The 72,089-nt window shown below is 38.0% G+C and overlaps 2 protein-coding genes across 5 annotated transcripts; one reads left to right on the top strand and one right to left on the bottom strand.

Moving 5' to 3' along the window:
- The first annotated feature begins 19,386 nt into the window (after positions 1 to 19,386).
- On the top strand, positions 19,387 to 44,663 carry CHX28 (cation/hydrogen exchanger 28). The gene is made up of 3 exons (XM_028223591.2): positions 19,387 to 20,362; positions 20,780 to 21,370; positions 43,844 to 44,663. Exons 1-3 carry the CDS (start codon positions 19,460 to 19,462, stop codon positions 44,459 to 44,461), a joined length of 2,112 nt encoding a protein of 703 aa, XP_028079392.2. The 5' UTR covers positions 19,387 to 19,459; the 3' UTR covers positions 44,462 to 44,663.
- On the bottom strand, positions 38,050 to 46,839 carry LOC114281139 (uncharacterized). 4 transcript variants are annotated; one of them, XM_028223593.2, is made up of 6 exons: positions 45,681 to 46,803; positions 40,102 to 40,304; positions 39,542 to 39,630; positions 39,378 to 39,464; positions 39,095 to 39,292; positions 38,050 to 39,025 (listed from the first exon to the last, which is right to left on the bottom strand). In XM_028223593.2, exons 3-6 carry the CDS (start codon positions 39,605 to 39,607, stop codon positions 38,702 to 38,704), a joined length of 675 nt encoding a protein of 224 aa, XP_028079394.2. In that variant the 5' UTR covers positions 39,608 to 39,630; positions 40,102 to 40,304; positions 45,681 to 46,803; the 3' UTR covers positions 38,050 to 38,701. The 4 variants fall into 4 exon arrangements, with proteins under 4 accessions (XP_028079394.2, XP_028079393.2, XP_028079395.2 ...); XM_028223592.2 differs by lacking the exon at positions 45,681 to 46,803 and adding an exon at positions 41,397 to 42,298; XM_028223594.2 differs by lacking the exon at positions 40,102 to 40,304 and having other exon boundaries at positions 45,681 to 46,839.
- Between the last annotated feature and the right edge of the window lie 25,250 nt (positions 46,840 to 72,089).

Genomic DNA, 72,089 nt, shown 5'->3' on the forward strand with positions numbered 1-72,089 from the left:
CCTGCATCTGCTGCCCCTGATCCTGTCTGTGTCTGTAGATCGGACACTGCTGTGAGCTGTGAAACTCCCTCATCTGGTGCAACTGTGTCACGGTCTGCAGCTCGACCTCGACCTTTGCCTCTGCCCGCACCCTGACCTCGGCCGCGACCCACGACCATAACTTCGGCCTCTCCCTCGCGCTCTGGGGGAGGGCTCAATATCGGCCTCATCATCAACGTGGGAGATGTCAGTGAGAACTGCATCATGTGTACTCATGGGCGCAGTCGAAATAGTCCCCAGAAAAGTAGGTGGTAACTGGGTGGGTGGGGTAACAACATCATGCATGAATCGGGGCGTGGTCGAAGTACTCCCCAAAAAAGCAGGTCGTAACTGGGTGGGTGGGGTAACAACATCATGCATGAACCGGGGCGGTGTCCAATCAGGGTCAGGGTCAGGGTCAGCATGCTGGGTAAGATGTACGTGTGGGGAATCTGGAGAAATGTATGGGGTATAATGCGGTGGGGTCACTGAAGTCCAATGACCTGCTGTGGCTGGCGCTGAAGTGGGAGGCACTGACGTGGACGGGACTGATGTGTCTGGAGCACCTGCTGCACTGTGTACACCGTACTCCCCAAAATGCAGACGATCTACCCGATGGGCATGCTGGATCCCCTCGTACAATAACTCTCGGATCTCTGCAAGGGCCTGCAGACCAAGCTGTCCATCACGTGTGAAAAGGGCGTCCTCAGCCAAGTGATATGACCTCCCAACTCGACCCACCTGAACAAAAAATCAGATATATTAGGCTATAGTTGACTGAAAACAATCAATTATGATATTAACAATTATCTGACATATACTATGATACTCACCAATGCCTCGAGAGAAGGCCCAACTCCCTGATATCCGGCCTCAGACAGGTGGCTCGGATTACCGACAAGTAGGTGTGTATGTCGCCGATACCACAACATGTAAGGGTCGGGAGAGGGGAAGACCCCATCGCTCCACTCAGCCTGTACAATAGTGTCGCGACGGGCATCCCACAACTGTATGTATCGCATATGATGCACACTCCAATCAGTGCTGGCTCGGCCACGTCTGTCAGTCGCATGCAACCGCCACTCGGTGTCACACCGATCCGGTACGGACTGGACCCGACCAAATTGTCGGAGGACACGATCAGGGAGATGCCACTCAACCACGTCAAAACAAATGAGTGGCACTCTCGCCATCCATATCTCCTCACCCAGTTGGCAATAGTCTGGGAGCGTATCGAGGACCTCAGCATAAGGCTGCCAGATAAACTACAATAACGACAAGTCTATTAAAAATCGCTCATGAACATATACACTCCATATGACAATTAAAATTTAGGTATTTAAATTTGATACCTCGCCGTCTATCATCCGGTCAAGCTGGTCTCTATACACGACGACTACGTGGGTCGACACGACCTCGTGGCCCATGTCAACCCTCCACCGGCTACCTCGAGGTCCGGCCGGCAACTGCATGTCTCCCTCGCCGATGGGAACCTCACCAGGAGCAACCAGTTGCCGCCTAGACGGCGCAATGCGAATCAATCTCACCCACGCCCAAATCTGCAATAGTTCTAACGCAATTACAATACTAATATATGCCATACAATATGAATTGACATGTAATAAAATTCTTACTAACCTGTAGCAAGACAATGGGTCCTCCAATCTGATTCGCACCCACCTGAGCTGCTCGACATAGCATCCTATACAAGCATGCCAAAGCCGCGACACCCCAGCTGTACTGGCCGATCATGTCAATGTCTCTCAATAGTGGCAAGTACATCAGCTTGAGCAGGTTCTGTGACTTATCAGGGAGAAGTACCCCCCCAATAAGCCACAGAATATATGCTCGGGCATGCTGATGTACTAACTCATCTGGAGCATGATCTGGAAGATGGCCCTGAAATTGCTCGGACAGCCACCTCACCCTCACTCTACCTGCCTGTAAGTCTGCAGGTGTAGGTGCTACTCCCAATAACTCAGCACATAGGGCTATCCACTGCTCCCTCGTCAATGATGGGTCAGGTCCAGTAACTACTCGGCCATCAATCCGTAGACCGTATAGGACAGATACGTCATGCAATGTGACGGTGGCCTCACCGGTCGGGAAATGAAATGTATGAGTCTCTGTGCGCCACCTCTAGACGAGAGCAGTAATGAGTGGGTGGTCCAGTCTGATATGGCCTATACGATATACACCATAGAATCCCACGCGTAGTAGACACTGCAAGACTCTATAGTCCAATGGATGGTCCCACAGGCCGGAATCTCCCCGCTGGCATGCTACCACGGCGCGTGCCTGGTCCTGCATAACAGAATAAGTAGTTTAAATTATAGCATTATCACGTAATATAAAACAAAATGCAGGATATTTTCATTGTAAGCGTAAAGTCCAACAAACGTTATTGCATACCGGGTCCTCCCATATACTGTCAGCCCGATGTGGATGACTAAAAAGTGGGACCTCATCAGGTAGATGTGCCATGAAGCCTGTATAGTTGAAAAACAAATACATTTTTAAAAACTGTATTCGTGAGCATGTAATTTAACTATAACAATTAAACAATTAATTATTCAGTACATGACGACTTGAAAAAGTATCAAATTTGTGTGGTCGATTATTTTAAAAGTATCAATTTGTGTGTCATTAACATGAAAACAATTCACTAAAATCTAAAGTTTGCATATTATGTGCCATTAAATATGATAACCAATTCAACAGAACCTATCGTTATGTACGCTATAACTAATATAGAAATCATTTACAAAATCATTTTACGGTCTCAGTTACATAAACTTAATAACGACCAGTAACATGTCGATAGTTTTCGTACATAAATAATTGCGAACAACAAGAATGAGAATTTTTTTTCCAAACCTTCATTATTGATTTTGGCATATTTGACAAAACTTCATTACATTTATGGCATATTTGACAAAACTTCATTACATTTATGGCATATTTGACAAAACTTCATTACATTTATAGCATATTTGACAAAACTTCATTATTGATTTTGTAAGGGTTTTTTTTCCAATAAAGTATACAATTTGTAAATTACGTACATCTAGTTCAGAAATTGTAAATGTACAAAATGCTCGCATCAGTCAAACTATTAAAATCTTCAAATGGTAGAAGAACTATGTGATTTTAACTAAATTTTTGTAATAGACATTTTCAATCAAGTAGAGAATAAAAAACATAGGCCTATGTGGTATAGTTAAATGTTTTTGCATTGTCATTTAGTTTAATTTATTTGTTTAGTATGTTAGTTGTAAATTTTGGAGGGCCTATCAAACAATTACAATATATAAAGAATTACAAAATAGAAATGATCTATTACAAATAAAAAATTATCTATTTAAATGTACGACCCTGTTTACAAATAATGAATTACAAAAGAAAAGAAAATTATCTATTACAAATAAAGAATTAAGAAATGATCTATTACAATATGTAAGTCATACATAGTCTTCATCGACCAACTCGTGCCGGACATGTTCACCTGTCATGACCTGTCTGCTGGCACTGACTGCAACGAGCGATGAAACGCCTATCTGATATGTCCATCTCATTCGGAATACGAGACATAGATGCACGACCCCGTTTAACTTCTCGCAGACGCAGTACATTAGGCATTAAGGTCCACTGCGGATCAACCCAATAATCTTGATGCGGTATTGGATTGAATTTAGTTTCCCAAACCCTCATGTATACAGGAAGCCTATATACTAGATCAACGTACTCGAATGGATTGTCACCGCATTCAGACATTACAGTGAGCATATGAGAACATGGATAGTGTCGTATCTCATATTTCCCACAACTGCACGTTGGTTGATTCATCCGCACAATTTGTGTATTGCGACCTCGTCCATGGCGAAAAGATGTTTGCACCTCAAACACGCGGCGTGGCCTATCAGAAAATTGTAATAGAAATTAATCAAGTTCATGTTTTTAGGTGTACTTAACTTGACAACATAATAACAACAATTTAGTTTATATTACAAACTAACCTGTCATATGATATCAACCTAAAAGTATTTGCCCTTACGATGCCATCCTCAATAGTTTTTTGCATATCTCTAGGGTATTGAAACTCATTTCGTACATCTATTTCAGCTTGGGCTCCCATCTTGTCAAAATATTTTACGAGCCGCCAAAATGTAAATTCAACCATAGCTGAGATAGGTAAGTTCCTTGCACCTTTCAAGACGCTATTGAAGCACTCTGCATCATTGTTGGTCAATACCCCCCACCGATGTCCACCGTCATATGAAAGGGCCCACTCCTCAGGATTCATCTTGTAAACCCAATTGATGGCTTCTTGGTCAATAGCCTGTATTTGTTGTAAGTAACCATTACACTTCCGTCGTTGATGAGCACTCCCTGCTTTCCATAGAAGTTATTTGAGCTCCTTATTTTTTAACTTAGTGTTGAAGTTACTACAAACATATCGAAGGCAGTGCCGATGATATCCAACAAATTGGAGCGAGGGATTCAGCCAATGCCACCTCACAGCAGCTAAAATACTCTCAGCTCGATCAGATATCAAAGTCACTCCCTGTCGATCCATGACAATATGTTCCTTGATATTTGCAATGAAGAACGACCAAGACTCCAAACTCTCCCTGTCGACGACAGCGAATGCAAGCGGTAATATTTTGCCATTGGCAGTGGCAATCGTTGCTACAAGCAACACACCAGTGTATTTCCCGTATAAGAATGTACCATCTATGATTATAACAGGCCTACAATGTCTGAATCCATCGATGACGGGTTTAAAAGACCAGAAAACAAAGTGGAAGACGGGCATAATGGTTGTACTTCTGGTATATTTGTGCTTCCATTGCACGATGGTGCCAGGATTAGATGTTTGTAATGCATACATGAATTTAGGCAACATCCTATATGATTCATCCCAATCCCCGAATACTATTCTAATTGCCTTTGCCCTTGCATGCCACACCTTCTTGTATGATATACTATAGTTCATGGTCTTTTTTATATCTTCGATGACATTCTTAATGGGCATATCAGGTTCATTCTGCATACGGCAAACAAATTATTTTGGTGTGAACACTTTAAACAAACAAATATGTATATAAATGTAAACATTTATTTTGTATACTCACCGCAACTTGTCCCAAAAGATGAGAAGCAATGTAACTGGAGTTAATATTTGTGTGGTCCCTGTTCATTCGTGGGTATAAACAATGGTGAGGACCCCTATATTGCTTTATTCCAAAAAGACCATGTTTTCTACTAAGAGATGCACGCAACAACCATCTACAATCGTGTTTGCAAGCAGACACCCAAACGTCTCGCTTGGAGGTTACGACTTTATACTCTCGATTATTTGTTGCATGGTACAATTTCACAGCATGTATCAGTTGCTTCTTATCAACAAAAACCATCCCTTTGTCCAACTCTGGATTTTCAGCATTCCAGATTCGGTTACAGGGAACGACATCGCGGTTACTAATGTCAAAATCACAACCTATGTGAATGTTTTCATAGAAAGGGATTTCAGGTCTAGGTGGAATGGGGGCATTCTGAATATCAACGAGAGCGTCGGCATCATCTTCTTCATCATCATCATCATCTGATCCACCCAATAAATTTTCTTCATCACACATTTCATTCTCATCATTGTCTAGGGCGACATCAGGACCGTACATGTCACTGTCAGCAAACTGCACAGAATTAACCGTTTCAGCCATATTACCAGCAACTTCAACTGGAGTGGTATGATGACTGTAGGTGGGCACATCTTCGGTGTTATTGTGAAATTCAGTCTCGTATCGACCACGTGAACTTGATTCTCCACCATGGCCATGAAATGTCTGTTGTGTGTAGCCAGCTGCATAACATTCATTCGATTCATACATAGGAGACTGAAACGCTGTCGTGTCAATCCCATGTGTCAGCAATGTAGTGAACGGATGAGAATCCATCTGTGTTATATTTGGAAGATTTTGAACAACCTGTTTCTCAATGTACACTTCCAAACAATTTGGTGGTTGGAAACTTCCACGATACTTAATACGGTGTTCAACGCCTCATCGTCATTGATCGGTAATATTTTGTATTTGCTGGTTGCTTGCCACTGGCGATAAGGATATCTGCATTTGAAGATCAATCGGACTGTTTCCTCGTAACTTGCCACCTTGGACATAAACATCTCCTCCAAATTGCTAAGTGTGGTGCCAAGTTGCACCCCATATATCCCTTTCGACTCAGCATCATATGATGCACCTTCATCGGGATCCCGAATTATGTTTCCCCCCCAGTAGAAGATAATTGGAACAGTTGCCATATACTTGCTTCAATGAAACAGTAAACATTAAAATATGGGCAATATACATATATCGAAACAATGTCCATATAACCACAAGCATTATTATCAGCATAATAAAACAACCTTACCATTGCGGCAAGGGTCTCCCTATTACAATATGATCAATTTTTAAAATGCATTCACTGAAAATAAATAAATAAATAAATAATAATAACTCTACAGAACCGTTAATTTACGCAACGATTTAATCGTACTTTGTATTCATCGGGATCCCGAATTAGTGCTTTGTATTCATAAAAGATGTGAGCCTAGGTATAGGGCTTGTAAAATGTTTACCTTAAAAAAGGTTCATGTTTCTTTAATGGTAAATGAAAAACATTTAAAAACTTAAGAGGAGAATATGATAGTGTAGATGAAACCAGAGAATATAGGTTTATCGTTGACTAAGGGAGTTTGAGGTGGAATTTACACTGAAGAAGATGAAATCAGGTAATTTATTAGGATAAGATTGTTTCCCTATTGAGGGTTTGGAAATGTTTAGATAAGGAGGAGTTTGTCTTGATTGAAAAAATTCTTTAATAAGATTCTAATGAGTACAAAAATGTTTGATGAGTGGAGAAAAAGTATTTTAGTACTTTATTTATAAAAATAATGGAGAGTTGAGTTCATACCCTTATTTGCCTTCGTCATGGATGAGTTCATACTTGGGAGAATATCTCATGGTGTGGGTTATTCATTGATGATATTGTTCTAGTTAATGAAACTAAGGAAGGAATCAACAAAAATGTAATAATGACTTATAATTATATAAATCAAAATAAAAATTATAAAAACATAATGTTCAGATTTTCCTTTTCAATGGTGGCGGACAGTCACAAAGCGGAAGTGGCGATAAACCACTTCGTTTAATACCCATTTCAAAAACTTTTTCTAATTTTCTTAAGTTTTGTGAGGAAATTTTAATTTCTACTATAATGCTATTATATGTATTACAAATTCAGCTCATTAAATTTTTTAAAATTTCTATGACAAGATTATAAAATTAAATGTTAGTATTTTATGATGAAATTTCTTCAAATTATTCTAATATCAAAGTTAATATTTTTTATAAAAATTATTAATTTTATTGAATGTATATTAAAGATAATACATGATATAGCGGTTTGGTTTTATTTTTTTAATTATTTTTTGATTTTTTTGAAAAAATATAAATAAATTTGACAAAAATAAATTGTTTGGTTTGATTTGCAAATGGTTGTGAAAGAATGTGGCACCTCCCAAACTTACACTTTTTTGGTTGGTTAGCTTGGAGGGGCAGAGCGCAAAATGATCTTACATACAATTTACAAGTGAGTATGTGCTTATATGCAGACACCTGCAATAAGCTATGTCCTAAAGTATGGATTTCGATAGTTAACAACTAAGTGGAAACCTTTAGCTAAACCCAAATGAAAATAAATTCTAAGAATTTGTAATCATATTCTGGGTGTCTGACCCCAAATATAGTGAAATAAACCCAACGAAACTATACAAAAATATTATTATTTGAATAAAATAGAGTCAAAATTAAATATTTTGAGAGAACATGATATTTTCATTTATTATTTTGAAGTCAATAAAAATATTTATTTTTTAATAAACTAGAGTCAAAATTAAGTGTTTTGAGAGAACATGATCTTTTCATTTATTATTTTGAAGTCAATAAAAAAATGTTTTATTTAATAAAATAGAGTCAAAATTAAATATTTGAGAGAACATAATATGAATTTGAATGAGGAAAAATTCCAATTCATGAGTAACATAATATGAATTATCGGTTTATGAGTAACATAACTAATAGTTTGTTTGATATTTTTTTAATGAGGCAAAATTATTAGGTACTCTTGGAAAGTCATGCGTTTATTTTTTTCAGTAATCATCCATTGCCTTTAAGTAAAAATTGATTTATTGACCTCTTAATTTATAAATAATATGACTAAAAACTTGTTTGATATTATTTTTTTAATGATTTCTTTGACTTTTTTATAAGTTAAAAAAGTTAATATGGAATTGGGTTGCTTTTTATTTTTTATTTTTAACGGGTGATAAACATAATTTTTTTTTTTATGTTAAATTTTTTAAAAATCTATTTTCACAAAATAATGTTTTTTGGGTGAATACAAAATAAGGTAATATTCCTTACAAGTATACCATAATATCTATACAAGTGATTGGACTTACAGATTTTCGTAAGTCAGTATTATTTGGGTGAGTGGCAAATCGAAAATGAAATTTACCTACTTAGTTCTAGATTATGCCAACCAATTGATGTACAAACTGAATAAAAAATTCAATATACAACCATAAAGTGAACAATTCATGCTATGTATATTAGTAATTATGTGTAACAAATAAAGAATACTCTAACTGTATATATGATTAAAGCAAATTGACTTTAACACATCAACTTCATATATAACATATACAAAATGAAAAACATTATACAAATTCATAAATTTTATAAATTATTCTTAATAATTGATATATCATGTACTAATAAAATTTTTAAAATTAAAGCATGAATTATGTCAATGATGTAATAGGTGTTATACTAGTAGTTAATTTTTTTTATAATACAAATTTATTAATATATATAACATTATCAATTTAAAATAGGGATAATTGGTGAACAGTCCGCACTCATGGGGCCATATGTTATTTGGTTCATGAAAAATTCCAAATTCCAATTCAAACAAACTCTTAGTTATGTTACTCATAAATATCTGAATTCATGAATTTCATAAAATGATTTTCAATTTTCAAGTCTCAATTATATGAATTTCATAATATGACATTAACAATTATCAATTATATGAATTTCAATTTTTTTAATTTTATTCTTAGTTAAAAAAAAATTACTTTTAAAACCCTAATTTCAAAACCTAATTTCCTTTTAATTCCTCTTAACAAGCAACAAATAAAATTTCCATTTCAACAAATATAGGTTGATAAATTTTTTAGTTTATGTGGGGTTAAAATTTCCTCTTAACCTAATTTCCTCTTAACCCCATATTTTTTAAAATTTCCCCATATTTCCTCTTAACCTAATTTCCTCTTAACCCCATATTTTTTAAAATTTTGAAATGTTAAAATTTCCATTTCAACAAATCAAAACCTAATTTCCTCTTAACCCCATATTTTTTAGTTTATGTTTTTAAATTTTTTAAAACATTTTGTTCAAACCGTTTATAATTTATGTTTTTTTAAAAATAAACAAAAATCAGTTTATAAAATTTTTGTAAACATAAACAAAAAACGTAAACGTTATCAAACGCTATCTTAATTTTCTACAAACCAAAAAAAGTGACTAAAAACTATGTTCCCAAAAGAGGCCAAAGAGTGGAGTTGAACATTGTGAAAAAACACATGATCACAAGAGTAGGCAAATAGTGGAGTTGAACATTGTGAAAAAAACAAGATCACAAGAGTAGGCAAAGAGTTGAACATTGTGAAAAAAAACAAAAATGAAAAAGTTCTCTTCTTTCATCCTTTAAAAAATAGGAGAAACAAACAGATACTGTAGATCAAGAATTTGCATAGATTTGAACATTCACAAAAAAGAAATCAAAAAGTAATATTATTTTCATCCTTTCAAAAAATTAAAAAATAGACGAAACAGAGATTGTGGATCAAAGCATGCATGAAAAAGTTAAAGATTTTTAACCCCACCACCCACCACACCATGTGCTTGGGCAAGCATAATGACAATCTCCACATTATACTACCTCAAATAGAACCCACATGGCTCCTTCATTAGTTTAATCTAATATTTGCATATTATAGTTTAAACTATACTTCATTTTTGGTTTTACTTTGATCTAACTTGTTTTTGTGAACAATTCATATTGATGTACAAACTGAATAAAAAATTCAATATACAACCATAAAGTGAACAATTCATGCTATGTATATTAGTAATTATGTGTAACAAATAAAGAATACTCTAACTGTATATATGATTAAAGCAAATTGACTTTAACACATCAACTTCATATATAACATATACAAAATGAAAAACATTATACAAATTCATAAATTTTATAAATTATTCTTAATAATTGATATATCATGTACTAATAAAATTTTTAAAATTAAAGCATGAATTATGTCAATGATGTAATAGGTGTTATACTAGTAGTTAATTTTTTTTTATAATACAAATTTATTAATATATATAACATTATCAATTTAAAATAGGGATAATTGGTGAACAGTCCACACTTGGTGAACAGTCCACACTCATGGGGCCATATGTTATTTGGTTCATGAAAAATTCCAAATTCCAATTCAAACAAACTCTTAGTTATGTTACTCATAAATATCTGAATTCATGAATTTCATAAAATGATTTTCAATTTTCAATTCTCAATTATATGAATTTCATAATATGACATTAACAATTATCAATTATATGAATTTCAATTTTTTTAATTTTATTCTTAGTTAAAAAAAATTACTTTTAAAACCCTAATTTCAAAACCTAATTTCCTTTTAATTCCTCTTAACAAGCAACAAATAAAATTTCCATTTCAACAAATATAGGTTGATAAATTTTTTAGTTTATGTGGGGTTAAAATTTCCTCTTAACCTAATTTCCTCTTAACCCCATATTTTTTAAAATTTCATTCCTCTTAACCTAATTTTTTTAAAATTCTAACAACAAATAAAAAATATGGGGTTAAAATTTCCATTTCAACAAATATACACAATTCAAAATTCCAAAAAAAATATAGACATTTTGATTCACAAGCATAATTTCAAAATTCCAATTTCTGCTTTCAAATATCAAAATATAGACATTTCATAATTCCAATTCAACAAATATAGGTGAAGAAGATGATTTTGTGTATAGATCAAATATAGACATTTAGCTCAAAATGTCTATATTCCAATTCAACAAGTATGGCATCTAGCTCAAATATAGGTGAACAAATATTGGTGAAGAAGATGTCTATATTTTCTTCAGAAGATGATTTCGAAATATAGACATTTCAAATTATTCACAAACATAATTTCTGATTTCTGATTCAGAAGCAAAATTCCAAACCCTAACATTTTCACAACACTGATAAAAAACCCTAACACATTACAACCAACACATTTAATAATTGACATTTAAAACCCTAACATTCACATTTTCACAAACACACATTCACAAACACACATTCACAAGCACAATAAATAAATACATAAAATTCAGAAAAAAAGACAGAGCCATACCACGGAGACAGAGACAGAGAGTGAGAGCAGCGGGAGAGCGAGAGCGACAGTGAGAGTTGAGCAGAGGGAGATCGAGAGAGAGAGAGAGAGAGAGAGAGAGAGAGAGAGATCGAGAGCAGAGGGAGATCGAGAGCTGAGGGTGAGAGAGCAGAGGGAGATCGAGAGCTGAGTGTGAGAAGTGTAAAAAACGTGGCTTGGGTGTGTTTTATTATGTCTGAAAGCGTTATTAGAAATGGCGAGTTTGTAAGTGCACAGTGAAGGCGCTATTCGGAATAGCGTTTTCTTCACAAACCAAATGAAGCGCTATTTGCAACAGTGAAGGCGCTATTCGAAATAGCGTTTTCTTCACAAACCAAATGAAGCGCTATTTGCAACGGTGAAGGCACTATTCGGAATAGCGTTTTCTTTACAAACCAAATGAAGCGCTATTTGCAACAGCGTTTTCTTAATCAAACTCGCGAATTGGAATAGCGATTACACTGTTCATCAAATTTCGACCTCCTCACAGTAAAAGTGCTAATGGGAATGGCGCTTCAGCTTATTTTGGGAATTTCGTCAGAAGTTGGCCTAGTTTGGGAAATAAAATGCAAAATAGGCTTATTTTGGGAAAAAGCCCTGATATAGAGTCATCCATTAGGTATATACATGAAACATGCGGGCATCTCAATCCGCATGTCTAGTGACCTACAGATTATCCTCAGACCGGCGACTTTATTGGGTCCTTATTCTGTTCACTCGAGCAATTCCACATCTCTTTCACAGTCCAAATCGATCTTTGGTTTATTTCGAAAACAACTCAATTTTGATTTTTAAAAAGAAAATCGTGGACCGGTAACAACTCAATTTTGATTTTTGAAAAGAAAATCGTGGACCGGTTGAACATGTGAAGTAACGGTTTTTGAAAACACTTTATTGAAAACAAGTTTTAAAAGGTCTAAAAAAAAATTTGGCTAAAGAGGGGTTTGATTTAGGTTTGGGATTTCATTATTCCATCGCCCAATTCGAGAAGTTGTGAGCACTCCTTCCTTTTTATCATTGGGGAAACGTCAGAGGTGCCTAAGTCTACGTGGCTTTGCGTACCAAGTGAGAGTGATTTTCAAAAAAAAGTCTTACAAAGAGAGTTTAGAAATTTTTTTATTTTGTTTGGTTGTATATTTTAGAAGTAATTTTAGAATTTAGGGTGATTTGATATTTTGTTGTAATTGAATATATAGATGTGTGTGAAAGAAAAAATGATTGAAAAGGAGAGAGGAAAGAGAAAAAGTGATTAGTTGATGTGTAAGAGAGAGTAATTTTAAAATTTTTTAAGAAAAATCTCAAACCAAACAATTTTTTAATTTATTTTTTTCTAAAACTCATCTCTCAAAACTAAACCAAACATATTGACATGTTAATGCAAGCTGGATTCACCCCAAAACATGTCTTTTTGTCGCTTTAAGTCAAGAAAAGCAGACTATAACTGAAAACAACTACCTAAGGTAAATATGCAAGAAGACTGGTTCAAGGAGAAATACAAACTTGATCTTTAGACTTAACTATATAAGAAAAGCAATTTAAAATCTCACAACTAGGTCAATAAGTTTCGGTTTAAAGTTTCACAAGCTGGTTCAAGTCTATCCTATGTAAAGCGCAAGTCCTACCCTACGTGGAGTTCAAGGTGATATTTGGTAGAATTTTATAAATATGATCTGAAAATAGGGTTGTATTTTGAATTTATAAGTTTTTAAATTATGATTTAAGCGTAGAAAATTTATTTGGTTATGATTTTTAAATATAGTGTTGAATTCAGTTTTGAGAAGTATTGAATTGAGTTTTGAAAGTTTGATATGATATGTGAAATAAAAAAATTTGTTTGATTATGATTCAAAAAGTTATAACTCATAATCAAACACACAATTCAAAACTCTATTAAAAGTTTTGATCAACCGTCATATCAAATTCTTTTTAAAATTTAATTCAAAAAATTAATTATTAACAAAAAAAAAAACACTATTAACTAAACACTTTTTAAAATTCAATTAAAAAATTAATGATTAACAAAAAAAATAGCAATCATACCCAATTTTTTTTCAAATTCAACTCAAAAATTTGATTATTAACAAAAATTTAAAAATAAGAATTTTTTTGTATTGAAAATATTATAAATAAAATAATTTGAAGGTCACAATAAATATTCAATTACTGATCATACCAAACTTATGATTGTATATTTGATTTGAATTATGTTTTTTTCAATATTTTTCAGTTCAAATATTTTTATATTCTTAATAATTATTGTCACTAATCATTTACTAGTTATTATATATATTGTTATTTTCAAATAAATGTTCACAAAATTTATCAATACTATATATATTGCGAGTCAAACAAAAATTAAAATATTATTTGATTAATATTTACACAGTTTACTACACATAATTCAATATTATTGGATTTTTTTCATTTGTTAAATTTCATTACTTTCGTGGGAAATCCGTGAACCTCTGTGCCATCCACATCTTCATTATTGTGCCTCATCCGTGAACTTCTGTACCGTCTATATTATTGTGCCTATTGATTGATGTGTTTGACATTAAAATAACTAAATTACCTCTGTGTTATGAAATGCTAAGTTGGAGAGCACAACCAAACACAGCCCAAATCTTTTCCGTACACTTGAAAGATTCTCATATATATTGCAATTATTTTAAGACCGTGTTATTTCCCCTATAACAAAAGGTCTGACACAAAATTCTAATTGACATTAGCCAATGGAGAGAAACATCCTATAACGCTAGTGTAAATTGATGCTTGACATGATTGTAATTTTGGTTTATAAAGATCCTTAATTGAAGGGAAACCCAGTCATGAAAGAAGATTAAGGATCTCTCTCTATGTATATGTACCTTCATCAAGAGTAATACATCCAAACAATGATTTATGGCACCATATGCCTTGTAGTGAAAAAATCGACACATGATAATCTCTCTTGGTGATTGAAGAAGGAAAGGAAAGGAAAGGAAAGGAAATGGCGATCGTAGATAATAAAACAATGTCTGGCAAGAAAAGTAATGAGGGATGTAGAACTGTATTAACAATGAATGTTAGAGCCATAGCCATCTATGTGTTGGGATTTTTCTTCACCGTCTTTTTATGCAATGGTTTACACACCCTTTTAAGGCCTTTGTCTCAACCTCGCATCATCTCAGAATTCATCGTAAGTCCTCTCTCTCTCTCTCTCTCTCTCATGCATCCACGCATGGTTATTATAATTCTGGATTTTAGTTTTGTTATGCAGTTTCAAAACAAAGAGATCAGACAAAAAGAAGAATAATTATTACAATATCTATAATGTTGTATTTGATTGGGAATTTGAGGAGGGACTTAAAAAAGGGAATAGAAAAGATAGGTGAAATATTTACGTTTCACATTACGCACATTTTCCTTTCCTAATATCCCTTTAAATCCTTCAGCCAAACATAACGTAAGTATATAGATCTCTATTATATATATGTTGAATTTAAATAATGATTGTGTAGTAAAGAAAAAAATTGATTGGCAATTGAGATCTATCAAAACATTGCAGATAATTTTATAAGCCTGATCGAACTGAATAAGAAATTCTAACTTAAAGAAGATCGATTTTAGCCATATTCACAATTCACCAAGCGTAATTAGGGGAACTCTTGTTGAACTCTTGTTGAGTGACAGATTGTTATTCATGCTTGGCAAGAGAAATTTAACATGACCTAAAATGTGTTAAAACTTTGTTTACTATTGGATTCAATTTTAAACGAGTTTTAATCGAACTAATTAGGAGCTTAATTTGACTAGTTTGGATTTTTGTAGTGTATATAGGTTTTTCGAGTTTGGTTCAAATTGATCTTTTTGAGGTTTAAAATATGTTTAGATTTAGTTTGTTTACATAATAAATCAATCTTAAACAATTTTTTTTAACAAATTGAATACGAGTCTAACTCAAATAATTTGCGTTGTTTTTCCGACATGTTGCCAAAAGTTATCACGTGTCAGTGTGAGAGCCAATTTTTGACTTGCCTTTGTATTTTCACTATCATCGACAAAGGCCATGTTCGTTGGCAATTTTTTATTTATTTATTACTTTTTTTGGCATTAATGATACCATTTCATTGTGGAAAGTAGAAAAATGTTTGAGGGCCATAATTTTTGTGGTTTAAATGGTTTGAAATTGTCAAAACGACGTCGTTTTGGCAATTTCGAAGTTATTTTATACTCAAAACGACGTCGTTTTGGCAATTTCGAAGTTATTTTATACTCAAAACGACGTTGTTTTGACAATTTCGAGCCATTTGAGCCACAAAAATTGTGGTCCTCAACCATTGCTGTGAAAAGTAAACTTTGGGTTGTATTATATATATATTTTTGATATCATGAAAATTATAATTTCTTATAGTGGCGGGAATATCTACTTCCAAAGATGTTAACTCATTTTATTTTATTTTTATTTTTTATAATGTGTATTTATGATTTTTGTCACATCCCATATTTTAGAAATATTAATTAGACATAATCTAATAAACTTAAGCGTGATTAATTAATAAAAAAAACCCTTATTATCTCTTTGTTCATTTTCAAAAACAACTTTCCATTGCTAATTACCTTGAGTTAAAACAAATCCTATTTATCCTGTGTGTGCGCCAATGCCCGATTTTTGAATAGCAGTTTTTAAAATAAAATAAAAGGTTCAAAAGAGACTGGAAAAATGTGACAAAACCAACTCCCTTTTGCAAAAATGTTAATTTATTAATTAAAAGACTCGTTTTTTATTTGGAAAAATTACAAATAAGTGGGACAATCTTAAACTCATGCACTATTGGCATGTTTGATTGGAAGGATTAAAGTATGGGATTAGGATTATTAATCCGTGGGCCCAATCATCCTATGTTTGTTTTGACATTTTAGTTTAGGACTATTAATCTAATGGATAATTAATCCAACAAATTTGTAGGATTATTAGTAATGGGATAGGGGTGGGATAATTAATACCACACTAATTTGATAGGATTATTAATACCTCACTATTAGTATTGTGAATCAAACATGACCTATAGGTGGAATCTCTTTTGATGTAAGTCTGACACACATGAAAGATTTGCGCCAAACACAGAAAAAATTTGCACCACACACACACATGAGACTTGCATCATCTGCACCGTTCAATTGAAATATAACTTGCCTTTTTTTTATTTAAAATTTCAAAATGAAATAGGTTTAGTCACAAATTGTCACGCCCTTGGATTTGATGAGGCATGAACAGAAACAGTAACCTAAGGTAACATGTGGTATTTAATTAAATAAAATATTCATTTATTAAATAAAATACTTAAAGTGACGTAACTATTTTAGAAAATCATTCAATTACAACCGTCAATTGATATGATTTTCATGGATGGTACGATAATCTCACATTCACCCTCTACAAGTACCCCCTTCAACTAAGTCCCAACAAGTCTCCATAAATCAATGAAAGTTACACAAAATTTAAATAATTCGGGCTTACAAACCAAGCCTTCAATTACAATCAACAAAGTTCAATAACACAATAATGCTAAAATACTTATACAGCACAATAATACTAAAATACTTGTACAACACGAGTTTCCAAAATGGATTGCAACAAGAGATATTAAAAAAAAAATGCAAAAGCGACTCCTTGAAGTTCCCAACCCAAAAAAGGAAAAAAATCCTTTGGTTATGTTTGGTAGATTTACCTATTAGGAGCATTTTGTTCTTTCATAAATCCTACTTTTATTACTTATGTTCCAATCAGACCAATCTTTTTTTCTTATGTTTCAATTAGTCTCATAGGTAGCCAATTTACAATAAAACCTTCTATGGCAAGGGGTTTGCATGAAGAGGCATGCTGGGAGATGTGGTCCCCTTGGCTAATTAGTCCTTTGCTAGGGAATACTGCCCCGTTTTTGTATGATGGTTACTATAATTAAATAACAACAATGATTCATCCCTTTTTCTCTTCACCCTCTTTGACTCTCTCTCTCTCTCATTGGTTACATTTTCTTTTTCTTTTTCTTTTTCTTTTTTTTCCTGCTCCTCCAATCACTACCCGCCACGTGGCAAAAGGAAGGTGAGGGGGTGACCCCCAAAAGGCCCAAAAGGGAGTCCCAAGCATTATTCATTTAATAAATACAATCCTATCTTTGACAAAAAAAAATATTAAAAAAAATTACACCTTTTAATCATTACATTTTTTTTTTTGGGGGTGAATAATCATTACACTTTATTTTGCTTAATGTGATAAATACGCATGACGGCTTGTTCTTTGCTGATTGGATTCTACCACAGATCCTACAGAAAAGGTGAACCTTAACTTATTGCCATTAATCATTAGCTTGTTCCCATTAGTCTCATATGTAATTATGAAATTTGTGATTGATAATATGGTTCTTTTTATGTGAATATTTTAACTAATTTTAATAATAGCTTGGCTTTCAATGATTGTGATATAAATGTTCATATTATAAATGTGATTATATATGATATGTGAATATTGACGATGAAAATATTATTTGAATTGGATAATCGCATTAATGTTCACACTGTTAAAAATGATTTTGTATGTATGTTCACATTGTGATATATGAATTATGAATATTCATAGTGAATATTTGTGTGGACATTCCCAATATATAATTTGTGAATGACCTTTACAATGTGGTCATGTTTGTTTGGGTGGATATGAGTTTGGGATTGGACTAATAGTTTAATAAAATTATTAATCCGATGTTTGATTGAACAATTGAAGTACGGATTAATTATTTTAAACTTGACTATTAATTAAGATAGGATACATAATCCAACGGATTCGTAGTCCTAGGACTATTAGTCATGGGAATGCTAATCCAGTCCGCCCAAACAAACATGGCCTGTGGGTATTGTAATAGGTTTGCAATAAGAAATCGACTTCCAATAATTGTGGCATGAATATTTACGTCGTGAATTTGAAAAATTTGTAATATGTGAAATTGATAATGACAAGTCTCATATGATTTGGATAGTTGGGGCACTATTGAGCATTCATACTGTGAAATTTAATTTTTTACTTTACATAATTTCATATTCAAGTGAGATCTTATTTGATAGATCTCGTTTTTCAAAAATAAATATGTACAAAAAAAATTATGAATTTTTAAAGTTTAATATACAAAAAGTAAAAAAAAAAAAAAAAAAAAGAAGTCCAAATTAGAACACACCATAAACACTTATCAGGTTACTAAGGGTTACAAAATATCTGTGAGGGTGAAATTGTCCATAAAAGACTTCAACTATAGGAATTAGGGAGCTTCTATTTGCACAAATCCATTATACTCTAACACATCTTTTTCAACAAATAATTGGTTCGGAAGTAACATTCCGAAAATAAACAATTGGTTCGGAAGTAGCATTCTGAAAATAAACAACTTGTTTAGAAGTAGAATTCTGAATTTTTTTTTCATTTTTTTGACATTCAACTTCCGAATGTGTTTATTTGAATTGTGTATGATGTCCATAAGAATAATTTCACTTGGAAATAAAATTATAATAAAAATAATTATCATTAAATGTGTGCAAAGAGGGGAATGATAACGTGCAAATAGAAGCTCCCTAGGAATTAGGATTTGGTGGATTAAATTGCAAAATAATAAGATTTCTTAGAATATAAGAATATATTATGGACTAATTGGGAAAATATATGAAAATGGATTTTTCACTAAATTTTCCTTATTATTTATTATTATTAAATTCTAACATGGTGACCATGTACAATTGCAGGTAGGATTATTTCTGACCAACACACCATTCATACGTAATCAAATCAGCGCACAGGCGATACACAAAACACTGAATTATATAGCTGACTTTGGTATGGTTTGCCATATGTTTGTGTTAGGCTTGGAAATTGATCATAACATATTTATTCAACCACCAACTGGGGAGACTAAAGTGGCTTGTGTAGGCATGCTCTCCACATTTGTTTTAGCACTTGTGGTGACTCCCTTTCTGCATGTTCCTGATGTTTTCAGTACCAAATTCATCCTCTCCCTTTCTGTGATTCTCTCTGGTACTGCCTCTCCTCTATTGACCAGGTTGATTACTGACCTCAAAATTGGCAAATCAGACATAGGACGGTTTGTGGTTTCAACAGGAGTACAATCAGACCTTGTTTCCACTATCCTCCTTGTTGTGGGATTCCTTATTTTTGATCCTATGAAAAGCTATGAAGTACGCAATTCACGCGATATCCTTCGTATGATCTCAACACTGGTGATTGAAATGGTATTAGCTGCCAAGCTATCACCTCTAATCATGAATTGGGTTAATAATGAAAACCCAGAAGGGAAACCTATGAAAGGCTCTCACCTAATCCTATCTGTTGCATATGTTGTCTTGGTATGTGGTTGCTCACCCACTATAGCTGGGTATAACTCAATATTAAGTGCATTCTTGGCTGGACTTTTGATGCCAAGGGAAGGGAGGATATCAAAGATGATGATTAGCAAAGTTAACTACTTCTTAACCACAATCTTCTATCCACTTTTTTTCTTTTGGGTGGGAGTTGAGGCTGATCTAACCAAATTCCGTGGTGATCGAATAGGTCCATGGGCAAAGTTATTATTCCTTTTTTTGATTGCAACAGTTGGAAAGGTTGTCGGAACTGTTGTCTCTGGGGTAATGTTAGGGTTTCATTGGCCGGAATCCGTTGCAATCGGGTTGCTTCTCAATATCAAGGGCCATTTTCACGCCTACTTGGCTATCATTGCTACAAAAGTTAGTAAGCCTACCTCTGTCCTTCTGTTGACTCTAACTACTTATCTTACTAATTTATTGTTAAGTCATGGCTATTTCCTTCTACTTGACTCATAAGAATAGCCAACCTAGAAAAATTGAAAGAGCTTGAGTAATTTAGATACATAACAATATATGAACAAAACTTCCATGAGATTATGATATTTTGAGATTATGATATTTTGACATTAAAACTTCTCTACCACATAATTCTTAATGAAAATTTTGTTTGTGTAACCCTTTTCTTTTCAAATTAATTTAGCATTGCAATACAAAATACTTCAACAATACCTTAGTAGATCGGCAGAAAATTTATGGAACAATAGTCATTGATGATATCATACCAATCTAACTAAAGTTTTTTTGTTTTTGTTTTTGCTTCCTACTGTCAAATTTAAGAATAAAATCACTTCCATTTCTACCAGCATTGCAATGTTATTTGCAACCTTTTTGACCATCATCTACACCCCGCTTGTTGTTGCAAACATCATTGAACGTGCAAGGAAACGCTCACCAACTCAAAAAATGGCAGTCCAGTGGTTGGACCCTGCAAATGATCTTCGTATTTTGCTATGCCTTCATGGGCCTCAAAACGTCCCAGCTTCCATCAACTTCATGGAGATTTCTCGAGGGACAGTTGACCCTGGTATCATGGTTTATGTAACAGACATGATCGAACTAACAGATCAAATAGCTGCCACACTAGCACATGGTGAAGGAATGGATGCTGTGACTGTGACAGACCAGGGAGTGACAGACATGAGGGAACAAATTACCAAAGCTGTCCAAGCTTATGTTGATGAGAATGGTGAAGGCATCAACCTTAAGCGAATGCTTGCCCTTGCAACAATAAATAACATGCATCAGGATATCTGCATTCTAGCAGAGGACTTGTTGGTTTCCCTCATCATATTGCCATTCCACAAGGATCATCAAGCAGATGGGAGACTCAATGTTGGCCATTCTGGGTTTCGACATGTGAATCGTAAGGTAGGTAAACATATAATCTTGAAGAAATGTAGAACATCAGTCTTATATATATATATATATATATATATTCAGTCAAGTAAATATAAGAAATGATCTATTTTCCAAGCCAAGGTGGCTTAGACAGAGCTTGGCATGGCCCGGCTTCGAGGGAGCCCTAAGTAGTAGCTTAGGGCCAGCTTAATGGGTGCTCATTTGTTCATTTTGATGATGGTCATATTCTATAAATATGATTCAACCATATATGTATGTATTTCTGATTATGTGTAATATCAGTTTTATAAACATAGATAGATGCTTATGACCTCTGTCTTTATCCCTGACATAGCATTAGGATATTTTCCAATAGATAGATGCTTATGACCTCTGTCTCTATACCCTTACTTAGCATTAGGATATTTGACAATGCTCAAGTGACATATGGCATTTGTATGTGAATATGTACTAGAAACCCCTCCACCAAATACTTAAATACACTGACTATTTTCTGATAAAGTCATAATAGAAGAATTCATTGAAAGAAAGAAAAAAAATATTTATGCTTATACATATCAAGATATCTACCAGCTTTTAACTTCCTAAATCTCAAGTCCATCTTACAAATTCTAAAAAGGACCATATGGTCCACTTGTAGTGAATAAAAAATATTTGTGATAATATAATTATATGCAGAAAATATTAAGTTTCCTAATTATAAGGCTGACAATAACTTGAGCATTGAACATTTTAGATGTAAATTGCAAGTAACATTTAAATGAAAAGACATTTAGGGTTAGTTTGGCATGTTTGAAAAAAGTTAAAAAGTAAAAAAGTCACTATCATATTTAAGTCACATCATCTTATTTAAGTCACATCACCTCTCTAACACATCACTTCAAACCCAACCCATATTTCCTAAAAAGTCAAAAAGTATACTTATTTAGATCATCCCAAACAATCCCTTAATAACAAATAAGGCCAAGCATAAAATGTAGGATAAAAAGAAAAATTGGAGCATCATACAAATGGCTTTTTTTAGTGTGTAGTCATGACTAAGAAATGAGTTTCCAAAACAAAGGAACAATGATATTATTTTACTTGGAAAACTAATTCATCCTTTCTGTTTGTATCCTTTATAACAAATTTGCCATGTGGCAATTTCCCAATTTATTTAATGCCACGTAGCAATAGAAGGTGAAGAGTTATTGATTGTTGAGGGCCCACCAAAGTCAAACGGCGGCTGCAAAGGGAGTTAATTTATTTTATTTAATTAATTGACTAAGATAATTGGTTAATTGATTAATTAAATAAATTAGTTATGTCAGGATAATGAGAGGCTCAATCGTTCCTAAAGATTCGGAAATAGTTGAGGCTTATCACCTAAAATAAAGCCTTATCCCCTTGTTTGTTGCTAAGTGGTTGTTATTTGTAATGATTACATGGGATCTGAAAGCTTGGCAAATCAACAAGAAGGCTACAAAATTGGAACCGATCTTCCCAACTCAAGGGAAGTTGGGTTTTTAAGGTTTTTTATGGGACGCGTGGTGGCTTGAAGGAGCTTAGTGGACCAATTCAAAGCTACAAAGAAGGCACTAGCCGTTAGTGGTCAAAATTATTCCTATTCTTGAGGATCAAGCTAAGGATCGAGGGACACATGTCACAAGGAGAAGCTGCAATGTTCCTAGCAGTTGAGCAGGAATGGAAGCATCCCCAACACTAGAAAAGGACTGCAAGTGCAACATCTTAAGGGATCCAGCACCAAACAACTCAACCAAGGGTCTTTGAACACATTTATCTTAGTTTCATAGATTTTATCTATCTTAGCTTCATAACTTTTATCTTAGCTTTTATAGCTTTATCTTTACATTCAAGCAATTCAATTCCATGCAATTAGTTGTTTATCTCAATTATCTTAGACTAACAATTGTACTTCATTTATCAATCAATGCAAGTCTCAATTCTAGTTTAGTAATCTTTAACACCTAGTAAATTTATTGAAAGTCCTCTTCATTGGGGCAAGATCCGAACTAGTAGCAGTTCCTCTAAGTCACACACAATCATTTCTTTGCGTTAGAAGTCAGAAATATCCAAACATTCCTATCCCTTGAACTAGGTTCAGAAGTTATGGCACTCCCGCAATCAAACATTAAACACAAGGCTACATGTTCATCCCTAGGATTTTCTGAGTGGTAAACAAATTTTTCCAAGTGATAAACAATTTTGGCTCTCCTAGTGGAATGCTAGATGTCATCTTTATCAAACATTCCTATGGTTGGTAGAGGTAGAGCGAAGAATATTGTGGGTCAATGAGAAGTGTTGCCTCCTGATAGTCTAGGATTAGATAAGTCCAGACCATCAGCAGTGCATCACAATCTTGAGGGATTCCATGATATGACAGAGAATCTGAGACATTGCCTCATTGTGGCTAACAGAGAGCTTTCATAGGAACTTTCTCATTCTTTGGCCACTCCGCTACGAGAAATGCGGCAGTCACAAACCGATCTAACAACAACAATTACTAATATGATGGTAACTTTCGGAGACAGGCTTCATGTAGTCCCACCACCAGCTCCAATTCTGCCCATAATAGAAATTTCCAATGCCGTTGTAGAGTAGAATCCTCAGAGTAGGCTAGTTGCCATAGAATTGCCACCTCCAAGAGTTTTTCAAGCCTTTTTTTCCAATAACCCCATACTTGGGGGGCAAGGAGGACAAGGCATTGAACTTGGAGAGTAAAGCGCATTAGTTTGTGAGCGGCAAAACAGACAGGGTAGATTCCTATCGCATCTCCTGGGTTGGCCCTTGGGCATAATTTCTGGGGGTATGCAGCACCACTCGTAGAGCCGGCTTCTCAGGAGGATGACAAGCGCCCAGTCCATGGCAAGTGGTATCAGAGCAAGCCTAGGGGCACTCTGATGGGGATGGTACATGGGACTTACACCAAGCACCTTCATTGTGAGGTCTGCACCAAGGGTGATGTTTGCACGGGGCGGGTTCTCATGGGTAGGGGAATGGACAAGCATGGAGGCAGGCAGGGCAATGTCCCCTGACGAGGGCGTCAGGGATTGGCAGTGGTAACATGTCACATACCGACTCATTGAGAATACGAGTTCTATACCAAACACCTTGCAAGCGTATTAGTTTGTGAGCTGCAAGGTAGGTAGGGTAGATCCCTATCGCATCTCCTAGGTTGGTCCTTGGACATAATTCACGGGGGTATGCAATACCACTCGTGGAGCCGGCTTCTCAGGAGGATGACAAGCACCCAGCCCATGACACTAGGCCCATGCCATCTGGACAACCACAGCCCCAGGGAGGTTGGTCAGGACTTAACTTTTTATCCATTGTTCTAGAGTAGAGCAAAATGAATTATACTATAATTCCTGAACTGAACTGAGAGGGCAAGACTTTGCTCTAATTCTTGAACAAAGAGGGCATGCTTATGCTCCCATTCCGAAACAGAGAGGGCATAATTATGCTCCGATTCCTTAACAGAAAGGGCATGCTTATGCTCCGATTCTGGAATAGAGAGGGCAGAATTATGCTCTGATTCTTGAACAGAGAGGTATAATTGCTTTCTAATTCCAAAACAGAGAGACCAGAATTATGATCCGATTTCTGAATCGAAGAGGCAAAACTTTGCTCCCGTTCCTGAATAGAGAGTGCATAATTTTGGTCCATAACCAAGAGGCTAGAACTTTGCTCCAATTTTGGAACAAAGAGGGCATAATTTTGCTCCAATTCCTGAACAACCACCGCGTGGAGCTGACCAAGTGATGTATCCACCAAATTCGGCTATGAATAGGGATCGGGTTATGGATGTCATCAATGAACAATTCGATCCTACACTCAGACGTGTTGGCAGGCCCATCTATCAAAAGCCCTATCCAGAAGCAATTGACAGAAACTATGAATTTCCTAGAAGATATAAAGTTCCTAACTTTGTTCTATTTTCTGGTGAAGATAATCATTCTACTATTGAGTATATTGACAGGTTTACTGTATGATGTGGCGAGGCAAGAAAGAATGATTTCTTAAAGCTGAGGCTATTTGCAAATTCCTTAACTGGACCGGCCTTTACTTGGTACATTAACCTGCAACCAGACTTAGTCCATTCTCGGCAACAAATGGAAGAAATGTTCCACTAGCAGTTCTACAAAACCGAACCATAAGTTACCATTGCCGTCTTGTCAAGAATTGTCCAAGTTCCTGGCGAGATGGTAAAGGCCTACATTTCAAGGTTCAAGAGAGTTAGATTCAAGTGTCACATTGTGCTGCCAGAGACATAATATGCCAGGTTAGCTCAAATCGGCTTTGACTTCAAACTTCGTAAGAAATTTGAAGGCATGGAATTTAGAGATCTCTTTGAATTAGCTGTGAGAGCAGTCAGGTATGAACAGATCCTCAAAGAAGAAGGGTACCTTCTATAGGGATCCTAATTATCCGGTAGCAAATGCAGATGCAGAACTTAACCATGAGGTTACTGTGGCAGAATTCTGAATAGAAAGCCTTATGTTTGCAAAGCATTTGTCAAAGTAGAACCAATGAAGGCGTAGGGAAATTTCCCAATGGCTAAAACAACTCGCTCATACACCTTCGACGTCACTAAGGAAGAAGAGATTTTTGACCATCCAATGACAGACAAGATGTTCAGATTTTCAATGGGTCACAAAATCCCATTTGCTGAAGAAATTAGGTACAAGGAGTACAGTAAGTTTCACAATTCCTGGAATCATTCTATTAATAATTATATTGTTTTCAGAAATGCTATTTAGGACCCTATTGGCAAGAGGGAGTTCAAATTTGCTGAGAAGGAAAAACCTGTGATAGGAGTAGATGGTGATCCTTTTCCTAAGTAGTTTGGAACAAACATGGCGTCCATCAACATGGCAGGAATCCCACGATCAATTCCTAAAAGGAAGATCAGTCTTGGAGCTCCTTCACGGTCCTACAATAGAAAGGAACTAGACATAACCTTCTATGATGACTCTTATCTGCGAGGGAGGAGAATATTGAAGAGACTTTCATAGTCTCAGAATTCCAGAAATGCACCACTAGAATTTCAGCTTCCAATACTCAAACCAGCCTGTATTCAATGTGGCCATGCTTCTCAGAGAAATGAGCTAATGGTTGAGAGTGTGATCATAAAGTATGGGGCAGAATCTTTTCAACCAATACCCAGGAATACTGAAGAATCTAATGAAAGAGTTTCTGTTTTCCAGTGACTTCGGCCTGCTAAGGCCGATTTGCAAGAAGGAATGCAGAACTTGAAGATTACAACTCCTACCCAAGGCCAAGCCAGAACTGTCAAACCTACTGTTGCACCCCCAGGACAATGGGTAAAGGTTAGACACCCTTAGTTCCCTCAGCCTCAGCTAACTTTGTCAAGATCTCAGAAGTGTCACTTACAATGGAAGAGACAAGCAATAAGATTGGCCAAGGGGAAGGGTAAGGTAGAATAGGAAGATTAAGATGTTAAACAGGAGGATTCAGAAGTTCAACCTGGCCAGAAATCCAGAACTTAGTTTCCAAAAAGGAAAAAGTTTAGAAAAGAATACCATCCTAAAGAAAGACCTATTGATACCATTCATGTTCAGAAGGATCCCATCCTAGTTCAAAAGCAATCAGAGATGTATGCCTTAATCTTTCTCAGATATCCTCATGAGCTGGAAATCCTATCTAGCCAACGGGAAGGGGGTAAAGCAGAGCAGAAGCTAATCAATCCTTAGAGCAAGCCAAGTACTTCAACCCAAAAGCTTTCATGTAACATGGTGTTTTTCCTGCCCCAATCTTTCAGGGCTAAGGAGAGACAACCATCTGATATATGTGGAGATGACGGAGAACATGGAGAGATACTAGAAATTCTGTAGGATTCGTACAGTAGAAGTCCTTCTAGCTTGCAGAAATCAGTCCATCCATAATCATGCTGAAGGATGAATCTGAAGACATAAATGTATCAGCCACAGAAAGTGTCATTTTTAAGAAGCCAAGTCTAGAATCTAGCAACCACCTTTGTCTTTTGTACATCACATGATTGCTGGATGGTGTTCCAGTCAATAGGCTCCTAGTAGACACAATGGCTCTGTAACCAAATGGCTCCGCAACCAATCTCATGCTTAAAGCTATGATGCAGAAACTAGGCAAGACACAAAAAGATTTGCTACCTTCTAATGCCAGCATTACAGACTTTGCAGGAGGCACAACACTTTGTCAAGGAATGTTGATCATGAATTTAGCTATGGGAGGTAAAATTCTAACTACTCCTTTCTTTGTCATTGACTCTAAAGAAACCTATAATGTTATATTGGGAAGAGATTGGATACATACCTGCATGGCTGTTCCTTCCTTTCTTCATCAGTGCCTTATACTTTGAAATGATAAAGATGTGAAAGTAGTCTGGGTAGACAAAAAACAGTTTGCAGCTTCTGCAAATCATGTAGAGGCAAAACTCTACAACAAAGAAATTGGTCCTATGAAGTTTTCAGGAATGGACAAGTTTGGTCATCCAAAAACAATGAATTTATCCAGCCATCCCTCAACATAGGAATTGGCAAATGTCTACAAAGAGCTAGTTGGCCCCCTAATTTCAGAAATCAACAGGCCAATAGTTGGATTCACAGAAAGGTTTAAAAATGGATCCAAGGCCGTCGAATGCTGAAAAGGCCATGGCCCTAAAAGCCATGATAACCAGGTTGACAACTTACCTGGCAGAGAAGAAATTGATGAGTTTTGATGAAGAAGAAGCTTCGGCAAATTCAACTGAAGTGATTTTTGAAGAAGACATTCCTAATAAAGACTTCATCCAAATAGAAGAATTAGAAACAGCTCTTGCCACGTTGGACGACCTCAAGACAAAGGTTCAAGACGCTTTGGAAGAAATCAATTTGGGAACGACAGAAAAGGTCAAGCCAGTTTATGTTAGCCAACTATTTCCTGAACTACATTGGACCAGACTTATTCAATTATTGTGTGAGTTTAAGGAATGCTTGCTTGGGATTATGTAGAAATGCCTGGGTTGTCCAGAGAGTTGGTGGAGCATTGTTTACTAATCAAAGAAGGATTCTTGGGGTACAAACAGCCTCCTAGGAGGATGTCTAAGGAGGTAACTCTACTAGTCAAAGATGAGTTGAAGTGTCTACTTAAAGTTGGGTTTATCAGAACTGCTAGATACGTAGAATGATTGTCAAACATAATGCACGTAGTCAAGAAGAATGGAAAGATTAGAGTACACATAGACTTCAAGAACTTGAACCTGGCCACCCCTAAGGATGAGTACCCCATGCTTGTAATAGACTTGTTAGTTAATGGTATTGCTAGGCACAAGGTCCTATCCTTTTTGGATGGCTATTTAGGATACAACCAGAATTTTATAGCAGAAGAGGATACAACCAAAACAGTCTTCTGTTGTCCTGGTACTTTGGGAACATATGAATGGGGTGTAATAGCATTCACCCTTAGGGTCCGTTTGGGAAGATGATTTGTAGCTAAAATAGCCACAAAAGACAAAATAGGCTATTTTAGCCACAACAAACAAAACATCACATCCAACCCATAATCATTACACTCTTCTCTCACAAAAAAAGTCAAAAAAGCCAAAAAGTCCTTCCCAAACCAAACTTTTTAGCCCAGGCTAAAATAATCAAAAAAAGCCAAAAAGCCAACCCACTCCCAAACTAACCCTTAAAAACGTTGGGGCTACTTACCAACGTACCATGAATTCTCTATTTCAGAACATGATAAGCCAATTTATGGAAATATATATTGGTGACGTAGTGGTGAAGTCGAATTCCTATGATGAACACTTGGCTGATTTGAAGAAATCTTTTGAAAGAATGAGGGAATGTAAATTAATCCTTTGAAATGTGCCTTCGGTGTAACAGTAGGGAATTTCTTGGGATTTCTGGTTCATCAGAGGGATTGAAATTGATAAGAACAAGACAAGGGCAATCCAGGAAGCCAAACCTCCTACTTGCAAAAAGGAGTTGTAGAAGCTTTTAGGACAACTCAGTTTTCTTAGATATTTCATCTCAAATCTGGCAGGAAAGGTAAAAATCTTTTCTTAGTTGCAAGGTTCTGAAAAGCGGTTGCAGTCGCCATAACGGTGGCGGTGACGCGGTTGGGGTTGCGGGGTGTAAAGGTCGTAGTGTAACGGTTGCGGTAACAGAAATCGTAAATTTTTTTATTTTTCGCACAATTTGAAAAAAACTTACCAATACGCATATTTTTTTTCCATGATCATATTTATTGGATTAAAAATAACAACAGTGATTTAGACCCCCTCAAACTTCAACCCCCACCAGCCCCCATACACACGTGGCGGGTGGTGATTGGAGGAGAAGAAAAAAAAGAAAAAGAAAAAGAAAAAGAAAAAGTGACCAATCAAAAAAGAAAGGGGGTCAAAGGGGGTGGGGGAAAGGGGGTCCCAATCTTTATTCTAAAAATAAATATTGATCAATTTTTGTAAATTTTTAAGTATGATCCAATATATTTCATATATTTAAATCACTATAAACTGAGTTTTTTACATTTTATTTTAATAATTAATGACTTTATATTATACAAAAAATCAATCACTAACTATTATATATAAGATAAACAATGACAAAAGTAAGAGAATAAATAAGAGCCTAAATATATATATATATATATATACATATTTTAACCAAGCCAAATAGATAATGATCACACCTATTATTATTATTATTATTTTCAAACAATATATAGATAAACACACACAAACAAAATAGTTTAGTGATAGCAGCTGAATAGAATAGCATAGGTCTTACAGTTTCAACAAATCAATAACATGTTCTTCATCTTCCCTCTTCTCTCTCTGCTGGAAATTTGTGTTAATGCATATAATTAGATAGTGGCATGTATATAATATGATAGTGGTAGATAGTGGTAATATATAATATGTAAGTGGCATATAATGGGTTATAATGATGTTTGTAATATCTCCTATATAAGGAGTGTCATTTGGTCTTGTAAAATAAGAAGTTTTGAATATAACAGAAATATATTCCTTCTTCCTCATATTTTCGGAGTTCTTCTTCCTCATATTTTCTAAGTTGGTATCAGAGCTACAAAAAACACAGCAGCCCTAAAACCGTCATAGCCATGTCGGAAGTCACGTCCGAAACCACTTCAACCCCTACCGCTGCCATTCCGTTGAAAACATCAAACTCTCACTCTGTCCAAATCACCACCATCCGCCTAAATGGTGATAATTTTCTCCGCTGGTCACAATCTGTCCGGATGTATATCCGTGGGCAAGGAAAGATCGGTTACATCACTGGTGACAAGAAGGCTCCTGCTGTTAATGATCCGCTGTTCGACAGTTGGGACGCTGAAAACTCCATGGTTATGACATGGTTGGTCAATTCCATGGAGGAGGATATAAGCTCTAATTACATGTGCTATCCTACTGCACAAGAATTGTGGGATAATGTTAGTCAGATGTATTCTGACCTAGGAAATCAATCTCAAGTTTTCGAATTAACTTTGAAGTTGGGAGAGATTCGTCAAGGAGATGATTCCGTCACCAAATATTTCAATTCGTTGAAAAGGTTGTGGCAGGATCTTGACATCTTCAACACATACGAATGGAAATCGGTTGACGACTGCAACCACCACAAGAAAACTGTGGAAGACAGCCGTATTTACAAGTTTCTTGCCGGCCTCAACATTGAGTTCGATGAAGTGCGAGGAAGAATTATTGGCAGACCTCCTCTCCCATCCATTGGCGAAGTATTTGCCGAAGTCAGAAGGGAAGAGAGCCGAAGGAGCGTCATGCTTAAGAAAAAAGGTACTGGTGAATCAATTGAAATTTCTGCTTTAATTAGCGATGCTGCGGCCAACAAGGCTGCAAATTACCAGCGCAGGTTTGATGATAAGCCACGGGTCTGGTGTGATTTTTGCAACAAGCCTCGCCATACACGTGAAACGTGTTGGAAGATCCATGGCAAACCTGTCAACTGGAAAAGCAGCAAACAAGGAGAGAAGAATCGTGGCTTTCCTACCACTAATGAAGCCGATTCAGGTCCCTTCAACAAAGAGCAGATTGATCAACTCTTAAAGCTGATAAAATCCAACTCCTCATCCGGTACTCCTAGTGTTTTGTTGGCACAAACAGGTAGAAATCCTAAAGCCTTCTCTTGCCTAAACTTCTCTCCGTGGATCATAGATTCCGGTGCTTCCGATCACATGACTAGTTTTTCCCATTTATTTAGTACCTATTTTCCTTGTTCCGGTCATGACAAAATCAGAATAGCCGATGGTAGTTTTTCACCTATTGCAGGAAAAGGATTTATTAAACTAACTGAGAAAATTAATCTCAATGCTGTTCTTCACGTCCCCAACTTAGCCTGTAACCTTTTGTCTGTCAGTAAACTATCTAAGGATTCTAATTGTCGTGTTACATTTTTTGAATCCCATTGTGAATTTCAGGACCAGAACTCGGGGATGATGATTGGGCGTGCTAGGATGCTTGAAGGTCTTTACTACTTTGATGAAGTACCTGTTAGTAATAAAAAAGCTCAGAGCTTTAATAGTACTAGTTCAATCTCTGTTCGAGAAAAAATAATGCTATGGCACTACAGGCTAGGACATCCTAGTTTTCTTTATCTGAAACATTTATTTCCAGAATTATTTAAAGGGATTGATTGTTCTTCTTTTCATTGTGAAAGTTGCATTTTTGCAAAATTTCATCGCTCTACTTATTTGCCAAAACCTTACCAGGCTTCCAAACCTTTTTATTTGATTCATAGTGATGTTTGGGGCCCTTCTAAAATCACTACTCTTTCTGGTAAAAGATGGTTTGTTACATTTATTGATGACCATACCCGCTTATGTTGGATTTATTTGATGAATAAAAAATCTGACGTGAAAAATTTATTCACAAATTTTTACAATATGATTGAAAACCAATTTCAAACCAAAATTGGTATTTTACATTCTGATAATGGAACAGAATATTTCAATGAGCAGTTGGGTGAGTTTTTGGAAAAAAAGGGAATTTTTCATCAATCTACATGTCGGGATACCCCTCAACAAAATGGCATTGCAGAACGAAAAAATAAACATCTACTTGAAGTAGCACGTGCTATAATGTTTTACATGCATGTTCCTAAATATTTATGGGGTGAAGCAATTTTAACAGCCTCTTATTTGATAAACAGGATGCCTACAAAGGTGTTAACATACAAAACGCCTTTCGATTGTCTCAAAACTTTTTTTCCTGACACGAGGTTGTTTTCTGATTTACCCGCCAAAGTTTTTGGATGTACTGCCTATGTTCATGTTCCTAGTCAATTTCGTTCAAAACTTGACCCCCGTGCTATACAATGTGTTTTTTTGGGTTATTCCTCAAACAAAAAGGGGTATAAGTGTTTCGACCCTCAAACCAAGAAATTTCATGTGAGTATGGATGTGTCATTTGTGGAAACAAAATCCTATTTCCCCAACACTTCTCTTCAGGGGGAGACAAGTGGAGTAGAAGACCGTTTTTGGGATATTTCTATCCCGCTCCCCAATGTCATTTATCCTACACAAAAACCACATCTGTCTGATAATGATCACTTAGGAGAACCAAGTTCTATGGTGCCTAGTCAAGAAGATTCTTGTTTAGGGGGAGAAGTACTACAAAATGATCTAAATCCTGAGCTTCAGGTTTATACTAGGAAGCGATTTCATCTGAGGAATAATGACCCGAATGTCCATCCTAATGACCCGAATGTCCACCCGAGTTCTGGCATCGAAATTTTAGGTAATCCTATTCCTTCTATTTCCGACCTTGATGTTCCTATAGCAATTAGGAAAGGTGTCCGAAATTGCATTAAACATCCTATTGCAAATTACCTCTCCTATCAAAGACTGTCTAAAAACCATAGAGCTTTCACATCTAGGATTTCACACTTGTTTGTTCCAAGGAATATACAGGAAGCATTGGATGATCCGAATTGGAAATTAGCAGTCATGGAGGAGATGAATGCTTTAAGGAGAAGTGGTACTTGGGAGATAGTTGATCTACCCAAAGACAAGAAAACAGTTGGGTGTAAATGGGTGTTTACGATAAAATGTAACGCAGATGGAAGCGTTGAGAGATACAAGGCGAGACTGGTGGCTAAAGGCTTCACTCAAACTTATGGGATCGACTATCAGGAGACGTTTGCTCCTGTTGCTAAAATAAATTCCATCAGAGTACTGTTATCTCTTGCAGTAAATTCAGATTGGCCTCTACATCAACTTGACATTAAAAATGCATTTCTCAATGGTGATCTTGAAGAGGAGGTGTTCATGAGCCTACCGCCGGGATTTGAGCAGAGACTTGGAAGCGACAGAGTATGCAGATTGAACAAGTCATTATACGGACTCAAACAATCACCAAGAGCATGGTTTGAACGCTTTGGGAAGGCAGTTATCAGTTGTGGCTTCTCGCAGAGTCAAGCAGATCACACAATATTTTATAAACATTCAAAAAACAATAAAATTGCAATTTTGATTGTTTATGTTGATGACATCATTTTAACTGGTAATGATGAAGCAGAGTTAGCAGCCCTCAAAGAGAAACTCGCAAAAGAATTTCACATTAAGGATCTGGGAGCCCTCAAGTATTTCCTCGGAATGGAATTTGCAAGATCCAAGGAAGGTATATTCGTTAATCAGAGAAAATATGTTCTTGATCTCCTTGGAGAAACAGGTATGCTTGGTTGTAAGATGGTGGAGACTCCGATCGAGCCTAACTTGAAGTTACAAGCTGCTAAGGCTGAAGAAGTCAAAGAGAGGGAACAATATCAGCGACTTGTCGGGAAATTGATTTACTTGTCTCATACGCGGCCTGATATTGCCTTTGCAGTCAGCATGGTAAGTCAGTTCATGCACTCACCAGGGGCAGAGCACTTTGAGGCCGTTTATAAGATCTTAAGATATTTGAAAGGAACTCCAGGGAGAGGCTTACTGTTCAAGAAACATGGACATCTTCAAGTTGAAGTATACACAGATGCAGACTGGGCAGGAAGTGTTACAGACAGGAGATCAACATCCGGATACTGCTCCTTTGTAGGTGGGAACCTAGTTACATGGCGGAGTAAAAAACAGAATGTGGTAGCTAGAAGTAGTGCAGAAGCAGAGTTCAGAGCTGTTGCCCATGGAATCTGTGAAGTAATGTGGATTAAAAGAATTCTTGAAGAATTAAAGCTTTCTCACCCGACACCTATGAAGGTCTATTGTGACAACAAAGCAGCTATATCTATAGCTCATAATCCAGTTCTACATGATCGCACAAAACATATAGAAGTGGATAAACATTTCATCAAGGAGAAAATCAATGCTGGCATAATCTGTATGACCTACCTTCCAACAGGTGAACAATTAGCTGATGTGCTAACGAAGGGACTACACAAGAAGCAATTTGATAAGCTGACTAGCAAGCTGGCTATGGAAGATATCTTCAAACCAGCTTGAGGGGGAGTGCTGGAAATTTGTGTTAATGCATATAATTAGATAGTGGCATGTATAGAATATGATAGTGGTGTTGGTGGTAGATAGTGGCATGTATATAATATGATAGTGGTAGATAGTGGTAATATATAATATGTAAGTGGCATATAATGGGTTATAATGATGTTTGTAATATCTCCTATATAAGGAGTGTCATTTGGTCTTGTAAAATAAGAAGTTTTGAATATAACAGAAATATATTCCTTCTTCCTCATATTTTCGGAGTTCTTCTTCCTCATATTTTCTAAGTCTCTCTCTATCTCTTGTTCCTCCATTTTCTCTCTTTATCATCCCTCTTTTCTCTATCCCTCTTCCCCCATTTTTCAGCTTTTTTTTGTGTGTTTTTTCGAAAGAAACAGTTTGGAACCGTTACGTAACGGTGCGTCACAAGCTGTTACGGCTGTTACGGCACCGTTACGACCGTTACGGTAGCCGCTACAGCCGATACACCTGTGAATCTCAGTCACATTGCAAAAACGGCCGTAACGGATGGCGGTAACCACCAAAACCGTTACGTAACGGCGTTACGTAACGGTTGCGGCCTCTTTTTAAAACCTTTTAGTTGCCAAAGTTGAAAAATGAAGAACAATTTGGATGGGAGCCTTATCACCAACATGCCTTTGAAGTCATCAAGAGGTACTTAGTACAGCCTCCTGTCTTAATTCCTCCTATCAAGAATAAAGTTCTTAAGTTGTACATTTCCGCTTTGGAGAAGTCTATTGGGAGTTTGTTAGCACAGGATAATGAGCGTGTGAAAGAACAAGCAATTTATTATCTTAGCAGGCTTCTGACTCCGTTGAATGTAAATAGAGTCCTATGGAGAAATTATGGGCTTGTTTGGTTTGCTTTTGAGAGAGTTATTTTTGAAATTTTTTTCCAAAATGTTGTTTAATTTGTGGTTTTTCTCAAAAAATTTCCAAAATCACTCTCTCTTGCAAATCAAACATTCACTTTTTCTCTCTCATCTCTCCTTTTCAATCACTTTTTCTCTCACACACATCTACTCAATTACAATAAAATATCAAATCATCTCAAACTCCCAAACTCCAAAACTACTTTCAAAATATACAACCAAACAAACTAAAAAAATTTCTAAACTCTCTCCCTAATTTTTTTTTTTTTGAAAATCACTCTCTTAAAAGCAAACCAAACACACCCTATGTCTTGCACTCTATTTTTTTGCAATAAAACTAAGGCATTACATGCTTCCTATTTTGGTTTACTTAGTGTGCAAAACTGATTTGATTAAGTATTTACTTTCTCGACCCATAATGAGAGGCCGAATTGGTAAATGGGCCTTAGCTCTAATGTAATTCTCATTTCAGTACATTCCTCAAAAGGCTATGAAAGGCTAGGCCCTAGCAGATTTCCTTGCTAATCATCCTTGTTTAGAAATTGGCAATGAATCTGGATTTAACCTAACTTCATGTTTTTCTTGTTTCACTCTTTGGACTTTGTTATTTGATGGTTCTAAAACAAATTTAGTTTCTGCATGTGGGGTCATAATCATTTCTCCCAAAGGCTTGAAGACACAATTTCTTTTCAGTTTAACTTTGAATGCTCAAATAATTAGGCAATAATTAGGCCAAACATGAAGCTATGATAATCGGATTGGAGATGTTGAGTGTAATGGGAGCTTCAACAGTAGAAGTGATTGGAAACTCACAACTTGTCATTAATCACTTAGGGGCATTTGTAATGCCATAGTGAAGATTTGGCTCCTTACTTCATGGAGGCCAAATAGCTCCTAGCAGACATTGATGATGCTTCATTCAAATACATTCCTAGAAGCTTCAACTATGAAGCCGATGAGATGGCTCAAATTGCAACCGGAGTATGAATTCCTCAAGGATTTCATCAGAGAACCATCACCATCCAGAAAAGATTGCTGCCTTCAGTTAAGAGAAGGAAGCATCCTATCCTGAAAGTGAACATGTCAGAAACTTCTGAGGAAGATTAGCATTTTCCTATAGTCCAATTCTAGAGGCTTCCACAATTTCTTGTGGATAGAAAGGCTAGAAGGAAAGAAACACACTATGTTTGGATTGAAGGAGAACTACACAAGCAAAGTCTAGAAGATGACCTGCTCTTGCGATGCATTTCTAAGGAAAAAGCAATCGAAGTAATGGTTGAGGAGGCACATAAAGGAATTTATGGGGCTCATCAAGCAGGAAGGAAAATGAGATGGTTAATCAGAAGGTGTGGATACTATTGGCCTACTATTCTTTTAGATTGTGTTAGATTTTCCCGAGAATGCCTACCATGCCAAGCCCATAGCCCTATCCAACATGCTCTAGCAACTTCTATGAATTCCGTAGCTACGCCGTGGCCATTTAGGGGTTGGTGCTTTGACATGATTGGCAAGATCTTTACGCCTTCTTCAAAAGGTCATTCCTATATATTTGTGGCTATGGATTACCTTACAAAGTGAGCCGAAGACATTCCTATGAAGTCAGTAAATCAAAGTGACATCATCAAGATGATCAAGGAAAACATTATCCATGGATTCGGCTTGCCTCAACATATTGTGGCCGAGGAATTGTTTTATTTAGTGGGGAGGTCCAGGCCTTTGCCAAAGAGTATGGTATAAAACTCTCTCATTCAACTCCATATTATGCTCAAGGCAATGGCCAGGCCAAGTCAACAAATAAAGTTTTGAAAGGCATCATTGAAGGAATGATTGGAGACAAACCCAGAATTTGGCATGAAGACCTATTAGAAACATTGTAGGCCTACAGAACTTCAAAGAGAACAACAACAGGAATGACACCATTCATGCTTACTTTTGGGCATGATGCAGTCTTGCCTATGGAAGTTACAGTGAAGTCTTGAAGAGTTTCATTTCAGAATGGGTTAAATCCTGCTGAATACAATCAAGCCATGTTTATGGAGCTTGAAAATCTAGACAAAGGTTGGCCGCCCTAGATCATCTTCTAGTACAGAAACAAAGAGTAGCCGGGGCTTATAATTGAAGAGTCAAAACCAAGAGCTTTGCAGAAAATGACTTAGTCTGGAAAGCAGTCTTGCCATTTGGTGAAAGAGATCCTAAGTTTGAGAAATGGTCTCCAAGTTGGGAGGGCCCATTTCAACTTTTTAGAATTTGCAAAGGAGGTTCTTAGTTGCAAGATCTAGATGGTGAATTACACAAGCATCCAATAAATGGCAAGTATTTGACAAAATTCTATCCAACAATGTGGGAAATGTGGAGTCAACAATGCAGAATTCATTGCATTCATCAGATCAAAAATGGCCTGAACAGGCCGAACAAAGCTAAACATGTGCAGAAATGTTCAAAAACGGCTTCGTCCAGAACCAAGCTAACTAAACAAAAACGGCTTTAATAGGCCGAACAAAACAAAAAGTGCTGTAAATTTCTAAGCTAAGCAAAAGTTCCAAAGTGCAGGGAAAAAGAACATTACAAGAGGTCGCTTAATTTGGCCTTGAGAATGTTCCAAGGAGCATCCACTACTTGCAAATCAGTCACTATCCTGGCACGGGTTTCTACAAACTCAGGAAGTTTGACATCCAACTCTGAGGGTTTAGCACTGACAGGAGAAGAAACTACTTACAATTCCTGTTTTTGGCAGCCAGAATAGTGCATATTTCTCAACGTCTTGCAGTTGAACTTGAAGAATAGCAATTTGGTCCTTCAGGTTGGCAATATGCTTTTCCTTAGCATCAGTAGCTTCCTTCACCTTCTTGTAGGATTCCACATACTCTTTCAAAAGATTTTGCAAGTAAGCCAACCGCTGGAATTTCCTATCAATTTCTCCTTGTTTTTGAACAAGGGATAGGCGAGTCTGGCTTAAGTCAGAAAGTTGTTGAAATTCTTGAAGAGCCAATTGAAGATGAGAATCAAAAGCTACAAAAGTAGCTAAAACCCCCAAAGCAGAAGTCAAAACTGGAAGTCGTCCTAGATTGCAGAACGTCTGAGAAGTACATAGCAGTCAGAGACCTCAGGTCATTTTTGGATTTCTTAACTTTACTTGAGGAAGGAATAGCTTGGCTTGAAAAGGCAATCCCACTGTCTGAGGCAGAAACAGTTGGAGTAGTTTTCTGTGATAGTACCTCAAAATAAGCATCTAAGTTCACAATTAGCTTTGGAACAGATGGAGCAGTTTCTGGTGCGAAGGTTTGGGTAGTTTCAACTTGGGCTACTGTAATTTCTTGGGCCTCTTTCTGCACAGAAGGATCAAGTGTAAGAAAGAGGGAAAACAAAAGTCAAGGAAAGTAATTGTGAAATTCAACCTTGTTGACGGATGGTGGATAAATTATCTCAGGAAGATCATCTTCTGTTTGAGACGTAGTGGCAGAATTGGAGGAAACAACCATGAGAGTGCTGCCTTTGTGTGCTGCCATCTTATACCTTTTTGGTCTGGTTGGAGCTGAAGAGCCTTTGGCTAGGATTTCCTTAGCTGGAGCTTTGGTTTCTTTAGTTACAACAACCTAATAAGATTTTTGAAACCAGGAGGAAAACTCAGAACAGAAGATATATGAGAGAAATAAACCAGAAATGTTGGATCATTCCTACCCGAGGAGAGGATGAGCTTGGAGGACTTGCTGTAATTTCTTCTTTGTAGTTGGATCTAGTTCGTTTGGCTAGAGGAGTGGCAGTTTCCTGCATACAGAAATTCAATTTATTAGTAGAGATTAAAGTTGTCATTTGTCAGAAAAGATGGTACATACTAAACCTACCAATTCTACTCTAGGAAAAACCGCCTTTCTTTTTGCTGGACTTTTCTTGCCAGTTTCTGGTGGCATGTCAGAGGAAGCAGGAATAACAACTGCAAGGCCAAAACAGAGAGATTTTCAGAAACAAGCAGAAATAAAGTACGCTATCAGAAAAGAAGCAACTGACATGCATCAGGGGCAGGATCCACTTTGATCACTCATTGTCTAATAGCATCCTCAACCTCCTAAGGAGGAACATTGGTCTTTGCAACAGTAATTTTCTCCTTTTCAGAACGGAAGGCATCCATTCCTTTTTCATAGACTGTATCAGCAAAGACTGAGGATGTATTAGGAAATGGAGGAATGACTCTACCATAGGGTTTCAGGAAAGTTTCTAAGGCAGGAGTTTTGGCACTTCAGTCTAATAGCCTCTAAGGAATGCCAAGTTTGCATTATCTTTGTGTTTATTAGAGATTTCAGTCAACTTTTCCTCTTGTATTCTCTCCGTTTCCTCAAATTTTAGAGGGTTTCGTTTACACTTACAGAAATCCTCGAAATGAAATGATCAAATAATGAGAATGTACCTTTTTTTCTGTCCTCCAGATGGGGCAAGTCTTGGAGATGCTTTTTTCTTTGCTTCTTCAATTCTTGCTATGCGGTCTGGAGAGAGACAAAGCAGGAGTGTGCCTAGATCAGCAGATGTCTTGTTCATAATGTGCATTCCCCACCAGACATCAAACTCAATGGTTGCATCAGGAACTTCATTGAAGGCTCTGAAGTTAAATTTCTGCTTCAAAGCAGGAAAAACAGGGCTGAGGGCCTCAATCTCTAAGTTGCTCAAAATAAATATGCTCCAAAATGTGTCATTGTAGGACTAGTATGGAGGAATGGGGATCATCTGGGACAAACCAAACTAACGAGCAAATTGCGTGGCATTGTAGATTACTACACCACATTTGTTGTTGTTTGGTGTAAAGCTAAGGCCAAATGGAAGATCTTTGGAGATCAGAAAACTAGTCCAGACTTCAAATTGCTTTCTGGCCAGTGGCTTGGGATGGAGGAGTAGTTAGCTAGGAAGGAGCAAAATCACGTGAAAAGGGAAAAAGGGCAGAGGCATCACGAGTAACCAACTTTCGGTAGAAGAAAGTAAAGCAAGCATCAAAGGCATGAGTCTTGGGGTAGGCCTCTAGCAAACGGAGGTCAAAACACTCAAACTGTGGTGCAGAAGCAGGAATTGATGGAGCAAAGAGCCAGCGCTAGAGCTACATAAGCCAGAAGGGTCCAGATCCATTTGTCAAGTGTGAAGAGACCAACTCTATCATACCTCTGTAAAGGTGTGAAAGAACAAGAGGGCCTAGTGCTAACTTCCTACCTTGAGAGAAGGCCTTGGTAGTTCTGTGAAATCCTTTGTAAATTTTTGAGAAGGAACGCAAAACAGACATTTGTTTAACCAGAAAATCAGAAATGACATGTGCTCAAGGTTAGAAACTGCTGGAGTTTTCTGAGCAGCAACCAGGAAGGAGGAATAGGTAAGCAGTTTCTTGTCAGGGTAAATCTAAGCTACATCTTTGCAAGTGAGAAGGTTGTCTACTTCTTCTCCATGGGGGCGAAAACCAGCCAAAAAAACATCTTGCAAAGTGGGGGCCATCATACCAGCTCTTAACGCTATGTTTGGTTGGGTTGGGGGATTTGAGGAGGAATTTGGAAAGGAAAGTGGAAAATATTACATTTCACCTAGTTTTACACACCTTTTCTTTTTCCCTTTTCAAATCCCTTGCTAAATCCTCCAACCAAACACATCATAAATAAAAGTAGTTGGTGGAGATGGACCAAAAATGAGAAATGAAAAAGAATAGAACTTTGTCAAGACGAATGTTACCTTGGCTCAGTATGATCGCGTCATAGATTCCTGCCTCTTTCCAGACTTGGCTCTTAGCAGCAGCCATGTGATCTAACGAAGCAACATACTCAGGCTTGGGAGAGTGCCAAACCTTGATAGGTGAAGAGAGATTGTAGCGGTTTTAGTTAACAGGAATAGAATGTTCAAATGGCAGCTTCTTTTCTAGGCAAGGATAATACTTGTTCAAGGAATAAGGGAAACCAGCAGCAAAAGCAGGACCAAGCCCCAATTCGCGTCTCAGAGTCAAGCCAATGGAGTAAAGAAGATCGATCAAATACTTGGAATAGATTGAGGGTTTCCTCTTCTTAATGAGCTCATCAATTTTAGGCCCAACAGTCTTGGGATCATTCTCAGAAGTGGCAGCATTTTTGGCAGCCATGGATGAAATCAAAGAAGAAAGAGAGGGAAGAGTTTTTGAGAAGAAGAGGAACTGTAAAGTGAAATCGAAAAGACAGTTGGGGCTATTTATAGCCCTAGTGCTAAATGGGTTAGCTTCTTAAGGAAACTAAAGCCAAACCCTTGGCAGCATGGTTTGAATTTTGTGAAATTAGGGCTAAAGATCCTCATCTAATCACTCCATTAAGTAGTCCTCATCAAAGCTTGCAACTGATGTGATGCCGTCAACCATTTCCCAGAGTTTTTGAGTCTATCATATGAAGAAGTGTCCTCATCAATTTTTCCATTGAGAGGATGCCGCCATGATTGACAGGCGTAATAACAGACATCGGCACCATTTCCCACAGTGATGTTTCTCAAAGCTCCGTTCTCCAAGTCTACATATCTCAAGGGTCTTAAGTCCATCACATCAAGGAGAGTTATCATTGGATCTCAAGAATCAAGGCAACAGGGGGGTGTTAAGAATTCAAGTACATCCTTTCAATTCCTTGGAAGAAATAAAGAATATATTTGAAGAGGGGTATTGTTTGTACCTTTTTTGGCAAATTTTTCAATTGGCAATTCTCCAATTAATTTAATGCCACGTGACAATAGAAGGTGAAAAGTTATTGATTTTTGAAAGCCCACCGAAGTCAAATGGCAGCTACAAAGGGAGTTAATTTATTTTATTTAATTAATTGACCAAGATAATTGATTGATTGATTAGTTAAATAAATTAGTTATGTGAGGATAATGAGAGCCTCAACCATTCCTAAAGATTAGGAAGTAGTTGAGGCTTGTCTCCCAAAATAAAGCTTTATCCCCTTGTTTGTTGCTAAGTGGTTGTTATTTGTAAGGATTACATGGGATTTGAAAGCTTGGCAAATCAACAACAAGGTTACAAAAGTGGAACCGATTTTCCCAACTCAAGGCAAGTTGGGTTTTTAAGGTCTTTTATGGGTCATGTGGCAGCTTGAAGGAGCTTAGTGGACCAATTCAAAGCTACAAAGAAGGCACTTACCATTTGTGGTCAAAGTTGTTCATATTCTTGAAGATCAAGCTAAGAATCAAGGGACACACAGGTCACAAGGAGAAGCTGCCTCGTTCCTGGCAGTTAAGCAGAAATGGAAGCATCCCCAACACTATAAAAGGACTTTAAGTGCAACATTTGAAGGGTCTATCACCAAACAACTCAACCAAAATTTTTTCAATACATTTATCTTAGCTTCATAGCTTTTATCTATCTTAGCTTCATAACTTTTATAGCTTTATCTTTAAATTCAAGCAATTCAATTCCACTCAATCAGTTGTTTATCTCAATTATCTTAGATTAGCAATTATACTTCATTTATCAATCAATGCAAGTCTCAATTCTAGTTTAGTCATCTTTAGCACCTAGTAAATTTATTGAAAGTCCTCTTCATTGAGGCAAGATTCGAAATAGTGGCAGTTCCTCTGAGTCACACAGTTATTTCTGTTTTAGAAGTCAGAAATACCCAAAAATTCCTACATCTTGAACTAGGTTCACAAGTTCTTGCTCGTAATCAAACATTAAACACAAGCTTATGTGTTCGCCCCTAAGATTTTCTAAGAGGTAAACAAATTTTTCTAAGTGGTACCTTCGACATCCTTCTAACTAGGTTTCCAAAAAATATTAAAAACACAAATATATGTATGTGTGTGTGTGTGTGGGTGTGTGTATAACTTCCATAAAATTGTTGCAATACCAAGTGTAAAATAACATAAAATTAAACATTTTGAACAAATTATATATAAAAATAAAATAACACACATTTGTTATAAACTATAAAGCAAAGCAGGTTTCATGTAATAAAATTAAGAGCTAAGTAGTTCATAAAATGCTAAGTTGGGTTCTAATGTTTAACAATGTCAACAAATACTTCATCTTTTATTTCTTCTTATTTTATTTTATTTTGTTTCCAAGATAAGTTTTTTCATTATTTCCTAATTTATACTCATGATCAATTCCATATTAGCATTTTAAATTCCAATTTTTTTTGCCCGATGAACACTCTTTTTCTGTTTGGTAGGTTCTTCGTCATGCTCCATGCTCGGTAGGAATACTAGTGGACCGGGGATTTGGTTCTATTAACAAAATATCAAGATCATCAGTCTACCTTAATGCAGCAGTTATTTTCATTGGAGGTAAAGACGATCGTGAAGCACTAGCCTATGCAGGTCGTGTGGCGCAACATCCTGGAGTGAAACTCACAGTCATAAGATTCCTACTGGATGCGAATACGGACAATACTACCTCAACAAGACATGTCAGACCTAGAGTGAATACACCTGAGCAAGAAGAAGAGATTAAGCTCGATGACGAGTGCTTTGCTGATTTCTATGACAGGCATGTGGCCAGAGGACGGGTTGCTTACATGGAAAAATATCTTGTGAACTCTGGCCAAACATTTTCCACCTTGCGTTCACTGGAAGGGCAGTATGGGCTTTTCATAGTGGGCCGAGGAGGGAGGGTGAATTCAGTTTTGACTGTGGGGATGAATGACTGGGAAGAGTGTCCAGAGCTAGGACCCATTGGGGACATTTTATCAGCTTCTGACTTCTCAGTTACAACCTCTGTATTGATCATCCAACAACATAGTCTTAAAGGAGAACTAGCTGGCCTGGATGATGAATTTTCAATCATGTAAATGTAACTGCTAGCAACATGTGATTCCAATTATAGATAGGTACCTGATTATTCATTTTTTAAACAAAATAACTAGGATACTTGTAGATGAATGTAAATGAAACCTAGTAGAATGCAATTTAAGCAAATGGATGCAATGTAGATGTACAAACAAAGCTAAGAGCATATTCTTTTAGGTTTTCTTAAGAAAGTTCCAATGATTGTACGTTGGGTGTCTTTAGAGTTTCTCAATCACTTTTCTCTACATATAGAAGGTGGAATCATTTAGGATATTGATCAAATGTGATGTGAGGGATGAAAATCTTGAGGTGTGACTCATGCCCTGGGGGGGGGGGGGGGGGGGGGGTGGTGGTTCTGAGAGCTTAGAGAGAGAGTGCATGTTTTGCTAGAATTCCATGGTAGTTTTATTAGTGGTGTACCAATCTGATGGAGATTGAAGGGTTGAAGGGTTCATCTCAGTTCTTTTGTATAGATCTAGTTGTTCCATTCAACTAGCTTGTGCTTGTGTTTTATGCTTTCGGATTAATCAAGAGAAGGCTTTCATTCACTCTCTATATGCTAGAGAGAAAATGCTTTCTCTTTGAGATTTTTGTAATTGTTTCATCTGTTTGAGGGTTGATACTAGGTTTAGCATACTATAATGGGTGTTCCATGTGATCATTTTCATTTTCTTGTGTTGGATTTTTGAGAAATAGTGTTGTTGGGGTTTAACCCCTGTGGTTTTTTCTTACTTGACTGTCAACTCTGGCTTTTAGCCAAGTGTTTTGGTTTTTTTTTATTTTTTATATTTAAATATACAAAAATGTCTAAGACTCCTTTTTTTTCCCACCCCCTTTGAACCCCCCCTCTCCATCACTCCTCTTAAATATATAAGCAATCAAGGGTTGCTTATGTGAGCATTTATATGATATGGCACGGTGAGTGATAAAATTGGTTGTTTCTAGTTCTAACCTTGTGAACACAACTTTTGATGATGAATATTCATATAACAAGTGAAAAATCTAAAAATATTTGAGGTATTGATTTATGATTATGTTTTAATTTGAAACAATAAATAACAATTACAATCAAGCAATCAAGACAAATCGATATAACGATTTAATGTAAAAAAAATCATAATTGGAGTGCTTCTAATTGTGAGAAAAAATCATGAGCCAAAATTACAAAATAATCTACTAAGAAGACAAAAATAGGAATTACAAAAGAGTACTCTCAATTACCTAGTGAATGTACGCCTGAATTGAACTAAATCCGATTTGCCTCTTCTACTACCGTCTTCACCTTGGAATTGTTTTGCCCAACGTTGAATTCACAGCGTTAATGTCGAATCTACGACGATAAGCCACTACAGAATCCACCAAAATTTCAGGCTCAACTTCTCCGGAATCTACTGAAGAACAACTCTCTCTTTTGTGAATAATAGAAAACAAACAAACCCTTGATGATATTGATATAAAGTTCATGGATCCATTGATCGCTCTTAAATCATCAAGCAAACACTCATAAAGCACCCTCAATATAAAACACTTTGTTTTTTCTTCCTTTGTCAAAATCTGGATGGCTCAAACTCTAAAACGAGCAAACAATGCATTTTATAGTAAACTGGATCGCGAAGACCGCTCGAGCAGTGTGAGTAAAGGCAGTGCAAAACATATAGGCTGACTGCTCAAGCGCAACTTTCATTGTTTGAGCAGTAAAACTTGCTTCCTAGAAATTTAGGCGCCCTGCAAAAGTACTAGATGATCATTTTCTCCATTCGAGCACACAAATAACCACTTGAGCGATCAAATAATTTCGACTGCATTTTCGCTTTTTGCTTAGCTTGATCCCCATACATAGCCAGCAGCCAAGTGGCAAACATGAAAGGATCAAGATCACAAATTTCTTTACATAAGCACAATTTAGGTTAGATTTGCACCTAAGCTTCACTGAAACAAATGAGAGAATAAAATTATAACTGAAAGGAGTTTTATTAAACGGGTTGCCAATTGTAAAAACCTAACCAGAAGTTCTTTCATGTCACAATGAGAGGCTTCCACTGCCTGGGAACAATAAACTTGGGCTTATGGCTGGGGATTGTTTCAATTGCAGCAGCAGAAATAAGTAATCACAGATGGTGAAGTTTTGAAGATAAAGCATCTGTTCACACTCACCTTGGTGCGTGGTTATGGCTAATGATTGTGGGTAGTGAATGTCTGCTGTATCTTTGCTGTATTAGGTTTGGTAAAACCGTGGTCATGGCAATTGGATCTTCCTGGGTTGTTAAGAACACTAGCAAAGTTTGAAGATGGAAGGTTCTGGGCGAGAAGATGAGTATTGTGCCATACACCTAAGGCGTGTCATGGATGTTTGATTCCTTGGTTCAAGGTGTGTAACAACATTCACTTTGGTTGGTTTTTTAAAAATACTTTTCAAAAAATTTTGTTTTTTTATTTTATTTTTGTAATTTTTTTATATTTTTACTGAATTTTTTTAATATTTTAATATTTTAAGTAATTTTAAAATTTTTTTTAAACACAGCTAATATAAATACATTTAAAAAACATAATTTTTATAAAAAAATCTTTAAAAATTCACTAAATATCAAAAATATAAAAAAATATAAAAATTTAATATATTTTTCATATTTTTGTGTATTTATTATTTTTTTAAAATATTTTCACAAATATTTTATTTTTTAAATAAATCTAAGTAAAGTATATCTAAAAAAATATAAAAATATTTAAAATTTTAAAAATATATACTAAAAATAAAAAAATATAAAAAATAAAAAATTTAATTTTTAAAAAATTTAATTTAAAAATTTAAACCAAATATACTGAGGCCAAGTCTGGAAAGACTAAAAAAGTGCACTTTTTGTCTTTTTGAGTTAAAAAATTGAGGTTAAAAATATGGATGCTTGGGTTAACTTTTTGATTTTTTATTGAAAAATGTGTAATAAAAAATTATAAAAATTAATTTGTAGAAAAAAATTTGAATTAAAAGTTATACAACCGTAATTATTGACTTTTAATAAATAGTGTTAACTTTTTAACTTTTTAAGTAACTTTTTAATCTTTTGACTTTTTTAAAAGTACTCAAACTTAACCTGATTATGTTTCGGTCTACTTTTTCAACCCAAATATGGATTTAGGTGGTGGCCGGAGATAATTTTGAGTTGAAGTGATTGTTGGGCCCACATTGGTTGGTTGCTGTCTTATTTATTGCTAGGCACTTTTGTTTGTCTTCTAGTCAATGGAAATTCTGTACTTTCAAAACATAAACTTGCTATGTCCTTTTGTAAGAGTTCATCGCCAATTTTTTTTTTTTTATAATTTGAATGGTTCATATTTTGGAGTTCATCAAGAATATTATTTATGTGAAAAATTAAATTAATTAAATATTCATAATCTCATAATTAGGTCTTAATTATTTTTAATTTTTTTTAAAAATTATATTAACCGTTAATTTTTATAAAAATAAATGTGTTTTAATTATAAAGCTGTAAATATCTAATCAATTTAATTTTTTACATGAATGATCTACTCGATGAATCTTATAATATGAACAGTTCAAATTATCGAAAGAGGCTCAGAACAACACTTCACAACAAAGCACAATAACCTGTTTTGGGTACAACAAAATCTCCATATCCATAAGAATGAGTGGGTGTCACATGGGTGACATACAGTAATGATAGAGACCTCCACAAAATACAACTCCTACGACTCTCAAAATGATCTGAACCATTCATGCTATTATCAGACATAACCTCTAAAAAAAATTTAAACACAACAATGATCAATGTGTCAGTGAGAGTCGTGGAGGCCTTCCTTTGTTGGGGGTTCCAAAATTTTTTCGTGGCGTGTATTCACAATACAGCATGGTGTTTATATGGGAAACATGCAGGTTTTGGGCTTGCTGTTTTGTCCTTGGTGGTATTGAGGTAGTGGATCTACTAGTCTATATAAGGGAGTAGCATGTGAGTAAAACATCGAATGCTATATTTTGCACTAGGTAGGCCATATTGTTGCTGCCAGTTGATAACTTGTTATATGTGGGTCTAGGCCCATATTGTTGCTGCTAGTTGATAACCTGTTATATATGGGTCTATATTTATTCTATTTTGCAATAAATTGATGCTACAAGTTGGTTTATTCGGTGCCCGTTAGTTAGGCTGATCTTTGGGGTTTTACATGATCCTAATTTTGGTCCATATAGTAATTGGTAGTCCATGTAATTGGTCTTGATTGGATTAGGACATATTAGCTAGCTAATTTATTTCTACCTGTTGGATTTATTTATTAATCTTGTACATTCATGTGACTCAATTGAGATTGTTCTGGGGCCACTTCCGACATGGCTTGAAAGTGATGGGGGGAGTCACTATTATCGGCAATTGAAGCCCTTGACTAGCTGCGGTAGAGACTGGAAGATGTGAGATTAGTTGGCTTGGTCTGGTTAGTAGTTTTAACTTATTTTCTCTACGTCTTGATTGGATCAGAATATATTGGCTAGTTAATTTATTTCTACCTGTTGGATTTATTTATTAATCTTGCACATTCATATGACTCAATTGGGTTGTTCCGGGCCATTTATGGCATGGCTTCAAAGTGATAGAGGTAGTAACTGCTATAGAGAATTGAGGCCATGGGCAGTGACGAGAGAGGCTAGGAGATTCAAGGTCAGTTGATTTAGTTTAACAGGTGGTACTTGTCTATCCAGCTCTTATGGCTTACTTGTTTTGTTTCATTGTGTTGAAACGAGGCTTGATCTGGAGAGTACTTTTGGACTATGCTGGTTGAGTTGTAGAGGCATTAATTTTTGTAATCACAATTACAACCCTAGTTTTTGAATTCACTGTAGTGAAAACCCTTCGTTATCGATTAATCACATATTAGGCTCTTGATTCAAGAAAGTTCACAATTTAGCCCGATTGAACCCTAATCGATCCCAGTGTCTTATTTATCACTATTAAAGCTAAATTATTATTATTGTAACCCTAGGGCATCATTTTATTGTTTGAATCCCTAAGTTTTGAGTACCGTCATTTTCACCTGATTTTTTGCCTTACGCTACGGTTTGATCCAACAGGAACCAATTTTTTATTTATTTATTTTTATTTTTTTTATCATCCTCTCATTAAAATATCAATTATAATTTATTACTTTTCATAATTTTGGATCTAGTCCCTTACTTTTATTGTTATTGCATTTTCAACACTAAGTTATATAAAATAATATAATAGTGTACTTTCTTTTTATTTTGTATCATTATTTGTACTAAATATCTTTTATATACATTTAAAAATATATATTTGTATCCTAGGCATGGCCGTGATGCAAGTTTGATGGAAGTTGGATAGAAAATTGATGGAAATAATAATAATAATAATAAAAAAGGTATGGTCAAGGTATGGCAACATTCTAAATTGGGGGATTCTTGTCCCTTTGTTCCTCAAATTAATCTCTTAAGCCAACTAGATGGTGTGGATCTCCTCCAGATTGTAGTGGTTGGGGTTAAGGCCCAACTTTTTTTGTTCTTTTGTTTTGGGTTAACACTTGATGTGGGTTGCATTCATTTGTGTTGGTTCTCTTTTGTTGTTGGGAACCTTAGTTTTGAACCTAGAAACCAGTGAGCAGCCTGCCTAGTTTGGCTAGTTGCAGCAGCGATGGTCTCTGTTGTGCCTGTGATGTTTTGTGTTAAGGGTCGCGCCTGTGATGGGCCACGAATAACCCACAACCAAAGTACGTCTTCAGGTCCATATATGGGAAGGAAAGTGTGTGGCCCATGAGGGGCTGCGATTTGAAGATCACACCTGTGAGATAGTTGGTCATGCCCGTGATTGTGTCAATCGCGCTCGCAATCTGTTGGGCACCTGCAATGTGCTTGTTCTATAAATATCAGCAAAAAGTAGAAAATATATATTTTGAGCTCATTTTTCTCTTCTCTCGAACCAGATTTCCATTTTAAAGCTTTTTGAGCTTCAAACCTTGGTTTCATCCCCTTTGAATCATTTCTCACTCTTAGCACTTACGACTTTATAGTAGACGGTGTTCAGGGCTTTGTTTTAATCTGGAAAGTTTGCGTTTTTGTCGCCGTCAATTTTAGGCTTTGGGTCTTTTCCTCTTCTTGCTTTGAGGTAGACATTTTCTTAACGATGTACATGTTATTTAGCGTTGTTATATGCTATTTTTCTTAGTTATGAGTTTTTAGGAAAACATAGGTTTTGATTATATAGTATAAATGTACAAATTCGGGGAAAAGGCTCTTGTTTTCAGTAACGGTTTGGAATTGGCAAACTCATGATTGTCATATAAAGAGATTTTGTGGAAATTTGGGTTTTTGGAAAGACGTCCCCAACATTTTATCAGAACTTAGGATGTTTGGTGTTTTGGAAATTGTTTTGTTGTGAGATTTTTGAGAAAAGAGGTTTGGTTGGAAACTGTTTATGAACCATTGGAAAATATCAAGTATTGAACTCTTTTTTAAGTAAAGGGGCTGTTGGAAAACTATATGAATATTTTTTTTTTTTTTTGGAAATTGAGTATTCTATTGAGATTCACAAGACTCATAAGGAGTGCGAATGTTGTTATCGGGAATCATGGAGATTTTGGCTTTAATATCATTTTGGATATTATTACTGTTGTTGTTGTTATCTTTTAATAATTGCATTAGAGATAACTGTTTTGGCTATCGGTCGAGGATAACATTGTTGTGTGTTAGAAATTGCATGTGGACTAGGAAATTGAATTGTTTGCAAATCATACATCGCATTATGCATATCATGGATTTGTAAACTGGAGACTTCATGTTTTGAAATGGTTCTATTGGAAACACATGTATTGTGTTATTGAAAAAGGTAAATAAAATGGTAAAGTTAAAAGAGGGTGTGGTAATTTTTTTTTGGGTAAGTCATAGAATAAAACAAAATAAACAGGATTACAAGGGGCATTCCCCAGGCCCTAAGACAACTATACAAACCAAAACACATCAAGACCAGAAACCCAACTAGAAGAAAAAGAAACTAAACAACACAAACAAAACAAAACAAAACAAAAAAAGGGGAAAAAAAAAAAAAACAACAACAACTTGTTCAGCAGCCATATCTATCAAAATAGGGGAATTGAATAGGCCCATGAGCCCACATATCAAACCAACAAACAGTAACATCAATGCACCAAAATGCTGTAAAAACACTCAAGCCTCACTCAAATTCAACAAAACTCCTAGGACAACAGCAGAGCCACAAGCAATAGCAGCAGCATGACAACTTTGGCAGCAACATAAACCAGATACTATATACAGTAGCCATTACAATTTCTGCAACTGGTGCCATATATACAAAAGGACCACAAGACCCCAAACACAACCTGTAGGGGAATATGAATGGCCAACAGATAAAACCATGATAATAACCAAAACACAGTTCACATCCCCTTATGAACAGATTATCACAATAATAGAAAAGTGTCTCAACTGAGATACATAAATAAGACAAAGGATTTAACTAGGACTGTTGTTGGAACTGGCGTAAGATGCAGTCTAGTTCACTTGACAACCTCCATAACATTAGCTTCAATGTTCAAACTAGGGTTGTCCAAGAGGGAATACCATGGAGAATGGCCCCTAGTTATAGCCAGATCCTCAAGGTTGCCTAGTCCATCCAGGCATAAAAACTTAAAATAACCTGAGAATACCATACAAAGATACAAGCACCCAAACTTAGATCAATCTGGAGGTAAAAGAAAACAACCTGCAACAAGTCTCACTCAATATATAGATCTAATACAGTCAACCCACATAATTACAACTAATCTCAACAAAGACAATAGGTATAGTAGCAATATAGAATCCAATCCAAAAATGTATCCTCACATAACTAGGCCCTCAATAACAAACTCCCTAACGAGGTACCATCATAGATAGAAACCTGCAAAAAGATCCCGTTAGGAATAAATGTGGTACTGCAATTCACTTAACCCACCACTCACCACTACTCCTTCAACATCTTATTTATATGTTCACAGATACTCAACCTGTTTTCCTTACGAAGGGGCCAGATTAACAACCTGCAAAGCACACAATTAGGAATAATAAATTATAAGAGTAAAACTTCTAGTAGCTCACAACCACTCAACCCTCTTTATGGAAACTCACCATACTCAACCCACAATTCTCCAAACAGTACATTTCTCAAAACTTGCAAACTACTGTAGCAACTAGGAGCACCTGCAAAAGATATTAGTATACATAGATTTCATAAAGTGGGAACCTTTTTAAGAATAGAGGTTGGCAATCTCCAAGTAGACAAGAACCATGCATCATTGGAATTCCTCTTCAAGTTTTAAGTGACGATACTCTAAACCTGATCATGTTAAAAATATTCAAAGCAACCACTTCTTCAGGGATTTTCTCTTTGGTAAAAACTCTATTGTTCCTCTCAAGCCAAATAAGGTAAATAGAACAGGTGAAAGCAACCCTAGAGATAATGGATCCAAGAGACTTACTGTTGAGATCCAAGGATCCCTCCTAAGATGTCCAAAACAAACCACAAACAAAGAAGACAAACAAATTTAACATGATTCGGCCCAATGCTTATGTCCATGGGAGAGAAACCAATTTTCACTATATCAATGGAAAGATTATAGAAAGATTACAATGGAGGAGGAGACTCTCTCACTCAACTCAACTCTCAACTCCCCCTCTCACACTGAGGGAGCTCCCTCTCTGCCATAAAGAGTTTCTCTGTTTCCCTCTCTTTCTCTCCCTACATTTTTTGGTTTCTCACATTCTCCCTTTGCTCTCTTTTCCTCTATATAGACACATACATGAGAGGTGTAAATTCAAGTTGGCAGCCATTTCATCTTATGGTTGGTCGGTGGTCAAGTTTGGCAAGTTTGGTGCCAACCATTGTTGACATCTTTAAAGCTTTTCCAAGCTTCTCTATTCTTTTGGCAGCCTCCATCGATGACTTGGTGAAGCTCTCCATTCATACATGGAGCAGAAACCCAACAATCACCCCCTTCTTCTCATGTGGGGTGATGTGTCGTATCCGTAACAAAACCTGTTGCCAATCTTGTCATGTCCAAAACCCAGTATAGTCTGCATCTCCTCATTGAGACGCTTGCAACCCCCTGACAAAACACCTAACACCTCCTCATTCAAATGTCCATGGTTAAAGCTAGAGATAAAATACTAGAGAAATACTGAGATACATGAGGAGGAGGGAATCTAACATCCTCAACTCAACTCACGCCACTCTCTGATTCTTTCTTAGAGAGAGTGCTACTCAATCTCATGCATATCTCTTCCACGCTTCCCTGTCACGGATGTCTTCACTTGCTATGCTTAAACTTGTGTGATCAAAATATCCAGCATCCCCTAATCGGATGCCTAATATCCCTTGCCTGGGATGCCCTGCACTTCCTTGAGTGTTATGTGACACTACAACTTTTTTCCTTGAAATGCCACTATCCTGCCATGCATCATCTTGTACGGTCAACACTGGAACAACAAAAAACTCTTTGTTTGCCTGGTCAACGTTTCCGGTTTTCTTTGCTCACAGCTTTCTCCAAACTATCAGCATTTGCCCTTTGCACTCTTGATCAACTTCTCAGCATTTCCACATGCTAGTTGTTCATGCCTTTTGCAATTCCTGATCTCCAGTTTAGCGATACGCGTTGCCTACGCATCTCTTACTTGTACTACCAGACTGATTGTTGACAGTTGCTCTATCTGCTAAAGCACCTTCCACACGTCTTGTACAAGTCACAAACTATGCAATACCTAGCATAGTACTCGTACCTATACTCCTTGAATGCTCATCATGGCTCTATCTCTCTTTCTTGCCTTCGAGCTTGCCTAAGAGATCTGCAACTACTCTATCTCATCAAGAGGTACGTTCGCCGCCACAGAATTAAAATCGATACCATAACCCAAGTATCCAACCCTTCAGTCAAAACTGAATGTCATCTGCTATACAAAACACGAGCGCTTTTCCAAAAACACGGTAGATTCTATTGCTAAAAATCACATTGAGCCAATGCAAAAACATACAAAACCAATTGAGCTAGCTCTTCAATTTTCTACAACTCAAGCTCTACCACGGTGCCATGTTCCGATTTCCACAGGCACCAAACAAGTTGTCCTTGACAACTCCAAACAAATCATGGTGAGCAGCTTCGCTTGAACCAATGCTGAGGAGACTAAACGAGAGAGGCTTCAAATTCTCTGTCAAAGCAACTTCAACAGTGGTAGCATAAACTTCCTGTCCAATCAACCATCGAACAAAAAATTCCTCTCTTTTAGCTCAAACTAATCAAGAGAGCCAAACAAACTCTCTGAGAACCGATGCAAGTTCTCTACCAAACAAAACTGGATTGTGGATGCAATTAGGCTCTAACTAGTTCAGAAGTATCGGAAAAAACTTCAAACGAACAAACAAAAAACAAGAGCTAAACAATTCTGAAGTGTTAAGCAAAGTCCAGATTCCTCCAATTGCAAATTCCAATCGGTAGACACAAACTATCTTCATAGCTGCCAAAATCGCCCAAAGGCACATGCATTGTAGGTACATAACTCCAACAGTCCCCGCTGACTCCTCCAAGTTAACACACGATCTATCCCCTCCAATTCCAATGGTAAATTGAGGGATAGATCCCAAAACATGAGATTCAAAATACCATCTTCATGTTTTTTCTCAACAATCTCTTTCAATCTTCAACAAACACTAATGATCACACCGCTTCTACAGAAGCAAACACCCAGAGTCTGAATCGTGACCTAGACTACCAATAGCTGATGTCTTCGAATATGGGGCAGATTGCAAAAAGAAAGAATCCACAAGAGGAAGAAACGATCAAGTCTCACGAACCAAAGACACCTTAGGATATAATTAGATATGATCATAGATCCTAACCGTGATAGTGAATCTCAACAAACCACGACCTTGAAAAAGTCACCAATAATCTGTGAAAGACTGGCAAAAACAATGCCTCCAATAGATATTAAAAAAAACGCTAAAGCTCCACCAAGTTCTGAAGTAGATTGCCACAACTTCTCCTTCAAATCGACAAATGTGGACACCAAAGCTTCACCAGATGCGGATCTTCCAACAATGATCCATGAAGGATCTCCAATGCCTCCACAGGGGCCAATGCCAATAAAGTACTACTATTTGGGCTTATCACACATGCCAAATCTCCGTAGTGCACTTTCCCAATCTAGAGAAATCCCAATGAGCTCTGAAGTTCTGCAATTGACCCGAGAGTCTCTAAATGAACTGATAACTCTGCAACTGGCTTTGAAGGGTCTTCAATTGGCTTCAACCCGGTGAACAAAATTTATCACCTCCACCACCCACATGGGTGATAAAATGCCATTGTACAAATACGTCTCCATTCCACCGAGCATCTGGAGTGTCACTGTTTCTCTTGTTGGGAATGTCCTCAATCACCATACATAATCCAGCATGGCTCGCACCTCTATCAATAGGTACTTGCATCATTTAATAGAATGCTTACTATTTCCCTGTTGAGGTGACTTCACTCAAACTCTTTAGGTGCCTGCCGTGACTTCATTGCCATAAACTAGATTTAGGACAAAGAAAGAGATTTGCCTCTCACTGGGTGTGCACTGTCGTGTCTTATCTATCTCAATTTCTCTATCTGGAGCTTTCTTCTGTGAACTCTAGCAAATTGTTGCTGATCCAGGCCAATCCTACACACTGCACCTCTGTACAACTCTACAGTGTACTCTTGTACTGCTGTACGTATGCACCTTGTACGACATTCTTATGTACTCATCTGTGCTCTCGTAGCCACGTGCTTCTGTGCCTTATGTGTGCACTTCTGCAGTTGTTGCTCTTCCACGTTCACATACCACCAGTACTACTCGTATTTTATTTGATAGTAGCTCCAACTGCCACAGCATTTGCCTGAGCTTGTACTGGTTACCAATCATTTCTCAACTAATAAAGTGGACTTCCTTCGATTGAACCAGATCTTTCGATCATCTGGACTTAACAACTAGGAAAGTTCCCAAGAAAGACTGGTGGGGTCACAATCAGTCCCATTTAAGAACCAGTCTCCTTAGACAGTGTCTTTTTGACAGAACTTTTCCAGACATCTTGAGATAAACATGTGCAATTCTCCGATCGCCCTTGACCAATCCTAATCTCCCTTGATTTACCACTTGATCAAGCTTGATCTCCTATGATCTCCAATGATCTATGTCACGACCCCAAACTGCCCCTAGTAGTTTAGTGCCGTGATGCCCAGTAATCCGAGATTACCGAAGGCCAACTTTCAAAATTCACACACAAACAGAGTATAATTATATATGGGGCTCATAAGTGCGGAAGCAATAATCTTAAAATACAAGTGGTCCATAAGAGCAGTGCGTAAGTTACATGGAATGGCATACAACTTTACATAATATTACAACTTGGATACAAATACAATAAAGTACAAAATACATTTTAGATCTTGATCAAAAGGCTTCTCCAGCCGAATGTGTAAATTACAAGCATTATAAGCCGAGAAGCATAATTTTCAAGACTGCCGACATGACAAAAACCCCAAAACAAGCTTGCGAGTCACACCTAGGCGTCACCGCCTTCCTGCTCATCACCTACATATATATAGAGAGGGTGAGCTTGGATACTCAGTGAATGGTATAAGAAATAAAGGGGTTTGCATGACTGGTATTCAAGATCTTTGTCAAACAATACATACATAATTAGTGCAAGTCAAAGGATGAACCAAGTCCATCTAGCAAGTCTGTCAAGTTCCAAAGGATGCTTACTAACATCATTATATTACAAGTGATGACATCTCGGCAACAAAACCCACACGGTAAACCGTCAGTGGCATACAAGACAAAACAAGGCAAGACAAGAGAGATATCTCAATTCAATGGTGTCGTTGCATTATAGTCCCCGAACACTAAGGACTTGTGCTACTAATGCTTAGAGTCCCTTAGCACGTACGGACTTCCAAACTTTGTGCTACAAATGCTTATAGTCCCTTAGGACATACGGACTTTCAAACTTTGTGCTACAAATGCTTATAGTCCCTTAGCACGTACGGACTTTCCAAGAATGTCATCAAAACAGGATAATATATATTTTCCAATTAGGAATAACCATTCATGCTTATAAACACCTTCCAAAACAAAGCAAAACAAGACTTTCATCAAAGCATTATAACATAGCTTTATTAAAAATACCACTCACTTAGTTCTTTGGGCGTCGGGGTCAAGGCAAGTCCAAACCCTACAAACACATGGCAAAGTCTGTTGAATGCACTTTCAAACAAGTTTCACATGCAAGCAGATGATCTCGGTATTCCTCAAGACTAAGTCAAATCGAATCAAGCACAATTCTTTATCTCGGGCAAACGTGCTGGGCAACTACCAGGTCTAGGCCGAGGTCCCACACCTCCTTGCCGAGGTGTGGCCTCGATGGCCACATTCAAAGGAATGAAGTCGGGAAAAATCTGGGTTTCCCTTTCTTGAAGAACATGAAGAACATGAACATGAGGAAGATGAATGCAAGGGTCATGATTTGCTATTACAAAATTTGAGATTTCATACTACAAGTTCAAAAACACGGACTTGGGTACCCATGTTCAAGGATCTAGTGAGAACAAACACAAAAACACGAAACTTAATGCAAACTTTCAGATCAAACAAGACTTTTCTTTCAAGAACACATGAACACCATTCTCTTTCTAAAACCAACTTTAAATCGATGCATGACATGCAAAACGGGTTCGATCATGCAATGCAGCTAGGTGATCAATAAGAATGACAAGAGTAGATTAAGAATCTAACCTCAATACGCAAATCTAATGGTTTGATCTCTAGGAATCAAGCTCGAAACTCACTCTCTCACTCTAAACTTCTTCTTCTTCTTCTAGAGCTTCTCTCTCTCTTCACAAACAATGACATATAGCAAATGATACATTTCTAAGTCTGTCGGCTGACTTAACCTTCTACAGAGGCACGTGGCAGCGGCTGGTTGGTGCTACACAGAAAGGTGGCTGAGTGACAAGACAAAACTATGACAAAGCGTGTTCAACAAGCAAGACGGCATGGGCACTCTGGCGAGTAATGACCTCGGCTAATAGAAGACATCGGCAAGTAGGGAACAATGACCTCGGCTAGGAAGGACAACACTTGACTAAGCTGTGCCACACCTTGGCCTAGATGTGCCACACCTTGGTCTAGGTCATACCTCTCCGGGACAAGATCACCCTGGTGCAAAGGTAACATCTCGGCCTAGATGATGACATCTCGGCCAATATGTCGGGGCAAAGGTGGAGGTCAAAGAAAGTGGTTCCAACATAATTCTAGACTAAAAATGACTTCGGCTAAACCCAAACCAAGCAAGGTACAAAACTTACTGTAACACTTAACGAGCAAGGACAAGACTCAAAATGCAAGTTTACAAGACAAAATCACACGAATGCATATGAGTATGGTTAGGATAGCGTGAGGGTTATTACATCCTACCCCCCTTAAAGAAGTTTGGTCCCAAAACTTGAGTTACCTTGGTTTGAGAATAACTCCGGGTATCGGACTTTCATTTCCTCTTCCATTTCCCACGTAGCATCCTCGCCGTAATGCTCTTTCCATTCAATCTTCACCATCGGTATTGCTTTATTTCTCAATCGTCTCACTTATCTATCGATGATGCATATCGGCTCTTCTTCATTGCTTAGGCCTTCATTAATCACAATCCCGAAATGATCGATCACGTGTAGTGGATCCCGTATATACTTCCTCAACATCGAGATATGAAACACATTATGAACTTGATTTAATCTCGGTGGTAAAGCAAGTCTCTAGGCAACCGGGTTAACTTTCTCAAGGATTTCAAACGGTCCAATGTAACGGGGTGCCGATTTACCCTTCTCCCCAAATCTTGAAACTCCTTTCATCGGCGAGGTTTTCAGGAACACATGATCCCCTACTTCGAATTCTAACTCTTTCCTTCTCTGGTCGGCGTAACTCCTTTGTCGGCTCTGAGCGGTTCTGATTCTCTGTTGGATAAGCTTAATCTTTTCGGTTGTCCTTTGAACTAAATCGGGGCCAATCAAAGCTTTATCTCCTACTTCGGTCCAACATATCGGCGATTTGCACTTTCTCCCATACAAGGCTTCATACGGCGCCATGCCAATGCTAGCTTGGTAGCTGTTGTTGTAAGTGAACTCTACTAATGGCAAATGCACTTCCTAGCTTCCCTTGAAGTCCAATACACACAGTCTAAGCATATCTTCAAGTGTTTGAATTGTTCTCTCTGTTTGGCCATCGGTCTGCGGATGAAAAGCTGTACTAAACCTTAATTCGGTCCCCAAAGCCCTTTGTAAACTCTGCCAAAATCTAGAAACAAATTTTAGGTCTCGGTCTGACACGATGGACATCGGCACACCATGAAGTCTAACAATCTCATTCATATACAACACAGCAAGTCGATCGGCACTGAACGAAGTCCTAACCGGCAAGAAATGCGCTGACTTAGTTAACCTGTCGATTATAACCCAGATTGAATCCATTCCTTTCTGTGTCTTCGGCAAACCAACTACAAAGTCTATAGAGATGTCTTCCCATTTCCACTCAGGAATCGGCAAAGGTTGGAGAAGTCCTGCCGGCCTCTGATGTTCCGCTTTCACTTGTTGACAATACAAACACTGAGACACGAACTCAGCTATCTCTCTTTTCATATCCGGCCACCAAAAGGTTTGCTTTACATCTTGATACATCTTGGTGTTCCCTGGATGAACTGCAAATCTGGATCCATGAGAGTCTTGCAAAACCCTTCCTTTCAATTCTGGGACGTCGGCCACGCATAATCTTCCTTCAAACTTAAGCACTCCATTCTCAAGGGTGTAACCCGACCTCAGCCTGGTGGTAATCTCGTCGGCTACCTTCTTCAGGAACCCATCCTCCATTTGCCTTGCCTTCACTTCCCTAATAGTAGTCGGCTCCACTGAAATCATGGCTAGGCATGCCAAACTTCCCACTGACTTCCTACTCAATGCGTCGGCTACCGAGTTTGCTTTACCTGGGTGATACTGAATCTGCATGTCGTAATCCTTCAATAATTCAAGCCATCTTCTCTGTCTCAAATTCAGTTCCTTTTGGGTGAACAAATACTTCAAACTCTTATGATCTGTAAAAACTTGGCAAGAGGCTCCATACAAGTAGTGGCGCCAAATCTTCAAAGCAAACACCACGGCTGCTAGCTCTAGATCATGGGTTGGATAGTTCTTTTCATGAAGCTTCAACTGACGAGATGCATATGCTATGACTCTGCCCCCTTGCATTAATACACAACCCAAACCCTTATGTGAAGCATCGCTGAAAATCTGAAATTCCTCGTTACCTGACGAGAGTACAAGAACTAGTGCCGTAACTAGCCTCGTCTTCAACTCTTGGAAGGCTGATTCTCTATCATCGGTCCATTCATATGCTGTTCCTTTCTTAGTTAGTTGTGTCAATGGTACTGCTATCCTTGAGAAGTCCTTCACAAACTTTTTGTAATAACCTGCCAAGTCCAGAAAACTACGAACCTCGGATACATTGGTCGGCGTCGGCCAATTCACTATGGCCTCAATCTTGCTCGGATCAACTGATATACCCTCTTCATTAATCACATGCCCTAAAAATGAGATGTTGGAAAGCCAAAACTCGCACTTACTCAACTTGGCGTACAGCTTCTTTTCTCTCAAGACTTGCAGAGCAAGCCTCAGATGATTCTCCTGCTCAATTGTACTCTTGGAATAGATTAATATGTCGTCAATGAAAACAACTGCGAACTCATCTAGATACGGCTTAAAGACTCTGTTCATCAAGTCCATGAACGCTGCAAGAGCATTGGTCACTCCGAAAGGCATTACCAAAAATTTTTAGTGGCCATACCTTGTCCGAAAAGCAGTCTTCTCAATGTCCTCGGCTTTAACCTTCAGCTGGTGGTAGCCCGACCTAAGGTCAATCTTGGAAAAGACTCGCGCCCCTTGTAATTGATCAAGCAAATCGTCAATCCTAGGCAATGGGTACTTGTTCTTGATGGTTACTTTATTAAGTTCTCTGTAATCAATGCAAAGGCGAAGGGTGCCATCCTTCTTCTTAACAAATAAAACGGGTGCTCCCCACGGTGAAGTGCTTGGCCTAATGAATCCCTTATCCAACAATTCTTGTAACTGCAACTTCAATTCTCTAAGTTCAGTAGGGGCATCCTATAGGGTGTTTTGGAGATAGGTTGCGTTCCCAACATGAGGTCCACGGTAAACTCTATTTCTCTATCGACTAGGTGGCCAGGCAGCTCATTTGGAAAGACATCGGGAAATTCCTTAACAACCGGTATGTCGGCTAACTCAACACTTCCATTCAAATCACTTAGTATACTGCACAGATAACCCTGACACCCTTTTTGGATCAACTTATAGGCTTTCATGGATGAGATTAAGTAGGGTGGGGGCACTACTCCCTTACCCTGGAAAAAGACCTCGGTTTTGTTTGGGGTCTTCAATGTAACGCTCTTAGTAACACAATTAATGGATGCATGATGCGCTGCTAAACAATCCATTCCCAATATGACATCAAAGTGAGTCATACTAAATGGCATCAAATCAGCTAATAATTCTACTTCCTCAATCGCCACAACACACGCCCTATATATGGATACAATAATTATAGTACCCCCAGATGGAGTAGATACAGATAACACATAATCAAGGGGTTCTAACGGTCTGTTCAACTTCTTGGCAAATTTAACAGATACAAAAGAATGTGTAGAGCCTGAATCAATCAAGACGTATGCAACTTGAGAGCAAATTGAGAGTGTACCTGACACTACTGTTTCAGCATTCTGGGTGTCTCCTGGCACTAAAGCAAAAACTCTGCCCTGTCTCATTTGTGTCATTCCGACGTTGCTTCCTTGTGCAGAGCCCGAGGTACTCCCATTTTTCTTACCATCATTAGCTCTTGCCTTTGGACAGTCTTTCACGCGGTGGCCTATCTCGCCACATTCAAAGCAGGCTCCTGTCGCCCAGTGACAAACCCCGAGATGCGGCTTCCCACAACTCGCACACGTCGGCTTAGCATTTCCATCCTGATCTGAGTTGCTGGAATTGCCTACATTCGCCTTCTTCTTGGCATTAAATGGCATCCGACGACCTTCATAATTTTGTCTCTTCCTTTGACTCTCCCCTAAACTTTGATATCGGTTTAAGTTGGCTTCTGCCAAGATGGCCTTGTCCAACACCTCGGCGTAAGTCAGCATATTGAGCATGTTGACCCGATCCTGAATTGGTCCATGCAGTCCATTTTCAAACTTCCTGGCTTTCCTATACTCATCACTGACCATATGAGGCGCATATCTCGCCAATTCGGTGAAGGCACGGTCGTACTCTGCCACTGTTCTGCTGCCTTGTGTCAGAGTCTGGAACTCTGTGGTCTTGCGATCTCGAACGCTAAGCGGAAAATGCTTGTTGTAAAACAGTTCTAAAAATCTGGCCCAAGTTAAACCAGGATTAGCCTCCCGGATCATCATCCACCACCTTCGAGCGTCGTCGTCTAATGTGAATGTTGCTAATGTCACCTTCTGAGTGTCGGTGTTGGGAAAGATCTCGAACAGCTTTTCCATTTCCAAAACCCACGCCTCAGCCTTCATCGGCTCTATGCCCCCTGTGAATCTTGGTGGGTTCATCTTCTTGAACTCTTTAATCAAAGTCATCGTCCCCTCCCCATACAAGGCTGGCTGTGGAGGCACTTGGGGCACTGGAAGAGGTGGAGCTGCATGTCAGCCATCCGTCTGTTCGGCCGGGGTAGATGTAGCGCTTGCATTCTGCTGCCTCATCTGCCTCAATTCACGGGTTAACCCTTCAACTAGTCTTTCTAGTCTGTCCAATCTATCCTCTGATTGATCTCGGCCAACTGATGGTCTACCTCTCCTCATGATGTTATGAGTAGGCAAAATGCAACCTTAAAACAAACTGAGCCAAGAATCATGTATGCAAATAACAAATGGTTATGCCGAGATGATGCACACCTTGTCAAGTAACAAGCAACATGATGCAATCCTAAAATCATTCTAAGGGACATCCTATGCTCTTTAGGACTCAAAGTGTGTGAATAACGTACTATAAGGAATGCGTGCTCTGATACTAATCTGTCACGACCCCAAACCGCCCCTAGTAGTTTAGTGCCATGATGCCCAGTAATCCGAGATTACCGAAGGCCAACTTTCAAAATTCACACACAAACAGAGTATAATTATATATGGGGCTCACAAGTGCGAAAGCAATAATCTTAAAATACAAGTGGTCCATAAGAGCAGTGCGTAAGTTACATGGAATGGCATACAACTTTACATAATATTACAACTTGGATACAAATACAATAAAGTAAAAAATACATTTTAGATCTTGATCAAAAGGCTTCTCCAGCCGACATGTGTAAATTACAAGCATTATAAGCCGAGAATCATAATTTTCAAGACTGCCGACATGACAAAAACCCCAAAACAAGCTTGCGAGTCACACCTAGGCGTCACCGCCTTCCTGCTCATCACCTACATATATATAGAGAGGGTGAGCTTGGATACTCAGTGAATGGTATAAGAAATAAAGGGGTTTGCATGACTGGTATTCAAGATCTTTGTCAAACAATACATACATAATTAGTGCAAGTCAAAGGATGAACCAAGTCCATCTAGCAAGTCTGTCAAGTTCCAAAGGATGCTTACTAACATCATTATATTACAAGTGATGACATCTCGGCAACAAAACCCACGCGGCAAACCTTTAGTGGCAAACAAGACAAAACAAGGCAAGACAAGGGAGATATCTCAATTCAATGGTGTCGTTGCATTATAGTCCCCGAACACTAAGGACTTGTGCTACTAATGCTTAGAGTCCCTTAGGACGTACGGACTTCCAAACTTTGTACTACAAATGTTTATAGTCCCTTAGCACGTACGGACTTCCAAACTTTGTGCTACAAATGCTTATAGTCCCTTAGGACGTACGGACTTTCAAACTTTGTGCTACAAATGCTTATAGTCCCTTAGCACGTACGGACTTTCCAAGAATGTCATCAAAACAGGATAATATATATTTTCCAATTAGGAATAACCATTCATGCTTATAAACACCTTCCAAAACGAAGCAAAACAAGACTTTCATCAAAGCATTATAACATAGCTTTATTAAAAATACCACTCACTTAGTTCTTCGGGCGTCGGGGTCAAGGCAAGTCCAAACCCTACAAACACATGGCAAAGTCTGTTGAATGCACTTTCAAACAAGTTTCACATGCAAGCAGATGATCTCGGTATTCCTCAAGACTAAGTCAAATCGAAACAAGCACAATTCTTTATCTCGGGCAAACGTGCTGGGCAACTACCAGGTCTAGGCCGAGGTCCCACACCTCCTTGCTGAGGTGTGGCCTCGATGGCCACATTCAAAGGAATGAAGTCGGGAAAAATCTGGGTTTCCCTCTCTTGAAGAACATGAAGAACATGAACATGAGGAAGATGAATGCAAGGGTCATGATTTGCTATTACAAAATCTGAGATTTCATACTACGAGTTCAAAAACACGGACCTGGGTACCCATATTCAAGGATCTAGTGAGAACAAACACAAAAACACGAAACTTAATGCAAACTTTCAGATCAAACAAGACTTTTCTTTCAAGAACACATGAACACCATTCTCTTTCTAAAACCAACTTTAAATCGATGCATGACATGCAAAACGGGTTCGATCATGCAATGCAGCTAGGTGATCAATAAGAATGACAAGAGTAGATTAAGAATCTAACCTCAATACGCGAATCTAATGGTTTGATCTCTAGGAATCAAGCTCGAAACTCACTCTCTCACTCTAAACTTCTTCTTCTTCTTCTAGAGCTTCTCTCTCTCTTCACAAACAATGACATATAGCAAATGATACATTTCTAAGTCTGCTGGCTGACTTAACCTTCTACAGAGGCACGTGGCAGCGGCTGGTTGGTGCTACATAGAAAGGTGGCTGAGTGACAAGACAAAACTATGACAAAGCGTGTTCAACAAGCAAGACGGCATGGGCACTCTGGCGAGTAATGACCTCGGCTAATAGAAGACATCGGCAAGTAGGGAACAATGACCTCGGCTAGGAAGGACAACACTTGACTAAGCTATGCCACACCTTGGCCTAGATGTGCCACACCTCGGTCTAGGTCATATCTCTCCGGGACAAGATCACCCTGGTGCAAAGGTAACATCTCGGCCTAGATGATGACATCTCGGCCAATATGTCGGGGCAAAGGTGGAGGTCAAAGAAAGTGGTTCCAACATAATTCTAGACTAAAAATGACTTCGGCTAAACCCAAACCAAGCAAGGTACAAAACTTACAGTAACACTTAACGAGCAAGGACAAGACTCGAAATGCAAGTTTACAAGACAAAATCACACGAATGCATATGAGTATGGTTAGGATAGCGTGAGGGTTATTACAATCTATGTCCCAATTTTTCTTGATGTCCAATCTGGTCAAAATCTCGCCATTCTAAACTTTTCAGTGAATCTACAGCGTTCCGAAACATTCAGTAACCTTCTTCCAGTTATTGAAGATGACAAACTCACACTTTGACAATCTTCAAAAACCGTTCAGAATTTCACCATTTTGACCTTGCGGTTGCATCTAGAACGGTCTATTTAGTCAAGACCAACCTTCGCTGCACTTCCAGGGGCCTCACTGAAAATACTCTCCAAAACCTCCGGCAAAACTATAATTTCTTGAAAAATCTGGGCCCTAGTACAATTTCCAAAAACTTCTAGGGAATATTCCATTATCACTAGGAATATTTCATCCACTGACATCATCTCCAAGAATATTTCGTTACATCAGGAATATTCCATCTGCTGATATCATCATTATGTCATGTTGACATCATCACCCCATGGACCTGCCTGGGTCGGATCTAGGTTGGGTCCCTCCTAGACCAGATCTGCTGGCATTATTTGGGTTAGATCAAACCCTTCATAGATTGGGTCGACCCACCTGTTGCATCATTCTCAACTTAAATAAAAAATAATTTAAAGATGCTTGTGGAAGGATTTGAACCCCCAACCTTAGGGTTGGCTTGCACCTTATCTACTTTGCCAATCAAAAGCTTGATGTTCATATTTTGCGAAGAAAATATATAATCTATAAAAACTGGGTATCTTCAACCTTAAGCTTCTATCTGTCGGACTGAACTTTCTGGCGACCTTCCGACCATCTCCGACCAATCTTCGAGGAGCGCATGGAGGTGCATGCGGGCTTCGTTTAGGCTGGTTTTTATGGGTCTAGACTTCTCTCGTCAAGATGCATTTCTTGGTATGCTCAAAACTAAATTTTGAGCAACTTGATTTCTACCAGATTCAGAAAAATGTTCTATTTTCCTCCACCAAAGCTTTGATACCACTCGTTGGGATCAGAGGATCCTTCCCAGGATGTCCAGATCAAACCACACACAAAGAAGACAAACAAGTTTAACGTGGTTCGGCCCAATGCCTACATCCATGGGAGAGAAACTAATTTTCACTATATCAATGGAAAGATTACAAAAAGATTACAATGGAGGAGAAGACTGTCTTTCACTCAACTCAACTCAACTCTCTGCTCCCATTTTCACACCGATGGAGCTCATTCTCTGCCACAAAAGGTCTCTCTATTTCTCTACATTTTCTGGTTTCTCACATTCTCCCTTGTAGACACCCCATTTTTGACCGACCTTAAGACTCAGACGTCACCGATTGAGCGCTTGGTGATGTTGCATAATGTGCTCGTTCAGAAGTTTCAGAGTCGCGGCCGTGAGCCCTGCCTCCGGACTTCTGAACCCTCTCCTGTGCCTTGCCTCGGTTTGCGAACCAGACTCGATTTTTCTCTATTTCTTTTCCTGAGGGGAGGGAGAGGTCCTGTAGACCATCTCTTAGTGGCCGTGGGCTACATTTTGTGGCCATAGGCCATTTTGCCCATTTCGGAGCCCGGTTTCCGATTTTTCGGGACCGTTGGCCGTGTGCCTCTGTTCGGGACCGCTTAACCATCTCCATTTGCTCTGATTTTTGGCATACATCTTATTTTCTCCCTTTCAAGGGACACTGGGGTCTGAGAAACCCACTTCGTGGCCGAACGCCACTTTCGGTGCTTGGCAGCCCTTTTTCGGGACCCCGAACTGCGTGTTTTGGCCCCCGAGCATTCGTTTTGCATCGGTTTTCATTCATTTTTGGCAGGTGCCTCTGTTTCATCACCAGGAAGGTCACTGGAGGGTGGGAGGCCAGCAATTATCTTGGCAACCAGTTATGTTCCATTTTCGCCCTCCGACACCCGTTTTTCGCACTTCCGAGCCAATGTTGAACACCTTGGGGCCACTTTCTTCAAACCCAAACCACATATTTGCGTTGTACACACATGGGAGGACCCTAAAAGTTCATGGCCGGCCAGAAAATCCAATTGAACCTTTTGAACCCCTCCTTCCGAGCCAATGTTGAACACCTTGAAGCCACTTTCTTCAAACCCAAACCACATATTTGTGTTGTACACACATGGGAGGACCCTAAAAGTTTATGGCCGGCCATTAATTCCATTTGAACCTTTTGAACCCCTCCTCAAAATGGCTTTTTCTCCCTCCTGTTTTAGAGTTTCCAAATTCGAACCACAAGGTTGTGAAGAGGAGACCTAGGAGGCCACCTTTTTGTGGTGGCCGGCCACTAAAGAAAGTTGACCCTTTTGACCCCTAGCCGGCCGGCTAGGGGGGGTGGCCGGCCGGCCACCTGCAAGCCCAAAAGGTGGCCGGCCATGTTCCTCATGTCTGGTACTTTACAGCTGTATAGCTGTTTCCCCCAGAAAATATCTCAGTCCGGGGGATATTTTGTGGGGGAAAGCCTTGGTCCTTGTTCCCCACCATTTCCTTCCATGCTCCCCCTCCTTTTGGTCCTTATAACCAGCTGCAAGCATTGTTCTTAGGGGTTAGAAAAATTGCTCCAAGGATATACATACATATCTCCATCCATCTCTCTCATTTTCCTTAAAAAACTCCTAAGTCCTACCTCATTTCTTCATCACCACCAAGCACCATCACCATCACTCCATTCCAGCAGCAAGGGGAGGAATTCCAGCAGCTTAAAGTCATCAAAGTTGGTCCAAGAAGCAACAAAAGCATTGGTCTTCAAGGGTAAGTCCACTTTCCCTCTTTTCTAGCTCATTTTTTGCACCATTTCTTAGCCATATGTGCTTACTGATTTGAGCTCCGACCAAAACTGAAAAGGTCATTTTTTTGAGCTCATTTTCTTGTTTCATTAAGGGCTCAACCCTGTTTGAGCCCCCCATATTGCACTTGCTTCAATATCCCTCCTTGGTCCCCTTTTCTTGCATGTCTTGGCAGCCCATTATGCTTCCATTTTTGGGCATTTTACAGAGCTATAAAAAGTCTTATTTTGACCTTCTTAACATGTTTTATTAAGGGTCTTTGCTTGTTTGATGAATCCTTTGTATACCTCATGTTATAGCCACCTTTTGAGCCTCATTTTGCATTGCATTTCTAGCATGTTTGTATACTGTTTTGGGGTTTTTACAGTTCTGTAAATATGCATATTTTTGGTCCCTCTTAAATGTTGTAGAAGGGAATTTTTCAGTTTGGGCTTTGCATATACCACTTGCCTCTTTGGCCACCTTTTGGCCCTTTTTCTTGCATAAGAGCTCAGCCATATCTATGTTTGTTTTTAGGGTTTTTACAGTTCTGTAAAGTGGCTTATTTTTGGCCCCTCTTCAATGTTGTTGAAGGGCCCTAACCTATTTGGAGTTAGCAGCTGTGAGTTACTTCATAATCTCATGTTTAGGGCCATTTTTGCATGACATTGTTGCCCTATCTTTGCTTGCTGTTTGGCCATGATTTGTACTGGTAAAATGCTTATTCTGGGGCTGCCTTGCTTCTGTCTTTTCATTCCATGTACCAATTATGCATGCTTTGTATAGCTGTAAGCCATTTCACGTACTTAATTTTGCATTTCGGGAGAGATTCCATGCATCGGGTGTGTTTTCGCCTCATTTCGGGGCTGTTTTCCCCCACATTTCATTGCTGAAAATCCATTAGCATGCTTGCATATCATTTTCCATGCCATTGCATTGCGTATGCCATTGCCTCGGTTTGTGTGCCCGTGTGCACGCATTTCGAGGCACTTCATTTTCATCCATCGGCCTCTTATGTGAGTGTGGCTGAGGCTCTCTCATGTTAGTATAAGTCCATGTTGCATTCTATATGCCATTTCCATGCCATTGCATTGCGTATGCCATTGCCTCGGTTTGCGTGCCCGTGTGCACGCATTTTGAGGCACTTCATTTTCATCCACCGGCCTCTTATGTGAGTGTGGCTGAGGCTCTCTCATGTTAGTATAAGTCCATGTTGCATTCTATATGCCATTTCCATGCCATTGCATTGCATATGCCATTGTCTCGGTTTGCGTGCCCGTGTGCACGCATTTCGAGGCACTTCATTTTCATCCATCGGCCTCTTATGTGAGTGTGGCTGAGGCTCTCTCATGTTAGTATAAGTCCATGTTGCATTCTATATGCCATTTCCATGCCATTGCATTGCGTATGCCATTGCCTCGGTTTGCGTGCCCGTGTGCACGCATTTCGAGGCACTTCATTTTCATCCACCGGCCTCTTATGTGAGTGTGGCTGAGGCTCTCTCATGTTAGTATAAGTCCATGTTGCATTCTATATGCCATTTTAGCCTTATTGTATTGCGTATGCCATTGCCTCGGTTTGCGTGCCCGTGTGCACGCATCTCGAGGCATCTCATTTTCACAGCATAGTGCATACTAAGTTGTATCTTAGATCGCATTCATAAATTTCCTCAGTTTGCGTGCCCGTGTGCACGCATTTCGAGGCATGTCATTCCATAGCATTGTGTATGTTAGGATTGTATCTTAGTTGCATTTCATGCATGTCATGCATATTGCATCGTGTTCGGAATAGGAGTTAGCCCGGGCACGGGAAACGAGGTGCATTTCGTACTCCGAGTGACGGAATGTGTCTCAATTCCCCAGTCACCGACACTCCGGATCATCCATGATGGAGTTAGGTCTTGTTGTGTTTTCATGTGCATTCATTCTATATTGAGTTGTGCAATTCGACTCCTCGGCCATCATGCCTCGGTATGCGTGATTGGTGGCACGAGGATCGAGGCATGCATATATCTGTGAAAATACATTGCTATGCCCCTTTCCTGTTCTTTGTTGCAGCAAAATGAAGAATCAACAACTTTTCGGAGCTCGACACGCTTTCCAAGATTAACTGCTAAACAGAGGCTAATTGGGGCATCCCGGTGGATTTCCGCGCAAGACAACCCGGACATACATCATTCATCAGAAGCAAGGCAGCCCCTGGCTTGCACGCCAGTTTTACAGCTTTCGTAGTTAATTTGATTAATTAATTAGGAATTTGTATATTATTCGGACTGTAATATTTGGACTGTAATACTCTTTTATTCGGGACTGTATATTTATTCAGACCCCCTGCGCGAGGGCACAACTGTAATAAGTGTGCGTGTGTGTGTTGTATGTCTTCCAACCCCACGTCTTTCTCCCTTTTATTTATCCGCTTATGATGGTTAGATTAGGGCATATTTCAATTAGCATACAGTATGATAGCATGTTTGCATCATTCATCTGTTTTGCATGCACCGGGCTCGGTGCATCATACTAACTGCATTGTACTTTCAATTCCAAAGTTGAATACATGATAGTTGTAGCATTCCATATGCCATCTTAGAATAGCCGAGCCTGCTATAGTTGCATTTTTGCATGTGTTGCATTAGGCATTTCTGTATACTTAGGATTCATGCATGATTTCTAATGTAGTTTCTATTTTGGCTTGGAGTACTCGGTGAGTTTTATGCTTTAGCATCCTTGCATGCGTGTGAGTGACTGCCATGAATAGCATGCTTACCATGAGGCTATTTGCTTATGTGATATAACTGCCTGAACGCCTGTGGGTGAAGGTTGGGTTACTTGGATTGGAATAAATCATCAACTGATAGTTTTAAGCCCACTAGATAGTGGCAAAACCATCTTTTCTAAGCCCACCCGAGGGTGGCAAAATCTGCATTTTAAGCCTACTTGCGAGTAGCAAACCATCTTTCAAAAACAAAGATGAAATGTTTTGTTCCAATTCAGGCGACCCAGTCTATACTTGTATGCTGTGCGCATCACATAGTAATTCTAGGCTAATAACCGGAATAAGAACACACAATGTTTTCAAAAATAGATATCATGGTTAGTAGAGGCCGATCTTTGATCGGGCGAGCGGGGGTGCTCACGAAGTGACCTTCCCCAATCGTACCCAAGTTCTCGAGCCGAGGCAACTTTGGTGATGACGGACACGTGGCCTTTGGCAACGAGTAAGGGTTTCCTAAATTTCCCAAAATAAAATATTTAGGTGGCGACTCTGTATCTGGCACAGCAGTCCATGTTTGGCACTTCTTTCAAAAATCTGTTTTCTCAAAATGATTTGCCGGATTTGGACTCTTTGGTTCAGATTTAGAACCGTGACTACAAATCGAGTCCGAGCTGTAGCGAGGTCCCCCACGGGCTTGTTACATCCCTCTGCTCTTTC

The sequence above is a fragment of the Camellia sinensis genome, chromosome 2, assembly GCF_055761805.1.
Source record: "Camellia sinensis isolate YWXY chromosome 2, ASM5576180v1, whole genome shotgun sequence".
NCBI classification, from domain to species: Eukaryota; Viridiplantae; Streptophyta; class Magnoliopsida; order Ericales; family Theaceae; genus Camellia; species Camellia sinensis.

Coding starts and splice junctions, on each gene's coding strand:
- CHX28 (XM_028223591.2), top strand. CDS start 19,460: ATGGTTTGCCATATGTTTGTGTTAGGCTTGGAAATTGATCATAACATA. Junction 20,363..20,779: donor TGGCTATCATTGCTACAAAA/GTTAGTAAGCCT, acceptor GTCAAATTTAAG/AATAAAATCACTTCCATTTC. Junction 21,371..43,843: donor TTCGACATGTGAATCGTAAG/GTAGGTAAACAT, acceptor TCTGTTTGGTAG/GTTCTTCGTCATGCTCCATG.
- LOC114281139 (XM_028223594.2), bottom strand. CDS start 39,607: ATGCCACCAGAAACTGGCAAGAAAAGTCCAGCAAAAAGAAAGGCGGTT. Junction 39,465..39,541: donor TTTTTCCTAGAGTAGAATTG/GTAGGTTTAGTA, acceptor TTCTGTATGCAG/GAAACTGCCACTCCTCTAGC. Junction 39,026..39,094: donor ATCCACCATCCGTCAACAAG/GTTGAATTTCAC, acceptor CCTTCTGTGCAG/AAAGAGGCCCAAGAAATTAC.